The sequence below is a fragment of the Electrophorus electricus genome, chromosome 12, assembly GCF_041902795.1.
Source record: "Electrophorus electricus isolate QZ-2024a chromosome 12, ASM4190279v1, whole genome shotgun sequence".
Lineage (NCBI taxonomy): Eukaryota > Metazoa > Chordata > Actinopteri > Gymnotiformes > Gymnotidae > Electrophorus > Electrophorus electricus.
In genome coordinates this window covers 7,769,734-7,840,265 of record NC_137508.1, presented here as the reverse complement: position 1 = coordinate 7,840,265, position 70,532 = coordinate 7,769,734, and the positions used below count along the sequence as shown (strand labels likewise).

General features: G+C 39.1%; 6 protein-coding genes across 12 annotated transcripts in view; 2 read left to right on the top strand and 4 right to left on the bottom strand.

Moving 5' to 3' along the window:
* The window catches only part of wdfy4 (WDFY family member 4), a 40,737-nt gene extending 24,156 nt beyond the window's left edge, over positions 1–16,581 (top strand). For 5 of the 6 annotated variants that reach the window (XM_027009843.3, XM_035531334.2, XM_035531333.2 and 2 more), the window contains 23 exons: positions 873–950; positions 1,133–1,324; positions 1,463–1,547; positions 1,638–1,807; positions 3,060–3,208; positions 3,577–3,697; positions 3,883–3,968; positions 4,061–4,123; positions 7,620–7,662; positions 7,856–7,975; positions 8,102–8,219; positions 8,401–8,510; positions 9,454–9,607; positions 9,746–9,837; positions 10,831–11,043; positions 11,475–11,607; positions 12,315–12,472; positions 12,593–12,751; positions 12,954–13,133; positions 13,619–13,801; positions 14,250–14,346; positions 15,095–15,215; positions 15,553–16,581. In XM_027009843.3, coding sequence (XP_026865644.2) covers positions 873–950; positions 1,133–1,324; positions 1,463–1,547; positions 1,638–1,807; positions 3,060–3,208; positions 3,577–3,697; positions 3,883–3,968; positions 4,061–4,123; positions 7,620–7,662; positions 7,856–7,975; positions 8,102–8,219; positions 8,401–8,510; positions 9,454–9,607; positions 9,746–9,837; positions 10,831–11,043; positions 11,475–11,607; positions 12,315–12,472; positions 12,593–12,751; positions 12,954–13,133; positions 13,619–13,801; positions 14,250–14,346; positions 15,095–15,215; positions 15,553–15,619 — 2,892 coding nt within the window. In that variant the 3' untranslated portion in view covers positions 15,620–16,581. Of the gene's footprint in view, positions 1–872; positions 951–1,132; positions 1,325–1,462; positions 1,548–1,637; positions 1,808–3,059; positions 3,209–3,576; positions 3,698–3,882; positions 3,969–4,060; positions 4,124–7,619; positions 7,663–7,855; positions 7,976–8,101; positions 8,220–8,400; positions 8,511–9,453; positions 9,608–9,745; positions 9,838–10,830; positions 11,044–11,474; positions 11,608–12,314; positions 12,473–12,592; positions 12,752–12,953; positions 13,134–13,618; positions 13,802–14,249; positions 14,347–15,094; positions 15,216–15,552 lie in introns of those variants that run through there. The other variant, XR_014126370.1, reaches the window with a different exon arrangement.
* lrrc18a (leucine rich repeat containing 18a) lies at positions 4,136–7,593 on the bottom strand. Its single transcript, XM_027009969.3, has 2 exons — positions 6,676–7,593; positions 4,136–5,435 (listed from the first exon to the last, which is right to left on the bottom strand). Exon 2 carries the CDS (start codon positions 5,429–5,431, stop codon positions 4,673–4,675), a length of 759 nt encoding a protein of 252 aa, XP_026865770.1. The 5' UTR covers positions 5,432–5,435; positions 6,676–7,593; the 3' UTR covers positions 4,136–4,672.
* Positions 16,582–18,654: 2,073 nt separating the features above from the next.
* vstm4a (V-set and transmembrane domain containing 4a) lies at positions 18,655–27,519 on the bottom strand. Of its 2 annotated transcripts, XM_027009651.3 has the most exons (8): positions 27,250–27,516; positions 25,740–26,135; positions 22,767–22,820; positions 22,139–22,246; positions 21,858–21,891; positions 21,658–21,776; positions 21,093–21,157; positions 18,655–20,125 (listed from the first exon to the last, which is right to left on the bottom strand). In XM_027009651.3, exons 1-8 carry the CDS (start codon positions 27,299–27,301, stop codon positions 19,973–19,975), a joined length of 981 nt encoding a protein of 326 aa, XP_026865452.3. In that variant the 5' UTR covers positions 27,302–27,516; the 3' UTR covers positions 18,655–19,972. The 2 variants fall into 2 exon arrangements, with proteins under 2 accessions (XP_026865452.3, XP_081580474.1); XM_081724348.1 differs by lacking the exon at positions 21,858–21,891 and having other exon boundaries at positions 21,658–21,801; positions 27,250–27,519.
* Positions 27,520–32,203: 4,684 nt separating this feature from the next.
* On the top strand, positions 32,204–44,893 carry c12h10orf71 (chromosome 12 C10orf71 homolog). Its single transcript, XM_081724930.1, has 2 exons — positions 32,204–32,675; positions 34,501–44,893. The coding sequence occupies exon 2, from the start codon at positions 34,624–34,626 to the stop codon at positions 44,413–44,415; it is 9,792 nt and encodes a 3,263-aa protein (XP_081581056.1). The 5' UTR covers positions 32,204–32,675; positions 34,501–34,623; the 3' UTR covers positions 44,416–44,893.
* Positions 44,894–48,383: 3,490 nt separating this feature from the next.
* On the bottom strand, positions 48,384–53,295 carry drgx (dorsal root ganglia homeobox). The gene is made up of 7 exons (XM_027024130.3): positions 53,122–53,295; positions 52,818–52,937; positions 52,142–52,242; positions 51,764–51,865; positions 50,011–50,180; positions 49,781–49,893; positions 48,384–49,261 (listed from the first exon to the last, which is right to left on the bottom strand). Exons 2-7 carry the CDS (start codon positions 52,873–52,875, stop codon positions 48,936–48,938), a joined length of 870 nt encoding a protein of 289 aa, XP_026879931.1. The 5' UTR covers positions 52,876–52,937; positions 53,122–53,295; the 3' UTR covers positions 48,384–48,935.
* A 1,583-nt stretch (positions 53,296–54,878) lies between these two features.
* ercc6 (excision repair cross-complementation group 6) lies at positions 54,879–70,320 on the bottom strand. Its single transcript, XM_027020195.3, has 20 exons — positions 70,180–70,320; positions 69,204–69,620; positions 68,918–69,038; positions 68,658–68,766; positions 67,016–67,706; positions 65,803–65,934; positions 65,134–65,292; positions 63,993–64,128; positions 63,027–63,197; positions 62,296–62,472; positions 60,258–60,374; positions 60,051–60,146; positions 59,015–59,233; positions 58,093–58,203; positions 57,759–57,878; positions 57,541–57,635; positions 57,225–57,370; positions 56,275–56,983; positions 56,097–56,175; positions 54,879–56,007 (listed from the first exon to the last, which is right to left on the bottom strand). Exons 2-20 carry the CDS (start codon positions 69,608–69,610, stop codon positions 55,570–55,572), a joined length of 4,233 nt encoding a protein of 1,410 aa, XP_026875996.3. The 5' UTR covers positions 69,611–69,620; positions 70,180–70,320; the 3' UTR covers positions 54,879–55,569.
* Positions 70,321–70,532: the final 212 nt, after the last annotated feature.

Sequence of the window (70,532 nt, the reverse complement as noted above, 5' to 3'; positions counted from 1 at the left end):
AGAAATCCTAGTCTGGGTTTGATGAGTGTAACTGAGTCCAAAACTCATCTGGCCCAGGAACCGTTTCCTGATATTCAACCTAGTGCATTCCAGTCAGTCTAGTGCCTTGTCAGTGTTCGGGGAGGGGAGCTTTGTATGTTTTGGGAAATTAGTTTGCTTCACAGTGTTGTCATTAAAATTTGAAAATGCAAGCTGTGCATGCTGAATTCAGTGAGCAGAACTTTTTCGTGAAGATTTTGTGGCTTTTAAAAAGGCAGCATTTAGGTTTTTTTGTTTTTGTTTTTCAGAGTGTGCACATATGGTTATATCTGTAACAGTCACTATTAGAGTTTCGGCTTGAGCTTTGTTATCTTTGTCTAACGGATGAGTCTGCATGGCCCTTGCTGAGCAGAGCAGGGTGTACAAAGCAGTGTCTGACTCTGAGGTGGATTTAATGCGCCTCCTGAGTCAGGCTCTAGGCCTGGCTTCTCTTGTTCCCTGACTAGCTTTAAGAGGATACCACTGTGAAGATTAGCTTAATGACTCTTTAAGTAAATATTAGACTGAGCACATTGGTGGCCCTGCATGCAGGCCCCCTGAAGAGATAATGCCAATCAGGATAATAAATCAGCTGAGCACATGGCCAGCAGCCGCCTTGCACTGTGCTGATATTATACTTTAACTGAATTATTTCAAACTGAGAACTATTGCGTTTGGAGCCTAGGTTATTGTAGGGGTTGGGATCCTCTGGGTTGTTTGCCTGATGAATGCAGTTTATGAAATGCAGTGGTAACTGTATACACACAAAATGGCTACATAGATGTGTAGTTTTTAATGACAGGCTCTAAAGTACCATGATCTCATCATATACTTTTCTACTGTGTTTTTAAAAGACATTTTTTTCAGCTCTGGAAGTTTACAGGAAGAATGGAGAACATATGTCTGAGAGCTTGCTAAAGAATCATCTTCAGGTTTGTCAGGGTTTTTTTGAGATGCAAGTATCATATATAAGTATCTCTGGCAGCTCTGTATGGATCACTTCGTAAAGACATTCCAAATATAATCATAATAGGAGAGAGTGGAATGAGTTAAAAACATTGCCGTGGCACTTCACAGTCTAACTAGGATTCGTTGATTCTGCTGTGGCATGCAGATGCTCCACTATGAGAATGAGTGGATGGCTGCTCAGTGGCTGAGGATTGAGGAAGATCTGCTGCGTGAGAGGGGACTCTTTGGCCCTGGCCCAGGGGTCTTCCTCAACCAGGGCTGGGTGCAGGACGCTGCAGAGGGGCCCAACCGGACACGACCTCGCATTCGCAGGAAAGCACTGCGACGCTCCAAAAAGGTCAGGAGTCACCATACACAGCAACAACTGGTTGGCTGTTACTTGTTTGGTTAGCACTTAATTTTTGCCATATACCATGCAGCCTGTTGTTGCTGTGTGTTATACTCCTTCATGTAGACCCTGGTCTTTCTTTTATAGTTGCCATCCTTGTGTGGACTCTATATGAAAAGCAGTCATGTAGAGGAGATTATAGGGGTGGCAGAACTTGCCAGTGCAGATGCAGGTATCACAGATTTCTAGTTCACTTTTAAGAGTGAAACATACTATGAACTATAAGTCAAAGCTTGTTCTGCGGTGTGTGTATGTGCTTCAGAGATCAGCATCTTGCGTGAGCCAAGCCGGGACACTGAGGCGGCTGGGTCAGATTGCGAGCGGCTGACCTTCTTCCCTGCACTGACCGAGGCGTTGACCCCTGTGGAGGACCTGCCCGAACAGTGTGCAGAGCCTCAGGTCATCCTGCAGCAGCTGGCTCCCAATGAGAAGGTGAGGGTTTTATTCCAACAGACATGGTGCACAGGGGTGAACTCCCTTTTATTTCTCTCTATTTTATGGCTATCCTTTGCATATGTCTGTAAGTATCATTAGGAGAGTAGGAAAAGCATGGTGGTGAGGACTGACAGGACTCTTCAGGGTAAAATGGGTAAAGAGCTCTTGACAGAAGTATTAATAAGCAGAGGTAGGGGGTGATGTCAACTATTGTGGTTTCATTTGAAAGGGGTGAGTCCCGCTGTGCTGTTTGTCAGATGAATAGATCTCTCCATGCTTATTAATCCACAAACACAGTTAACAGAGGCTCCTTATCCAAAGCCACAGTCAGAGAAAAGTTGAACAGTCTTTTCAAACATTTGTGGTGTTTGACCTTAGAAATGTATTTACATAACAACTAAAATGGCCTCAAAGCAAGCTTGCTGAGTCATCTTGACTTTTCAGTATCAAATTTTATGTGCAACACTGATTCCATTTGCAAACACTTTTTGAGACTGACCCACCAGGTGTAACACATATTGAAACAAGGCTTTAATCAATTAGTGTTTTGCTATTGTGTGTGTGTCATTGATTAATTCCAGTAATAAACAGTGGGGGCCTGGTGGGAGGGGTGCTGGCATGGAGAGAAGCCCCTGATTTGATTTGTATTAATTGTGGTGTGGCTGCCAGTGAGGCAGGGCCCCATATGTTCCGGAGACTTGGGTCCCAAGGGCCCCGAGCAGTGGAGCCGGAGCCAGGGCCAGGTGCATGCGCGTGCTGTGAAATGAGGGGAGACAATAAAATTAGTCGCATGTAATCTTGCGGTTTTGTTAGGGTGCTGCCTGCAGGGCTCCAGTCCCTTCCCCAAACCGTCGTGTCATCCTTGCACATGGGCTGGCTGCTTTGTTTCCCCACTGTGTTGTTTGGATAATGAAGTGGTAGCAGTGATCAATCAGGGAGAGGGCTGTGAATATTTGACACTCTTGCCCCAGAGCGAGGGGTTAGAGGCATGTGCTGTAGACTTTCTAGCCATCAGATAAAAAGCTAGCCAAACATAGACACACTGGAAAATCCCTACTGAATTACCTGCAGTTTTTTATAGAAGCCCAGCTAGGCTATAGATGTTCATTTAACACCTGTGATTATGCTGTGTTCGCATTAATTATTTATCCTGTGTACTCACGCCTTGTTCAGATCGATAAAAGTCCTTAAACCATTATAAGCACTTGATATTTCTAATTGAAAGAGAACTGTCTTCCTTCCACCTAAGGTCACAGCCAAGCAGTGTGTGGCTGTAGTCAGTGGCCACATACTGTCAGAGGGAGTGCTGTTGTTTGGAAAGGCACACCTATATGTGTGTGAGGGTTTCACTCTCTCCTCCAGCGGGGATGTGTGCTGTGGGTCATACCACCCCTCCAGGTAAAGTCTCCATCCTGTTCTCTCTCAGCTCTCCTGCTTCTTAACTTTGCTCTCAATGCCACTCTAGGGCTTAGGTTATAGTGAATTTATATCTGCTAGCCTTTTTTATTACCTGTAATAATTAAAATGCATATTAAGAAACTTCATATTAAACATATGGTAGGTTGATTTGCTTCTGTCCTAGACAGATTGCTCTAAAAAATAAAAAGTATATGTTAGGTACCTAGATATTGCTATGTAACTTCCACTGGGAACCCTTTACCTTTGCTGCAGTACTGTATGAATTTAATGGCAGCAGTTGTAGCCTGTGCTGTTTACTCCATGCGTGTGTGTGTGTGTGTGTGTGTGTGTGTGTGTGTGTGTTACAGTGTGAGAGACTCGTTCATCTGTGGCATGCTGAAGAAGGAGCGGAGTGCGATGAGCGTAGGTTGCCGGCGCTGGCCCTACGAGGACATCAAAGAGGCTCGCTTCATGCGCTTCCTTCTCGAGGTAAGACTTACCACTCCAGCACTACATCAGCTTCCATTGTCTTGCACAGCACTTTTGAATTTTAAGTTCTCTGAGCTTCATTGTCATGGGGGCTTACACATGTGTTGCACTCATTGTTTTCATGTGCTGAATAAATAAGTTTAGTTGTGTAGCGTCAGCATTTGTCTGTTTTTTGTTTAATTTAGGAGAATGCCATTGAGATCTTCATGAAGAACGGGGCTTCTGTGTTTTTAGTGTTTGTCGACAAAGATCACAGTGTGGCTTTTAAAAGGTAGAAACCGGGAGTGTGTGTGTGCTGATCGATGGGCACAAAAGGTTAGACAGGGCAAAGACGGATTGATCTCTCTTGTCTTCATTCCCTAGGTTGTGCTCTGTTGTGCCTTCATTAAAGGGAAGAGGGTTGATGGAGGCCATACATAATGTTAGGTAAGTAACCCTGGGGTTTCAGTGGTTTCAGAGCTGCATCCTCTCTCCAGGGCTGTCCTCTCAGAGCCACTGCACACGACAACTAAAGGTAGACTGGAATGGATGACTACAGTCTAAAAGCCTCTGAGAAAGGTTCTCAATATATGTAGATATGTGCCAAAAATAATCTTGATTAGCCAATCCAGTAAGCTAAAGCACCCCAGTACCCCCTGCATTTACGCTTACTTCTTCTATTTCTTACTAATTCTTTCTATTTCTTACTAATGCACCTGCAAGGGAGTGGCAAGCCCTCCTTTGTTCCTTTAAAAACATTTATTTTGACTATTGCTATCAACTGTTATAAAGCAGTCAAATGTACTCCTTTAGTGCAGTGCTATTGCTTGTGGGGTTTTTTTATTAGGGTTTTGCTCAATTTCGGTCCAGAAAAATGCAATAATGAATGTTTAAAGTTACAGCAAAGAATGCTTATCATCTGCATTATTGAAAAGTCCACAAGAATGATATTTCTTGGGCATGCCTCTTCTAACCACCATGAGGTGTGGCAGTTGACTACCACTGCATCTCTTGATTGCTCCGTGCCACTGAGTTTGGTCTGAATAGCCCAAAGAAATTATGCCTCTTGTGTGGTTGATCAGAAAGCCTTTTCTTTTCCAGCCTCTCTCTCGCTTCCTTACATTTTTCCAGACAAACCTTACACAGATCCTCCTCCCTCACCAAGTACAGACACTCAGTGGCTTTCACTTCTTTGGCATCCTCCTGAGAACAGGCCACAGGGTTGCGCTTGGTGTTGAGGTTGGTCAGGTTCTTCAGCACACCTATGAATTCTGGGAGCGTGGTGAGCAGGTTGTCGAACAGGCCTAGCTCTCTCAGGTTGGTCAGAGCGGCCATGGTGGGTGGCAGCGCCGTGAGCCGGTTCATGCCCAGGTTGAGTGTCCGCAGGCTCTTCAGGTTGCCAATGTCAGCAGGGAGCCCGGCTGTTTCCAGTCTGTTGTTGCACAGGTTGAGGTAGCTCAGGGCCTTCAACTGCCCAATGGTCTTGGGCAGCTTCTTGATGTAGTTGCTGTGGAGGTCTAGCCAGTGAACGCTGGTTAGCTGCCCGATGAAGTCTGGGATCTTCCTCAGATAATTGCGGCTCAGGTCCAGCTCCTCTATATTGGTCAGTTGTAAGATGCATTTGGGAAAAGTGTGGAGGCCCATGTTGCTGAGATCCAGCCGCCGCTTTCCATCGGGCGTCACCTTGAAGGCATTCCTGGCCATTTTAAGGGTGATCTTTTTGCCCTTGGTTCCCCTCTTCTTCTCCTTAGCCATAGTGCTGCATGAACATAGATTAATGGGTAAGACTTTTTCACAGCACTATCTGCCTGATTAAGTCTTAACTTCATCTGTGTAATTGTTATCTCAGGATCTAATATCTTTAACTAAACATGCACAACTTAATGATAAAACAATCCAGTTATTTAGATGGGACTGGTTGGTCGGTGTAAAGCCCCAGGCAGTTCAGGGAGGGTGTAGGGTCTTTTGAGGAATGAGCAGGGTGTAGTGTTTACATTCCAGCTCACTCACCCATCTCACCCTAAAGGGATTGCTTAGGATCACACAGTGCTCTAATTGAAGCTAATACCTGATAACACTGAGGACAAGAGCAATGAATGTAAATTTTGAAGAAAAAAATAAACAAATGGCTCTTGCTGGTGAGGGTGGGAGCTGCCTATGTTACAGCTGATTGATCCAGGATAGCTTTCACAGGCTGCGTGACTGTGTGGATGGAGTCAAATCAGTGCTTTGATAAATGACACTCGGGAAAGTGATTTAAAACCCCACACCTCACACCTCCCTATTAAAAAAGAAGAGTGGCTGCATTGTAAGCCCTTCGGGCCCTTTTCGCGACTCATTAATCATATTCAAGTGCATATAAGTACAAGGCTAATATGATTTAGCTTGTTTCCATTAGGCTTTGGTGTGTGAATCCTTTGCATCCAAACATGTACAATTATAGTGGGCTGACCACCGGGATGATTCATCATTATGTGTTATTTTGAAAAGATTTGGGAATTCACCGAAAATGAATATTGGATTTCATTCATATGTATGGAATGTAATAGGGCCTATTACATGTTTTAAAGGAGACTCTGAAACCATCTCCTGAAACAAAGTTAAATATAACACATGAAGATACCATACATTCAATTCTATGTCTCTCTCTCTCTCTCTCTCTCTCTCTCTCTCTCTCTCTCTCTCTCTCTCTCTCTCTCTATATATATATATATATATATATATATATATATATATATATATATATATATATATATATATATATATATATATATATATATATATAAAAACATTTTTTCTTTTATGATGTGATTTATCTCCCTTTTGATATTTTGGTATAAGATAAACAGAAGCATGTTTATTCTAACCAAACATTTCACAGTGATTGCTAAAATATTGCATGCACTCAAATAAATCGATAACTATCCATGTATGTTAAATGCAAGTATTTACCTTTAAATAAAAAGTATTTAATATTCCACTTTTCACACTCTACTTACCAGCTTTATACGGTGTTGGGTGTAAATTTTATTTCACAAGAACTGGTATGGTCCCTGGGGTTAATCCTTGTTTTTACCAGAGTAAGCCAGCTGTTCGTTTCCTTCTTTTGTTCAGACCTGTTCCAAAGCACATATTTCAAAGGAGAAATACTTAGATATGTTAATATCACATGTTCTATACCAGCTTCATGAATCCAGCTAATTAAGTGAGTGGAGAATCTTTAGACAAACTGAAACAGCCTCTTCACTCAAGCATGTCAAAGAGGGCAAAAGAAGCTATGTCCTGTTTAACATTGTTGCTAAGCAACACAGACCTGAGGTGTGGAGTGTTTATTGTCCTTTGACTTGCAGTCCTGTCCCCCAAAACAAGACAAAACAAAACAAAATAATTTGAATTTGGATTTGCATTTGGATTTGTGTCTTGTCAAAATATATTTCAACCCCAACAATGCTTTTACACTATAATTGTCTATCAGTCACAACTGCTTTGGTTCATTTCCTTAGTTATCTACAAGTAATCGAGAATAAATGTTTGTTCTCATAGATTGTGTAGGTTGTTAAAGTATTTTTCTGTAAAAATGCAGCTGACTTTCCAGCTCTTTCCAGCTGACTGTTATGTCCAAAAACCCATAGGTGGCACTATTTGCTGGTTTAGGGCAAAATTCTGACAAATATATGAAAGCTCACCTCTCTCAGAGCATGAACGTGGTTTCCCTAGTCCTCTCTCTCTGTGTGTGTGTTTGTTAATAAGCAGAACCTCCTTTACATAGAACATTAAGTGGTTTGAATTCCATGCTTTGTTGCCATGCAACAGAAGAATTTTAATCCTTCATTAATGAAGAATTATAAATCTTCAATTCAAGAATTATTTTGATTGTTACAAAATACATGAAGTGATATGTTTAATTTTTTTTTAACTGTTCGTTTGTTTTGCTTTTATACAGAAGGACAGTGGCCCCTGACAAAGCAGCTCTTATGAAGTGGCAGGTAATGTATATGAAGTAATTCGGAAACATAGTCTAACCCACTTATCAGACTGATAGCTGTATTGGCATTTGTGAAGTGTAAATCAGCACTATTTCTAGTAATTTCATGGCATTCAATTTATTACATTATTCCATGCCATTATTCTATTTGGTATTGCTGCAGTGTGTTGATTATTCTTTCTTGTTTTTAACAGAAGGGAGAAATTAGTAACTTTGAATACCTCATGCATTTGAACACTCTTGCTGGAAGGACATACAATGATCTGATGCAGTATCCAGTGTTCCCATGGGTCCTTGCTGATTATCAATCAGAGGTTAATTTTTTTTTACTCTGCCTGTCTGTGTGTCTGTTTATATTTTAGAGGGTATCTTGATATCTTTGTCTCAGACCTTATGTTACTGTGCAGTTTATTATTTTTTATTCTCTCCTTGCTTTCTAGACACTGGACTTATCATCCGCTGCTACATTCAGGGACTTGTCGAAACCAATGGGCGCTCAGACACAGAAACGTAGAGAGAAATTCATTGAGCGATACCATGAAGTAGACAGTAATGATGGTGAGACTTAATACATCTGTATCACTGCTTACCAGCTAAGTGTTAAGATGCAAGTATATGAATATGTATATGTATATTATTCAGTTTTATTATTTTATAAGCTGATTCAATTCTAATGAACATCTGTGAAAGAGTTTGCACTTCCTACTCATGCTATATGGGGTGGTTATACCTGTTACAGGTGATTTGTCTGCACAGTGCCATTACTGCACACACTATTCCTCTGCCATTATAGTGGCATCCTATCTAGTGAGGATGGAGCCTTTCTCCCAAACCTTCATTGCTCTGCAGGTGAGACCCTCCTCACAGCATTCATTCATCAGCTTTTATTCACACAAACACTCAGTTAAAGGTCTCATTATTTACTTTGTCCTGTGTCTGACCTTGATAGGTACTTTAAGGGAACTCTAGACATTTTAGTTTCATTCTTAAATGAAGCACAAAATCCACAACATCACTATGGAAACTCTCATGTGACAGAGGTTCTTTTAGAAAATGTAATTTTGCAAATAAGCTTAGTAAATGAAAGGAACACCATTATTTTTGCCTTGTTGGGATTTGCAAGAACTGTTTTGTTTTGCAAAAGTGAATTAAAGGGAAAATTTTAATATGTATGCAAATAAATTCTCTCACATCAGTGGCATGCAAAACCACATTTCGGTCTTTAAAAAATATTTTATTTATAGAGTAAGAATCAATTGATTAAAATAAAATGCCATGCATATTTAATATTCAGTATAACACAATACAAATATTAGGATGATGCTTCACAGTATTTTCCACACATGAGCAGCCTTCTGCTGTACAGTAATATTCATAACAGGATTTAGAGCACTAACTGCATTTGCTATGTACAGTATTTATTACTTTCATTCAATGAGGGTAATCTTTTTACTGCAAATTACATACGTATAGCCAAGATTTCCATAAGGAATTAAACCTAGAAAACACACCTCAGTCAATTCTGATGAATTTGTCATCTTCATGCCTATTCTGTATCTCTCTGGACACCTTGCTTTGAAACAGCTGCCTCGACTAGGCTATAGCAAGTGAACAGCAATACCGTGTTTTCCAGCAGAGAGTTGAGCCTACCTCATATGTTTTGTTATTTTTTCCATGGTGGACTTAAGTGTGGCTCTAATCAATTTGGTCACTTCTGCCCTCGTGGAGCAGGCCGAGTCTTGTCTACAGCAATGCTGTCATTTGTAAGCACTTTTGTTGTGGGAATCTGCAGGGTGGATCATTTGATGTTCCTGAGAGAATGTTCCACAGTCTGCAGAAGGAATGGGAATCAGCCTCTAAAGACAACATGAGCGATGTGAGAGAGCTCATTCCAGAATTCTACTACCTGCCAGACTTCCTCATCAATTCCAACAACTTTGAGTTTGGTGAGAATTTGACCTTAGATGCCTAGTTGAGGGCAGAAAAAAAGATACTAAGCTGTAGTTAATTTCTCTGTGTGACATAGAGAAGTAGAATGCCCTTTAATGTAATTCATGTTTTTTCTACTTTTTTTGTTGTTATAGGCTGCATGCAGGATGGGACATCTTTGGGTGATGTAGTTTTGCCTCCATGGGCCAAAGGAGACCCACAGGAATTCATCCGCATGCACAGAGAGGTCAGAAGCTCCATCTATCAGTCTCAGTCAGTCTCTCTAAGGCCTCTCAGATGCTGTCAGCTGCTTCAGTGCCCCAGTGCCATCTCCCATTCTGTCCTTCCCTCCAAACGAGCCTGTCACCACTCCTATAGCACTCTAACAGAAATAAAGTCACCATTTGGCAGTTGGGTCCTACACAAACACCTTTTGGCATTTGTGCCCTGCTGGATGCATTTGGAAAAAAACAAAAAACATTTGGCAATTGCTTCTGGCGTAACTCTGGTTTGTGCTGTGTCTGAGATAATAGGCACTTGTTGAGTTCATCAAGGAAGCGCCATTACTCTACTTAATGCCATTGTCATTACACGATAACAGGGCCAATTCAGCACAAGCACAATATCTGCACTCTTTCATAACTCCATTATTGCAGCCTGCCGCTTATTGGAATGAATGCTTTCTTTCTCTCTGCGCTATGCCTGCAGGCATATAAGGACCAGGCTTTATCAGTTCCCAATCTACTAAGCAATATTTGTATCGTTTCCAGTTCACACAAAATGAGATATTTTGTCCGCTCATTTTCCTTCATATGCAAATGAACTAAAGACAATATACAGAACTTCCACTACTGAGAGCTGTTGATGTTGGCGTTGGTTGTTACTTTTGCTTGCCCCCCCTGCCACCCATTAAGAATAGTCTTATTTGGACTGCTTTGGACCCCATGCCCATTTCAACAGAGCTTCACCAAGCAAACAAGAAGACAAATAAATATAAACATCACCAAAAGAAGGTCTTTAGCCCTTAATTTTTTCTCTGGTGTTAAAAATGCAATAAAAGTTTAATTCCTTGTCATCCTAGTATTAAAACATCCACTATGGACTTAGAGTTTTGCACACCTTTACCACATTCAAAGTTGTAACTGTAGTTTCTCAAAGGACACACCATTACTCTGACAGAGTTGTCATAGTTTTCCAGACTCCTGGATGTAGTTTGTGACTGTGTGCGGCCTTTCCCCAGGCACTGGAAAGTGATTATGTGAGTGCCAGCCTGCACCTGTGGATCGACCTGATCTTTGGCTACAAACAGCAGGGTCCACCTGCAGCTGAGGCCCTCAACACCTTCCATCCGTACTTCTACCCAGACAAGCATGATGCAGAGAGCATGAAGAACCCACTGAAGAAAAGCACAGTCCTTGGTTACATCAGCAACTTTGGTCAAATCCCCAAGCAGGTGCTTACTACACCAAATACTTCTAGAACAATGGCAAAAGAAACATATATCACACACACACACACACACACACACACACACACACAACCCAGAGTCACACAGTGGCATAATTTTTTAATAGTGACATGTCTTCTCTAATTCATAACCTCTCTAATTCATAATCTAATTCAATTGTATTCCATATCTTAGGTCCAGCTATGAATTTAAATACAGTCAATGATGATTCCTCACAGGACATAAATGTTCTGTGCAATTTTAATAATCATTTTAGTCTGAGATTATGTGTTTGGGAAACAAGGCCTAAGTGTAATATTGTTTGAAAGTGATGCAGTTAAGAGTAATAACCAGTCTGTCAAAGTTTCAAGTGGCTAAGGGCTATTTCTTTTAGATAAGCAGAACAGTCATTAGCATAATAAATGTTTATTTGGCAGCTATTCACAAAGCCTCATCCCAGTCGTGCTTCACACAAGAGCTCTACAGGCAAGGAGACGTCCGGGGCCAATAACGTTACCCCATTCTTTTTCAAGTTGGACAAGCTGAAGCCCTCCGTCCAGCCTGTAAAAGGTACAGAGCAGCTCTCAGAGTAGGCCAAAGCTGCAGGAGGAAGCTATGCATCCCCCTGCTTGAGAAAGACCCTCATTTAATCATTCTTAGCCACCTTATTATTTTATCCCGTCCTCAATTATTTTTTTACAAGATGGGGTTATGTCCCCTGGGAGCAGTCAAAGCTGCAAGGAAGATGCTGGCTAGACTGTTCACAGGCTAATTTTCTCAGGCAGAGGGGCAACAGCTCTTTCTATTTGTTAGGTGTATCATGATGATGCTGCCACTGAGGCTTATTTAATAATCTGAATATCCCAAAAGGGTCTCTTTGGAAAATGAGATGAAAATTTTCTCTCTCTACCTACCCACCCCACAAACAGTCTCTCTCTGTCTGTCTCTCTCTCTCTCTCTCTCTCTCTCTCTCTGTCTCTCTGTCTCTCTCTCTCTGTCTCCCCTTCCTTCCCTTTCACCATACAGTTCACTCTGTCATCAGTTTGATCAAAAGGGAAGAGCAAGTCTATTTCAGGGTGTCATTTTCATTTATAGTATTTGGTCAATTATGTGTTAGATGCATCTTTAAGTATGTAATGTAGCTATTTCCAATTCAATGGAAAGTGAGTAGAGGGCAGATTATAAATGTCAGGAGATGCTTTGATTACATAATCTGCTGTATAGTATTCTGCTGAGCTGGTACGAGAATAATGGTGCCTCTCTGTGGGTTTTGCCAGAGCTGATGCATGGCTCAGTTGGCCACATTGTTTGTGGGGAGAAGGAGGTGCTGGTCGTGGAGAAAAACAAGTTGCTCATGCCTCCTCACTGGAATACATACTTCTGCTGGGGTTATTATGACAACACATGTTCATTTGGGAATTATACAGCAGAGAAGGTGTTTATTTATTCATTCGTTCATTCATTCTTTCTTTATTTATCTATCTATTTCTTTCTTTCTTTCTTTCTTTCTTTCTAATAGTAGTTGGTTTATTGTGACTGATCTTGTATGTATCAGAGCTTTGCAGTGTGGGAAGGTCTGGCGGACTGGGGAGAGGCTGTGTGTGCTTCCTGTCCCAACAGTAATACGGTCATCACAGCTGGGAACAGTACGGTGGTGTGTGTGTGGGATGTGTCCATCACTAAGGACAAGCTCAGGCACATGAAGCTCAAACAGGTCTGGAAAGACATGTTGATCTCAAGGAGTGATCAAAAGCATAGACTATGCTGTATTTTATTTACTCTAGTTAGCAGTGTAGCATAAACTTAAGAATAAAACAATATTCCCTAAGTAATAATTCCAAAAGTTGACGAATGTGATTGGGCTATTTTAGTTTTTGTTTCTAGAATATTTTGTTAACACATGCTGCCCATGTCAGGCTTTATACGGACACACAGACACCGTGACCTGTGTGGTGGCGTCTGAGGCCCACAGTGTGATAATCAGTGGCTCTCAAGACCAGACGTGCATCCTCTGGGACCTAGAGGAGCTCAGCTACATCACCCAGCTTCCTGCTCACTCCTCTGGTGTGTCTGCCCTGGCCATCAATGATCTGACCGTGAGTTGACCACCCCCCCCCCCCCCCCCAGCCAGCTACATTCATGTCTCTGTGTGTTCTGGCCTCCCTCTTCAGGCTGATGGGGCTCAACTCTTCTGCTGCTTCTTCTTTAACTGCTTGCTTCTTGCCCTCTGGGTCAGGCTAAAGGAGGGCATGGTGGGGTGTGTCAGGTAGATCGGGTGCTGTGCGATTGCAATGGTGCCCCTGTGCCCAGTGTACTGCCTCAGCACCTCACATAGGAGGCAGCTGCTGGACCCTCTGTTACAGAACTTTCTAACCTAATGAGGAAGGAGAGGACACAGGCACATCCTTCCCTCCACCCGAGAGCCAAAGCCTCTCCTCTCTGTTCTCTGAGTGAGATGGGGAATTCCTGACATTGGGTTGAAAGTTGATACTTCCTCTCCAGCAGCTATTTGCTTTTTTACATCAGGACTTTCTCTGCTGTGGCACATATTTACATATTTCCTCTACTCTCTCCTTCTCAGGGTGAGATTGTGTCATGCGCAGGCATGCATCTGTACTTGTGGACTATGAAGGGGCAGCTGCTGGCCTCTGTGAGCACCCACTGTGGTGCAGAGGGTAGTGTGCTGTGCTGCTGCTTCACCCAGAAGTATGAGTGGGACCTACGCAATGTCATTGTCACTGGCTGTGCAGACGGCATTGTCAGGGTGAGCACTCTGCAGCTACAACCACACACATCATGCACACACACTTTTCAGCTTTATGCTTTATTAATGCTTAGACTGTATTGTGAGTTTTTAAATGAGAATAGTTCTTAACAAGTAAGCCTTGTATATAGGTAATAAATCTTTCTGCTAGTTTTTTTTTCTTCTGTTTAATAGTCAGGTAATATAGCTGCAAAATATTCAAATCTGATGAGTGTGGTATTGAAAAAGGCCTCCCAGGCTGGGATCTGGACTCCCAAGGAAGCAGTGATAGTAACGTATGCTCACTTTAGATGAGCTAAGAGTGGTTATTAAATCAAAATGGTTTCTAAATTAGGCATCAGATTGGAACACAGACCTGTGCTACATCAATGGCCCGCAGATGTGATTTATGATTATAGCCTCTATTGCATTTGATTTTTTTTCTTCATTATGTGTGGCTCTCTTGCAGATATGGAAGACTGAATATACAAAGGTACAATTACCTGGACATGAGGAGCGTTCAGAGTCTCAGGGGTCTGCTGCATCGCCGTCTACAGGGGACACAGGTAACACTAATACACTTCACCTTAACAGCGGCCCAGAAAAAGAGTCTGCATTTCTTCCAGTCTTTAGTTGCCATTGGCTGTGTTGAATTAGATTGGCTGGTTCTATGACTGTTTCAACCAGGAGCTTTCTTAATGCATCTAATGTGGTCGTCCATGAAAAGAATAGAATAAAAATCCTCTTGTGGCACTGGGAAGAAGAAAAAAAAAACAAAACACTGCAATGTGATACATTTAAAAAAAAAATTTTAATATCCAAGTAATCTATGAAATGAAATAGTAGAAACAAAACACAAGGAATCTTTTGCAGATGTTGTTTTGTAAATCTGGTTATACTGGATCTACTCTTAAGTGTCATGGTTGGAACACATGGCCAGAAGTTTGACTGGGGGTGGGTATGTGAAGAAAAGTTCATAATTGTGCACTGTGCATGCAAGGCATTAGGGCTAGCTACAAGGAATTATAGGGCAAAGTTATTAAACATACAGCCGGTAAACACTGATGAGCAATTTCGCTGATGTAGGCATGCAATTTAGAAAGCAATAATACCCAAATCCAATTTGGTGCACATTGGTTACAGCACAGCGTCAGAGCATATAAGTATCACAACGCACAAATTAAATTGGGGGAACTCTTTGTAACAGTGAAGGCTTTATATTAGATGTATTTTTCTCAATTTAACAACATGCTGACCATTAATAAAAGCAGCAGCTCATTCCTCACTCTTCTACTTGTTGTGTACTTCTCTCAGAATGTGCCAGCACACAGTGGGAGAGGCACCTGGTCCTATGTCAGGAGCTGAACCGGAGTCAAGCCATCTCCCGGCAACGCTATAAGAAAAATCCTGCCATCACTGCACTGTCCATATCCCGGTATGGCTGCACGTCCAGCCTCTCACACAGACTAGAGACTGGATTAGAGGCTGGCCACCAAGATTTCTGTGAAGCTGGTTTAATGGGGAATAAAGCTATATCTAGGTGTTTAATCATCAAGTGGAACTTTAGTCTTTTCTGTGGCATCAGGGAGAAATGCTAATGCTAATCATTTGTATTGTAAAAACTTACAGTGACAAAGCATCTTGTATGAGTTTCTACTATTGATTGACTGTGTTTGTGTAATGAAATCCCTTACACACTTTCTCTCTCCCCTGTGTGTGTGTGTCTGTGTGTCTGTGTGTGCGTGCGTGCGTGCGTGTGTGTGTGATGGCAGAACTCATGGCACCCTGCTGGTAGGTGATGCCTGGGGCAGGGTGTTCAGATGGACCTGCGAGGTATGACCATGACACTCAACCTTGGCCTGGAGCCTTTGCTGTTATCACCCCACCCAGCTGTGGTCCCACGGCAGCGGCAGTGTGCCCCAGAAAGCTGCCCCATCATGTCCTCATCTCCAGCTCTCTGCACCACTGCTGACTCCACAAACCCCCACAGAGTCCACTGGGCTCCTGCTATGACGCATACTTTCTTGGACTCAGTGAGGCCTTTTGGCCTGAGCCAAAAACAGAGCACTGCTTTTTTCTTTTTTCAACCTGCACCCTGCTGCAGATGAGTTTTATCGTAGAGTAGGTCTCCCCCTCCATTTTCCAGAAAGAGGAGCCAACTCATGTTTATCTTAGAAACATTGCTGGGATTTCAGTGCTGTCTGGGATCAATGCATTATCTTATTACTTTACTTTAGGTTGTATTTTTCTTTCATTCTTCTTTTGCTGTGATATTTTGTGAGCTCATATCTTCATGCTGTTTGGAGGTATGCCCTTCAGTGGGCAGCAGGTTTCTGTTCACAGTTCTGCACTAGGGCCTTTTCAAAGAAATCATTCATTTGTAAGGAATCATAGCAGTTTGTTGTTTAGAGTCTGCTGCCTTGATTTGCATATTGTGTTTCATGAAGTCCGCATTTAGTGTTCAACTTTTTCAGCGCTGCCTTGAAAATGCACTCACTGATTTTTGTATGGGCATTCTTTTAATCTGTAGCTGACATTGAGGGAAATGGATTACTGTTTCTTTGGTCTTGGTGCCCCTGCTGCTGAATCAACCTTCTCCATATCTTCGTACAGCCACCTGAAAAGACTTTGGCCTTTTGGATTTTGTTGTACAAGTATGTAAGTCCTTTGCTACCCATATACATAAAATCGTTGACCCACTCATCTGATTTTTCACCAACACAGGAATTTGTCATTCATTTGCAGAGAAATGCCCCTTATTTCATATCTAAATAAACATTCAAACCCTTGGATTCACATTAGACAGTTGTTAATTTGCATTTTACTTTTTAGTAACAATCCAGAAATGCTTAATTTTTTTTTTTTTTTTCTTTTTTTTACCAGAAACACATATATGTAGATGGTGAAAATTTTATTCTGTTAATTTTGGGCTACCAAAAGAGTGATACTCAGTTGTGCAGTGTTGTGCTCATCACCTTGAAGCAGATCCTATCAAATATTTTTAAACATGCTGTCACAGGACTCAACAAACATATCATCTTAGAGTCATGAAATGCCATCTTCATAAGTATGGCATTTCCATCTGCACCAAATTCAAAACCCCAGAAGCATTCATTCTACAGTGAGCTGATCCAAAATGACATTTTCTCTCCCATGTGAAGCATGCACACTGTAATTGTAGAGGCATTTTTAAGAGAGTAGTATGTTTTCTGTAAATGTCAAACCAGTGCTATTTTGTGCCAGTGTGGCACTAAGCTTCAGCCAAAATACTGTTGTCTGGGATTTAATCGCTTCTCTCAGACAACCTGTCTGTGTTGGGCGAGCCCAAACAGAGCTGGTCTTTACAACCACAGCCACAGGCATGGAGCAACACCATAGTCAACCTCAGCCCCATCATTAACTCACCACATCATGCTGGGTTAGTTACATTTTTAAACATCCCATATCCACATCTTGTAAAATCATCAAAATAATTTCTATTGATTACTGAAATTTCAAAGCATCTAAAAATATCCATTGACTGTAATGGCTTACTAAGACATGAAGTACTTCATGCACACATTTGTGTTTGTAGTTGAACAAACCTATGATAAAAATCTTATTTTACATGAACCTGTCAGCAGTTCCCATCATATTGGTCCTTGAGTTGCTATTGTGCTGTCTAGGCAACATCCATAATGTCAACAGAACAGAAAAAACTTCAATTTTCCATTCCATTTAACTTTAACTGAATGAATCTAATATGTAAGTGTGAAGTACCAACATCTTATTTGATGACTTCATAAAACTGATAAACCAAACAAATTAAGAGATAATCAGAACACCCCAAACTAATATGTTAATCATTTTAGTTATCAGATTTTCAAGGTAAAAGCTAACCAGTCCATCTAATGTTATTATGCTTGATCTGTCTCTTTGAGAATGACTCCACATTACCCCTCCACACCTTTCTTTCTGCTGTGTTATTTTGATGTGAGCTCTGAGATCAGAGCTTGTCATGCATTGCTTTGGGTTTCCCCTGCTTGGCTCTCCAGACATGCTCTGCTCTTTTGGCTGGCCCCAAGAGAGGGCAGAGAGCAGCCGTGGTTCTGGGGAGCGGAGGAGCTCCCAGTAGACCATGCTCCATGTGCCTCCCTTAGAGATGGGGTTAATTGTTGCGTTACTCCCAGCCTTTCAAGATTGCATTCTCTTAATGGCTGTCATTAAGTATTCTGTGCCATTCAGGGGACGTGGGGGGCAGGGTGCTGATCCACTGTGTGGAACAGGGTTGGGAACATAACATCACCCATTCAGGCAAGTTGTATCTCTGCACTGCTCCACTGTGTGTTCATTGGTATTGTAAATTTGGCATGCAAAGCTGTGTTAAACACATGTTTTCATAGCAGCAGTCTCAAGCTGGTGTATCAGATAATGACATCCAATTCATATTAGAAATCACCTACGGAAAATTGGTCCCATCACAAGAGTTCTCTAGTTAAAGAAAGAAAGAAAGAAAGAAAGAAAGAAAGAAAGAAAGAAAGAAAGACTATTTAGTTGGCAGCTGATTTGAACTGGGAAGAGAATTCTATTCAAAACACAAAACACTGAGTGCAGATGAAAGCAGTTATATGTATTTCCTGGCTCATATCCAGTTTGTGGTCTGCTGTGTTGTGGATCCCTGTGTGTGAGGCTTAGCTCCACTTTGTTATGCTGCTTGCACTTGTAACATCTGCACACGGAGAAACTAAAAGAACATGTAGGCCCAGTCACAAAGCAAGAAGTCAGGAGGAGCCTGGGTAGAAAAGATACTGCTGTAGTCTGGATGGTCCTGTAGAGGGAAAAATAACCCAGGACAGCACAAGGTCATCATTGTTTTAAAGAAAGGAGAGTCAGAGTCAATGGACTGTGTGTTTATTTTGTGGCTTATGCTAATCCTCAGAACGCTCTCTCTCTCTCTCTCTCTCTCTCTCTCGCTCTCTCTCTCTCTGTCTCTCTCGCTCTCTCTCTCTCACACTCACTCTCTCTGTCTCTAATAAGACTATACTACCCTTCCTTCCACTGCAGCTGCTTATTAATATGCACTGTGACCACAGTGAAGAGGGGGGCTGCTCTCTTTAACCTTTGTGTGAGTGGCTAATTGTGCTAAGTAGAGGCGCTTAATAGACTGGAAAATAATCATCATATATCTCATGGAGAGAGGCAAATGACCTTCTCAAAAGACAATGGCTATCTCAGTTTTAATACGTCAGTGATTTTATGATATTAAATGTCAAACCATTTGGGCTCTTCTGAATAATTAAATCAAATAAATTATAGCACCTAGGCAGAACCATCTTGTAGCCTAACCCAATTATAATGCACTGTAAAGCTAATTATTAAGCATGATTACAATTAGTATAATTTTAATAAATGTAACCATTAGAGGGTTCATTGCAGTCACTGACTCTGAGGCATGTGGGGGAGATTGAGAGAGACACACTTCTCAGCTCAGAGAAGATTATGGCAGACCTGAGAATAAACTAAGACATACACGGGGATCTGTTGTTCATGCTATCTAACAGTGGCAATGCACATAGCCAGAGAAGCTTTACTTTTGACCTTCCCCTGCCATACCACTGCTGCACTATATATGGAATTTATACAGTCAAAATCTAAGTAGTGGCAGAAGTTCTCCAGGAGTAGCTCTGAGATTCCAAAAGAGCATGGCTAATGGGCACATTACATTTTTATTTTTGATTATTTGTGGTTTCAGTACTAAAAACCAGCCTGCAATTGCAGTAGTCATGTTTTGGGTCTCTAAGAGATGTTTTGGTCATTCTTGTGAAATTGAATAGCTATGGGAATATCAATAAAAGACTTAGTGAATGATTATTGTAGCTCATTCTGCTACGTTCATAAGAGTAAGAGGATTGGGTGTCTGTATTATAAAAACACCACTGACAGAAAATACATTACATATTAAAAACTTTTGTAATTGAAATTAAATACATGTATTGGATTAAATCCAACAGTAATGCAAAAAATAATTCTCTTTAAAATATACAACCTATGTACCTCAGGCACAATGTTGAATATGCTGGAGAGAAAAAGAATCAGAAAACCCAAATGCCAGATACTGAACAATACCTCTATACTGGAAATAATGCAACATGAGTTAAACATATACACAATATCAAAAAAGGTGTCATAAATAATTAGAATTCAAAACTGGGCTCAGACTTGCTTTTCCACAAAGAGAATCTGGGCGTATACAGTTCCTGAGCTGGGTTCCAGTTGTGCAGTCCCTGAGTTGCTGCTTTTAGCTTCAGGCACTGGTTTGACCAGCTCCAGCTCAGCATATGTCAGGCTGTCATCTGCCACCCTTGGCTTCAAGGCAGGAGGGGTAGAGAAGAGAGAAGGGCATTTCAGACTCCTAAAGACTGTAAGTGGTCAGAATCTGGGAATGTATGGCTGAATGAACAGAAAATTATATATCCAATTTTAGGATTGGTTTCATTGAAAATATTTTTCTTCTGTCTCTGAATATGTTTAGAGATTTTATCTCAAATTCCTTGTGATACAGTTTGAATAAAATGGCATAGTTTGCTATTTTCTGTAAATGGTTTTCTTAGAAGTAAACCTAAATGGTCAGTTTACTGTAATTATCTGGCTGGTGTGTGGTAATGTCCTCAAAAAAAGTCACATGCAATGATTGAATAGCTTTCATATATTAATATAAGCATTCAAATATTAATATCAGCATCATGTGAATCAAATGCATGTATAGACTGGTCAAGCAGATTATTATCCCATTTCACAAAAGAGCCATTGCAGAAGATGGAGTTGAGTATCACATAATATATAAAATGTTTTTAATTTCAATATAAGGTAATGCAATGAGAATCAAGATCATTGAATAAATACTTATGCTTCAAAAAGCAATAAAAGCAAATATAATTAGAAGTCTCATAAATGGCAAATGATACAGCAATATATTCAGCAAAGATGGCCGTATCAAAATAAATTGTGTATATATATATATATATATATATATATATATATATATATATATATATATATATATATATATATATATATATATATATATAATTTCCTCATTGCATATATCTGGCAAATAATAACTAAGTTGACAAAAAGATGAAATAAAGCACAGGAGGCTTTTAGAATACAAACAATATATAATCTGCAAGGTACAAGATTGTATATCAATTGTTAAATCAAGCAACAGCATAGATTGTGTTTGACAGTTCTGAAACTATATTCTAACTGCTTAAATACCTTTATTCTTCTACTAAGAACTTGACTGTTATTAATGAAACTAAATAAATCCTACCATGTGTGTTTTTTTAGGTTGGACTTTTAAAAGTTTGGTCCTGCGTGGCTTATTTGGGACAGGAGCTAAAAAAGAAGAAAGAAAATTCTAAAAACTCAAGACTGCATTATCATGTGAATCATATCATTCTCAGCCACCAAATAAAAACAGAAAGATTAGAATCAATATTGACAAATACAATTAATTCTATGCTAATTCAAGATGTACCACTGAATATTTCAAGATTAGCCCATGGTGTCCAAAGATCCGTCATGAACTGACCTAAGACAGCTTCACCAAACATTTAATATATATAAAATTACATAACTAGCTCTGATAATAAAGTTATCTATTAATTTCATCTACTTATCTACTTATGATTACTTATGATCATGTACTTATGTCTAAAGTTACTGAATTAATACAATCAAAAGTAATATAGTGTTGGAAAGTGGTGCTAAAGAAAGGAGCAGACATAAGGTCATTAAGCCAGAGTTTAATGAGTTAATTAGTCCTATGCCTGAAATTTAGCACCCTTGAATTTGTTCTTATGCTTAGCAGTTAGGGTCATTCTGAAGGCTCTCACCTTTCACTGGGATCTGTGGTGGTTGTGGAGTGATGCATTTGGGTGGGGCTTTATGCCGCTTTTCTTTCCTGTGCATACCAGTGGAGGAACTGGCCACGCTGGTCATTGTCTCCCCTGAACTACATTCATATGTAGGAACAAAATCTAAGAACAAGAAATCATTGTTTTGCTGGCAGCAATACACAGTGCATAGAGCTTACCTGCTATCAGGGAACTTCACCAAATAGTAGTTGGCTGGAATGATATAAAAAATATATATATATAGAATGTGATTTAATGTTAAATAAGATATTTGTGTAATGATAAATTGATGCAGAAAGCCAACAAAGAAAATGTATGCTACTAAATAAGATATAACACAAATTTACAGCATTTTACTTTAAATTAATTTTTTTTTACTTTCAGTTTAATTAACAGAAATGTGAACCAGAGAAAGTGAGAACATGTGACTGCTTAGGTCATGGAGCAGTAAGCTCATCACCTTTTAGCTTCTGTTTGTGTTGTATATACTGGCATGTAATTGTTACAGTGAAGAGAAGCATACACAGAAGACCAGCTGAGCAGATTAGCACTGCACACAGATAAAGATCTGAAAGCAAAATTAAGAAAAGAGGTGTCAGTGTGGGGCTATGGTATTAGTGGGGGTCAACAGCATGACAAAGATATATAAAAACTAACATTTTCTTCACATCACACATTTTCTGCAGCATTAATTTATTCTAACAATATTTTTTGTACTATGTGGTCAGATGTATCTGATATATTCTTGGGGTGCACATTATTTCCTATTTCTTAGCTAAAATCAACTCTAAGATTTGTAACTGCATCACTGTGTTGTTGTTGGATAGGAGCGGAACTCTGTGTTTTACTGCTGTTAAACAAATGCTTTTATGTAAGGGTGGAGGACGCTCTCAAGGGAAAAAGTTGGCCAAATGAATGGACCAGAGAAGAGATGCTTTTGGAGAATGTTAAATCTGAACCTTGCTTTTCCAGACAAAGCGTGTAGCTCTGCAGTACGTTCTGATCCTGGTGACATGGCATAAACGGGTAAGGCATAATCTGTGTGTTTACTGGATCACTGTTAATTTGAATTAAAAAATACACCATACCTTGGAACAAGCGCCATATATTATCAGTGCTCTCAGAGGCTGTAGTGTAGTGCACTGGAATAATAAAGGGAGAAACACGTTAATAAGCACATAGAGAGCTATATCTTACAAACTTTGCAGTGAAAGTGATTTTTACCACCTTTTACAAACTCCTGAAGCTGCCTCCTATGTGCAATAAAAGGAAAAGCTCTCTCACATAGCAGTATTTCTGCTGCGTGTTTTCAATAATCATTTGCAGGGAACATTTCTGAGCTAAGTGTAGCAACAAACATAGTCAAACAGCATATTGTACACAATAAACCAGCAATTCAAGAAGAAACTTAAATTTAGACTGACATTGAAAAATAATTATTTGATATTTCTACATCTTGGAAATATTTACACATTCCTGAATGTTTCAGGAATGTTGCAGAACATTTGTGCATGTGTTTAATTTGTATATGTCCAACAATCTTTTGTTCAGTTTTTTGCTATATAGGTTGATATCCTGCTAAACGTACAGCATTTTCTTTTTATAATCCATCCACAATATTTAAAATACTGTGAGTGGCCATTTATCCTGGTGTGTCAGTATATATGTTTTATGGTTCTGATCAACTATTTATTCATCCAGTTAGCTTTGTATTCCACGCAGGCTTGCTGAGGAACTGTGCTTGATGAGCCTTCAATAAGACCAGTCCAAGGACATTTAGAGAGGCAAACGATGCTGGGTCAGAAGCTTTGCAACACACTTAGCCTTTGGCCCTGAGAATGGGGTGTTCATAAATCTGCATCACTAAAGGAGTAATAAATAGCTATTAACACATTAGAGCAGTATGAGGGGCAGAATTTTATTTCAGTTTTGTATTGTGACTTGGTTTGTTTTTATAATGTTTCTTTCAGCTGTAACATCCTGATAAAAATGAAAGCAGTCATATGGATAGCGATATTTTTGAGGGTTTTTTCACCTTCAAACTGTCCATTTTTCTCTGACCTTAGAGAATAATCTGATTTAAGAAAAGGCTTTTTTTAAATCAGATTATTCTCTAAGGTCAGAGAAAATTGCAAGCAAATGTTCAGTTCACTGCTAAACAGGAGCGCCATCACAGAAGCGCTTCTCCATTTACATCCACTCATTTGTGAAAGCCAAAATCAAAAATAGATTAGAATATGCATTTGGAATATTATAATAAGAATGAGTGTTTAATCAAATAGACTCGATTAGAATGTGCCGAGGCAGTAAAAGAATCTATGGCATAAGAGAGTGAGACTCTTTTCTTTTCCAAAGCCTTTGTGCTCTAGTATAGGTATGTGCATCCCTCTACATAGCACACATGCTCTTCATTAGCACCAGCTCTGGCTCCACAGTGGACCAGACTGCCTATAATAACAGCTCTATTCGACCAGGTATAAGACCTCACATCTGATCTGCATTTGCTGTTCGAAGAGAAACTCTAAAGCTGGACACTGTGCTGAGCTTAAGCTGTTTTTCCGTTAGATCTGCAGAATGGTAATAAGGGTGTGCTCTTTAAAATGGTGGACTCAGATCTAAAGCAGTATCACTGTGGCCTATGGTAACTGGATTACTGAAGTACATTGAATCAGCTGGTGGTAACAGGGTGGTTAGCCTAACTCTGGAGTTAGAGAGTGCCTTAGCTGGTGGATGTTGTTTTTCTGTGTCTGTTGCTATCCTGGGAGAACCATGACTTTCTCTTCCTTCTTTATTACCTCTTTATGTTTACACTCTCATTCAGTTTTCCCTTTGTTTTGACCTCGTGGAGCAGGGTGAAGATCTGGTCATTTAATAATACAAGCAAACCCACATCATTTAACTCATGAGCTTTCTGCTTTTTGCATGCTCCATAGTATGAATGAACAACAAAACTGCACAAATCAATAGGTGCAATATGAGGAAAAATACCATTTCCTTCAATTTGTGTGCAAACAACGTTTCTTACAGGAGGCTTTAAGAAGGATAATTAGTTTTGCTTTTTGGCATATTATGCCATCAACTGGGCATTCGGGTGGTTGGACACTGTAATATTTTTATTCTTGCTCAACTCATGAGCTTTAGTAATTGCCTCTTATCAACTAGAGGATTAATCCATTGCATTGCAAAGCATATGGGTCGTCTCACTCTCTGAACAGTATAGGAAAATTCCTAAAGCAGCCAGAGTAAATGTTTTTTGTTGCACAGTGGCCAATCTTCCCTGCTCTGTCCTCACAGCATGCCCAGGTTCCTCACATTTACAGCCCCATGGTCTGTTTGTGTTGGCACCAAATACATTTCTAGTAGAAATTATATACATGCACAGAGGGTGGGAGCCCAAGACGTATGCGCTTACAGACACTAAAGTGTGAGATAGGAGCTTATGGGGGAATGTATGCTCTTTTTTGTCTTTCTCAGTTTTGCAGTACCAAATGCAATAATGTACTGCAGGCTAGCCCTGGCAATGGTACTGGCATCTCTGAATTCTCAAAGTCATTTGCTTGGTGAACTAAAGCAGATACATGACCATCTGACTTTGTAAATACTTTCTAATCATTTTTGTTACAGGCCTTCTTTAGACTCTAGACAGCAAGGTTGGTGAGCTGGAGGAAACAGCTGCTGTGTGGTTAGCCCTGACTGTGGCAAGCTATCATGTTTTCACCGCTCCAACAGAACCACACTGTGTTCTCTGGAAAGGGTAATGAGGCACTGAACCAAGCTGATGATTTGAAGTGCCTTGGACATTTGAGGTTGCAAAGCCTTCGTGATTACATTTACGGAGATTCCAAAAGAGCATGGCTTTTTATCCTAAATGACTTACAATTCTGAATGAAACCAGCTTAAGCAATTAACAGTTAAGGGCCTTGCTCAGGGACCCAACAGTTGTAACCTGCAGTGGTGGAGCTTGAACTGAATTGGCAACCTTCTGATTACAAATCAAGTACCTTAACTACTGAGCTACCACTACCACATACCATTAAAACAAAAGTAATGGCTGTTGTTACCTCGTAACTCCATGGAGCCTGTGCCATTTGAGGAGGATCTCCACTTGTTCCTATGTCTGCGTATCTCTTGCACTTTACAGGTGTAGTTGCCTCCATCTTCCCTGGACACGTTTAGGATCAGCAGGTGGTATATCTGCCCTTCCACCTCCTCCCAGAGCTGGAATTTCATCTGGGCAAAACTACGACTGTAGTTCCCATAGTACTTAGCTTTCTTGAAGTTCATCTTGACCACTAGGTGCTCTTCATTGGGTGTGGGGAAGTAGAGCCAGCGCAGCACCAGGACACTGCTACTCCTCTTCTTCTGAGACACCAAACAGGACACAGTGATATTCTCTCCTTCCAGACACATACTGACAGGTCCTGGGGTCACCGTCACATTCAGGGCTTCAGTCAGCTCTTATGGACAAAGGGGTGGAGTGAGGAAGGTAGAAACAGAATTTATTTAGATTTAGGTGTACTGTAATGGAAAATAATAGTTTTAAATGCCAAATGCTGTAAATGTAAAAATGTAAAAAGTAAATGTAAATGCAAATGTTCACCATATTATCGAAAAATGTGCAATCGTTTTCTTTTATTAAGAAGTCTTAAATGTTTCCACACATTTTAATGTATGACATCTACTGTGACTGCACCATCCTAGACATTGTACTGTTCAACCTTTGCATGACTCTAAAAAATGTCCCTGAGAACCACAAACAGAAAAAAAATGCACTGTAATACTGAAAATATGTGTGTCTAGATCCAGAGAACACTGTTATGACAACCAAAGAAAAAACTGGAGCATCATCAGTCCATAGCTGCCACAATGTCTGGGTCAGTCCAGGCTCAACATGCAAACTGTAAAAACTACAGGTGGAAAACATTTGTGTGATTTCTTGAACCAGAAATGCAGGCAGGGAATATAACAAGAAGATTGTATCCAGGTGGTGGAAGTCTTTGTTGCAGTTGTGTTTGGTCCCAATTACTGAGTTCCATAATTGGTTAACCATGGCAGTGTTTTCAATACAAAAACCACAACACACAATTTTGTCATAAACAATGTGCTCCATGCTACACATGGTGAAAATATTCTGATTGGATCACCCTGAGGATGTCTGTCATCTAACTTTCTGATACCTTACAAATTATGGAATTCTGTATTATATTATTATGTATGCTCACTGGTATAGAAACATCATCATTTAAAAATATATATATTATTTGATGACACTATTTCTGTTTTATCAAATAGTAAGAAATAGATTGTAGCTGCAGGGTGTCTAAGCAACACCACGAAAAATGTTTTGGTGTAACTAAGCTATTAGAAAGTAACTTTATCCTACTGATGTTATACTTTTATGCATAAGCTTCACAAAGTTAAAACATCAAAGTTTTCCAAACCTTATTAAACATGCTCTTGTTTTGCTCCACCCAGTGTTACCTAGCTACTCACATTCACTCACTAAAAGTTCATTTGCAGCACCTTTCCCTTTGTGCGTCGTAAGGACAAAATGCAAATAGACAAGCTTACCTCCAAAAAAGGCCTTAGTCAGGAGAACTATCACAACAGATGAAAGTTTCATTTTGCAGACCCAATGGCTCCATACACTCAGCTAAACAACCAGAAAGAGAAAGTGTCTGGGATTTTCTCCCTTTTTGCTCGCCCTTTCTCCTTCTCACTGTATGTGTGTGTGTGTGTGTGTGTGTGTGTGTGTGTGTGTGTGTGTGTGTGTGTGTGTGTGTGTGTGTGTGTGTGCGTGCTTGTGTGTGTGTGTGTGTGTGTGTGTGTGTGTGTGTGTGTGAGAGTGTGTTCAGCAGGGAACAGTACATGCTCTGTTCCCACTTAGAAACACCCCTCTCCCTTGCTCAGTTTTTTTTCTGGTTCACTCTTTTTCTCTCTCTCCCTTAATCACTCCCCTCTCCAGGAAAGTGTTTGTAGGAAGTGTCATTTCCTGAAAGGAGTTTTGGAAGTAGCACAAACATGTAGTTGGACCCACAGCACTTGAAAAGCGGGAGCTTAGACAAGGATGGTGGATAGTGGGCTGCCGGCCGTCACACCATGTTTCTTTTGTTTGGGAAACTCCAGGCGTATAAAGATGAGTGTGAGAGACTCAATCTCTTATGTTTGGTCAAGATCGGTAGTGCAGTGAGGGAGAGTAAGTTTTGGCTTATTACTATTTAGACCTTCAGTAGAATATTTGGGAGAGTCTGCATTCTGGAGCAGAAGGAATGTGTTCACTTTTCCTGGCTTTTCTCTCTTCTCCTACACTCAAAGTGCCTGTCCATCCATTTCTGTGGTTAGAAACATAACCGTTTATTGGACAGTGTAATGTGCTGAGCTGGTGGTTTTCATGACTGCGGAGTATTGCCAAGGGGAGTGAAATTGCTCAACATGCTTATGTGTAGCAACACAGTAGGAAATCGCAGTTTAACAACTCTCATGTCTGTGCCTGTGCATTTACGTTAGAACTATAAAAAAGCTTTTAGTTTTATTGTTTCTAAGATGAAAAGTAGGATTTAGTGACAATGTATGTAATGTAATTCAAAGTCTGAACTTTATAAAATTAAATTGCATTAATAATTATGTAGTCACTTTTTATATAGCTGGTGTAAAACTGCACAGCATAACTTGAATAAGAAAATACAAGACATTCATACAAGACTTTCATCACATTTGAAAGATTTGTCTTCCATCAGTGTAAATTAGGGAGCAGTGAAAGTTGATCATGACCCAAATGATAAACTATTTTCACCATCAGACAGCCACAATGATAATGCAATATAGTTGCCAATATCAAAATGAAAGGAAATTCCAAATACAATACAAAACATTGGTTTTCAGTGTATTAACCATATTATCTTATATTCATATTCATATTTTCTTTAAACATGGTTATTGTCAGTAAATATGTAAAAACATTTCTTTATAAATGTAATTGTAATTTTGCTTCTTTGTAACTTCGTGTTAAATACATTGTTCAGAATAATCATAAATTATACTACCCACTTTTTGTTTAAGATTTTGTCAAAGATCTGGGTCTACAGTGAGATTTACTTGTGCTCCTCAGTATAGATGTAATTATTTTGGACAGCACTACTGTACAATCGTCTCCGTGCCTACATTTGGACTCCACAGTGACACCATCTGGTGAGCACTTGGAACAAGCACATTTCCTTATAGTTAACTACTAGTGATGGACAGGAGTGTATATAATAAGCATTCATTGATAGAGGAAAATATTATCATTAATTTAAATTTATGATCAAGTCATCACTTGTGAACATAATAAGACAAGCCTATTTATTCTTTTAGTTATTCAATTAAACTCTAAGACATTGCCCACCCGCAGTGTTCTAACTCCTGCAGTGAAATGTAGCATTTCATATGAGCGCAGATTAAAAGAGCTCATGTAGAGAGGCTTTCCGTCAATGAGTAAACAACTCGTTAATGTAATACATGAGTCAGCAGGAGATAGCAGAGCACAATAACAGACAAGCGTTTTATGTAAGATATATCACATATGAACCAGAGACCTGGTGTCCATGCTGACCACCCAGGCAGGGCAAGGTTGTGTTAGTTACTAGGTTTGGCTTCGGTCACACCTCTTTGAGTTTTTATTTGGAGGTTGAGAATCAGGGGAAATCAATGTGAATGCACTTTCATATGTGCAGGAGACTTGTCATCCTGTGGGTGCACTTGGCACTAGTTAAACTCATTTGGGCCACTCATGAGGCAACAAAAACCCTCACCCATTAAATCACTCGCTCAGTTTGGTTGTTTATTGGGTCTGCAATTAGGGCAAATTATTCTCAGTCAATTGGTTTTGTAATTATACTGTTAGATGTGCAAAAGACCAGCGTACCATTACTATGGCAGTATGAAGAGAAAAACATCCTTTGTGAAAATGAAGATGTGTAACAACCCACATTATTTACATGAAACAGCCCACCCCATGACATCCCCCACAAACTCTTACAGTATATACAAGATAGAAATTCTGACTTTTATGCTAGCAGGCCTGAAATTCTTCATACTTCAGAAAATGTAGCCAAATAATGACTTGATCATGCTACTTAAAATTAATGTAGCATGGTAATTGGTAATCGTTCATTATCACTCTACATAAAGGTACCACATCTTCCGAAACACAAGCACAGCACATTTTGTAGGTAAGATAGTGATGTAACAGAGGAGCTACTGACATGTTTGTTTGGTTTTTTTTAAAAAATTGATCGCAGTACTTTAATGAAGGCGAACATAATTTTGTCCTCCCATGGGGAAGTAATTTAGCTCAAGCTTTATTTACGAGAAGGTGGAGTCTGATTAACAAGTCATGGACCAACTGATATCCCTGATGCAATCAATATCTGTTACTCACACTGGCTTGATTTGAAGCACCAGGCATTAACTCATCTCTGTGGCTTTTTGCACATGGGCTCTGTAAGTATATAGCAGATATGTGATGGCTTAAACACTTGTGATGAGCAGTAATAACTATTAGCTTTTCCTAAAGCAAGAGAAGCTGGTCCCAGTCTCTGTATGCTTGGGTGGGATACTTGGATGTGAGAAGAGAAGGGTCTTCTAGTGTGACTACCATCTCTATGACTACAATTCCAAAATAAATCTGCTATAATAGACAAAATGTTGTTCAGAACCTGGTCTCTGTGGAATGATCTGCTGAATTTAGCTGTGACCAAGATATTCAGTAACAACTTTACTGAGCAGGTTCCTTTACTGTTTAGATCATGGGTGTTCAACTAACATCAAAGGCTGCAGCGCTTGGAACATGGCAACATGGAACATGGCATTGTGTGGGGGTAATAACACAAGTAGTATCTTATTTACTACATGTAAATAAAGTACTACATATAGTAGATTAAGCTAAAAGCTCTTGATCTGAAGGCCTGGTCAAGTATTGCATAAGCAGAAAAAGTATAACAAATATAATGTGAACCAGAATTTCTTCCACTTCGCAAAGTAATACAACATCTATGCATGTTACTGCATGTGACTTTTTAAAGACATTAAAATAACTTTGCTCATATTTAAGTGGAATGAGCGCTATGTATATTGTAAATGCTGCAGCAAATCAAAGATAAAAATGCTATCATATAATCTCAGAGCTGTACATCAACAAACTATCAAACCATTTATTAAGATAACTAATAAATGCTATCTAACGAAAGACTGTTTGGGCTGGTTTCCCCAAACCAGATTAGATATAAAAATAATTTTCAATGGTGATTTAGTAGTGCAATTTAATCATAGGCTTAATTCCTATCTGACAAACTAAACCTTTTTACAGATTCTTTCACACTTTGTGCCAGTGAGTGTGTCAAATGTGTACATAGAGAGAGACTGAAAAACCCTCCATATGTGTGTGCTTGGCCTCTTTTTTCATTCTTTATTTTTATTTTCTTTTTAAGTGTTGGAAGTGATTTGAGGTGTGACTAATGCATTTATTGATGTTTTTAGTGTAGTGAAATCTTTGTAAATCTTTATGCTTTATGTTACAAGAGCTAATGGCAAGTTTACTGAAAGAGGTGTGTACTTATAAATAAACTGTACCAAGTTGTATAGTAACTAAAAAAAGCCCTTCTGCAATGGCTTTAAAAAGGAATAAAGGACTGCATATACCTAAACCTACCTCCCACCTCATCCATGTATTCATGTAAAAAATAAATACCTTTCATTCTGACAAGTGGTTAACTCAGTGTAACCTTTCCATTGAGAGTAATGAATGGTGCATTCAGTTTTGGTACAGCTTGCTGTAAGGCCCTGGGGCACCCTGAGTTGGCCGGGGGGTGGGGGGTATCCACTGGGTAGAGACAGTGGGGGTGCAGAGAGCGGTTAAGGGAGGACAGCTACTGTGAGTGATGACCAAGCCTGCTGTTTCCCCTGTCCATCTGTGAGTGTCTATCACTCCCAGTCTGCCAGCATTCGGCAGCAGCAAGGACTCCTGGGAAAATAGTCACTGCACGCATCTCCTATTATAGCAGTGCCTGAGCACAAAGCATGACCAGGGCAAGAACACTCACTGTTAGGGGCCATTTGTAAATGGAATGACTTGGGGGGAGTTGGCTTGAAGAGTCCCCCTTCAACTGCCCAGTGACTCTTTTATTACTCTGAGGTAAATGAACACTGAGAGAGATTAAAGAAGTTCTGTAAAATCCCATTCAATTTATGGACTAGACAGACACAAAGCAGAAGAAGACTAATTTACGTTTAATAAAATAATGTTATACTCTTCTAGTCCACAGAGTATTATGTTCAGTAACAGTGTAACACTACACAACTGCACCTCTACAATAACTTTAGCAGTAATGACTGTTTACCTTTTCAGATCTTAAATAACAATATAATTTGTTAACAAATCAGAAGCACTTCTAAGTCCTACCAAAAAAGCGAGTGGCACTTATTAGTGAGGGAACAGGCTATTTTTACTCCTCAGCACATGTGCCCAAGCCCAGATACATGCCAAGCATCACAACAACTCCACAAGAGGATACTTGTTTTTGCTTCAAACATCAGCTCCACTTCAATGGAATTACAGCCTTAAAATATGCTGAAAGGTGAATTTGACTACTAATGTCTGAATTTGAAAATAGTCAAGGAGCAAGTTTGTTTCATTTGCTTTGTTACTTGACACCAAACGGTTATTTCAATACGTGTGGTAGCATAAGTCTTCAGCCTAAGCCATCCGCTCATCCGGCTCACTACATGAAGCCACTGCTATTTCTGCATGGTTCCTGACCACTGTCACCTCTCCAGCAGAGCAGGGGTCTTGGTAGTAATTGCCAGCAATAAGTGTTACTAGAGAGTGAAGCAACAAATATTCACAGAAGGCTTCCTTTCTGCAAATTTGTGGGTGTGCTATGGAATTTTTGGCAACTGTCTTCTGTTTGGGGAGTCAGAAACTACTGAATTGCTAAAAAGATGGAAATCAAGGCCAGCCGGTAAGAACGGTGGTCTTTTTTTTTTGCCTTTTCCCTGATGTTGCTTTTGCTGCTTTCAATGATTATTGTGTATCTGCCCACAAAATAACTTGATCATAAATAAATTAGTCAAAGGTCTTATAAGAAAATCCATACTGAAAAAGAAAGAAAAATGCATAGTGAATGAAAGAAAAAAAGATATAGATTTTCAGATATGTATTTTCCTCTTGTTTCTTCAGTTATTGTTAAGCATAAATGCTATTTATAGACATATGTTATCACATTGTGAAAATTATTACGCATCTTCTATTTTAAGTATGGCTTCAAGATATCAGGTTTTACCAGAGACATGGCATAAATTGTTTGGCTAAAATAAACCTCTCCCCACAAGCAGTATGGATCAATCAGATAATCACACAGTACATTGTAGATACTGAGGAAAGCATACAGTGTGTGAGGAGCTTTTCTTTAGAGATTAATTTTTTGTTTGTTTGTTTGTTTATTTATGTTAGTTTGTGTTATGTTTCTACCAGGAGCAAAATATGAAAAATTAAGTACTGTGTACATACAACAAATGTATCTAACTTTAGACCAAGGAACCAGAACAAAGCAGATTGTTTCATTTATCAGTAAGAGTGCAGAAACACTGATAAGTGCATTCAGCACTCATACTGTACATGGTTTAACTAAGTAAACATTCATACACTTTACGTATGATAAGGTAGTGCTGGCTGGCTGACTGCTAATCTAAAACAGGTGATAAAAGAGGATCTGAGAGTTATTCTGGGCCATGTATGAAGACTGCCTAACAGCCACGAAATGAACAGCAAATAATTATTTCATCTTTTATTGAAGTTTGCAAGGTGTATATAAAGATTACTTAAGCTAATAAATTAAACTGTTTTTGTCAAAATGCTGAACTATTATCAGGCACAGTCTAAGATGTTTATTTATTTAAGGAGATATGCTTTCAAGAATTATGTCAAAAAGCATAATAATATGTTGTTGTTTTTTTAAATGCTACTAACCATAATCTTATTTTTTAAAAACTGGAAACTGTATCAAATACTGTACTATTTAAACATTGTTAGGTATTATGTAACTTATGTTTTCAATACAAATATAGAGGCAGTAAAGGTTTTCTGTAAAGATTTTTCTTTGTACATTAATATGCCCCTGTATTTCTCATTAAATTTTGCCAGATATTACTAATTGTAATAAATTGAGTAAATGGCAAAGCACTTTTGTAAGTCGCTCTGGATAAGTGCGTCTGCTAAATGCCGTAAATGTAAATGTAAAGGTAAATGTAATCGTATATTTACAATAATTTGATGTTATTTGATATTAAAATTCATTTGCATTTTTCTTGTGAATTTCTGTAAAATGTAGTATGAGACAGATGGTTAATCATTTAAACATTTAAATATAATATTGTTAATATGCAATAAAGCATGTTCATATGTGGTTCATAGTTGAAAAAAGGAAACCTTTTCCTACGGTAAAATTAATTCACGTGATGCAAGATTTCTTGTGCATAGCAACAGCATGGCTCAGTTACCGGCATGGTAATGGTCACATGGTCATATTTGAGATATTGTATTTTAAGGGTCCCATTGCAAATGTTTAATTTGCATAAAATCAGTATCCATTATTACTAAATTTAAGCCACCCTAATTATTACATTTGTCAGGAAAAGCATTTTAATTATTATCATTCCGAGATATGCTTGTTAGTATTTCCAAGATAACTTCTGTAACTGTCTCCTGAGAAAGGAAAATATGAGTGTGCCTGTTTTTCACTCCAAGCCTGTATGCACTATTGACACTATTGTCTGCTGTCATTGCAGGAAAGAAGAGCAGCCTGATCACCTTCTGAAAGGTGAACTACTTAAAAGCAAGACACCATAAGTAAGCAGTCTCAAAGACAGATAGGGACAACTGTGGCCTGCTCATGTGAGTGAGCATTTGAAATGAACTCTTTGGAAAAGCACCACACAGGCAGGTGGGGGAGCATGCAGGGCCATCGCAAATACTCCAATGGCTTCAGTGACACGTCGAGTGTGGGCAGCTTCATGGATGAGACAGACAGGGAAGTGAGCAACCTCACCGATCGTGCTTTCAGAAGCCTGTGCATTGGTGAGGAGGCCATCTACAATGACTTGGAAATCTCTTCACCTACTGAACGCCAAAAGGCCTTTGCTGAAGAACCTGAGCAGAAGGAGACTGTAAAGGCCACCTGCCAGGAAACCTTCTCTTATGGTATTCAGTACAGGGAGGCAGAGAGAAAGACTGAAGTTGCTTCAACATTCCAGCAGTCCTGTATGGATGTTTTAAGAGATGAATGCTTGTCTTATATGAGCAATGGCTCTGTGGAGGCTGTGTGGCAACATAGGAGGAGCACATCACGAGTGGCATCCCTCATCAAGGCTTTCAGTTCAGGGGAGGGTTACAATAGCACTGGGGATGCAGATGTTGCACTTTCAAGGCAGAAATCCCAAGACTTTAACAATGAGTCCTGGAACAAATCAGCTCTGATATGCATTGAGAAAAAATTACCAGAATTTTCTTCTGCCTATCACCAGAATTTTAAGACAGGCCCCTTTCAGTCTTACAGAAATCATTCTCATGCATCTGTTACGTCTGTGGTCCAGATGCACACAACACCTTCTCATGCCAAATCCCCTAAAAACAACTTCAAGGCACTGAGCTCCACTAATTTTTTCTTTCACAGTGAATTCAGTCCTTTCCAGTTGTGGAAGGATTATAATAGGTTTCCCTTTAAAAGGGAGGAAGCTTCAGGGTTTGTGTCACCCAGTGAGTTTCCCAGGTGGTATGATACTCCTCTCTACAAAGAACTGACAGCTACACACAGGATGTCAAGCTCTCCATCTGAAGGCAGGTGGTTTAACAGAAGAAAAATTGAGGACATTGCTGGAACTCAGCGCTCCAGGTCCACTGTAATTCAAAAGGCCTCAGCTGTAGAGAAAAGATGCGAGTCTGAGATAACCTCCAACTGTCCCCCATGGAGAAAGAATAATAATTTTATGAGAAACAAGCTGCCAAGTAACCGGCCCTCCACTGTCTCACCAACCAATGAGAAATTAAACAGGACAGATTCTAGTTTGTTCTACCCTAGCAGGTATGCATATGGCATTCTGCACAAAGTGGAAAATGTGGGAGATAATGAGATGTCCAGCAATATGATACCGTTCAGTATCACTCAGCTTCTGACACCTGTCATTCATGGAAGACAAGAAACTGAAACATCTGAAATTCTGCAATTTGCACATACACCCTCTGTTCCAGATTGTCTAGCTCAGGGTGGCACTGATATGAAATCATTGCCTGATGTCAAACAGCTATGTGGTGGCTACAAAGCCAAAGCATCAAGCCTATTATTCAACATCAAGGACAACAGAAAAAGAGTCAAAAGTACATATAGTCCTCCTAAATGTAAAGGTTCTGAGATAATGGACTGGAATAAGCAGCCTTCAAAGCTAGACAATATCGATTCCAAACTTTCAGATACTGCAGTATCTCAAATGACATCTCAGCAATATTCAGCAGCACCTGACACTTGGGAACTTTGTAAACTAGTCCAGGAAACTTGTGATGTCTCCCAAACTGTGGAGCACAAAGAGTATGTTGATGGATCACACTGTAATATGGCATTACAATCCTCCCCATCTCAGTATGGATTTGCTAATTGCAAGATTCCTCATGAGGATTCAAAGGGTAACTCTCTTCATCCAAATAAGCTTTCTAACAGAGAGAGTGGGGAGTATGGCTTCTTACCACATGTGTTTTCAACACAGAATAAAACAACAAAGCATTCAGACGGTCACATTTATGACCCTAGTAGAACACTTAGCCCTACAAGGCCAGAAATTGATACCAACCTTTCCAAAGCACATCCACCAGCACACGCAGCACACATGTCAGAAAAACAGATGTTAAATAGGAAAGAAGATATTGTTCGTTATGACCACAAAGAGAAAAATAATTTTGTGTCTGCTGAAGAAACAATTTTCTGGGAAAAGCCAGAACCTACAAATATCACAAGCAAGAAAACTATTGATAACAATGACATAAACGTTACACTGCAATTTAAAGGTGAGATAGCTGCACTGATCGAAATGGACAAACAGAGAAAAGCCAATGCTAAGCAATACTTACCTTTAGCTAGTGACAGCTACACCATGGGAAAGGAAATGTACATAAACAAAGTGAATGAGAACATTAAACAAGGACGGCTTGCAAAAGAGGAAGAGATGCAAGCTACAGAGGTCTCTTCACAAAAATATCCATTCACAGGGTTCCAAAAGAATTCTACAGAAGACCATCCTACAAATAGACTTGCAGCATCCCAAAATTTGTACGAATTTCAAAACCCTTTGAACAAAATGACATTGTCTTCCACCAAAGAAACAAATCTTAATAAAAGCTCAGAAATTCAAAGTGCACTTAAAGCTGAGGTCTGCTTTCATAGCGACATGAATTATCCTAGAAGTGATATAACTTCTGAAAAGGATTTTTTACTAGAGACTAAACAAAATAATGAAGGATCTGTTACATATCAGCCATATAAATATGAACCAAACAAACAGTGGTATATTGCAACAAGTGAAAACAAACAAACTAAGGATGAAGAGTGTGCAACAAGACAACTGCAACAAACAGAAAAGAAATCAGATCTACCAGGTGAAACCAATTACTCACACTCCATATCAGAGACATTTTATATTCAACAACAGAGTGCAAACCCAAGAGCAACCCAAATAAATTTAATTACAGAAGATTCATCCAGGACTGGGGAACTCAAGCCAAACGACTCTATTAGCCCCAAGCATGCTTATGCAACAAAGCTTGGCGATATGAACTCAGACATTAACAAACAGAACATTCAAAGTACAGAACCAAATAATAAAAGTTCACAAACAAGAGAAGAGAGATTTAACATTAATGACATTCTCTCAATCAGAGACAACAAGCAAGCAAAGAGAGTTAAAGAAAATAAACATAGTCTCAGTGCTAGTGAAGCAACTCATTTAGAAAATCAACCTTCTACATTTACATCTTACATAGCTGAGGACAAAGAAGCTAAAATGGAAGCATCTAAAATGCAAGAACAAACACTACTGGGTCAAAACCCCTGCTACAAACTGAAAAAAACAAATATATCATCTGCCTACATTAGAAAGGATTCACATAACCCCAATGAAGGACCAGTACATATTGGCACAGGCCTGAAAGGCAAATCAGGGAAAGACACATTTATGAATAAAGAGAATGATAGGATCACATCAAAAGGACTTTCATACAAAGAAAGAGGCCAAACAAAACAGGAGATACTCACCTCAAAATTGAAAGCACACGCTCAAAAAGAGATTTCAGCAATTAAAGAAAAGGGTCTTGCTAAACAAGGTATTCCATCTAGAAATCCAATAGCACAAAGCACAGCTGTAAACTATGAAAAGGGGCAGTTGAACCAGGGTGTCCTGTCTCTAAAGAAAGAAATTACTGCAGAAAAACTAGACCATCTTTTCCAAGACATCACATATTCGAGTATAACTTTATACAAAGAACAAAGAAACCAAGATGATGGCCCAAAATATGAATCTTTGGAACAAGACATGAAATTGATTAAAGGAACGACTGTCTCTCAGGCAGAAGATGCAGACTCACACAAAAATAATGAAGCAGCAAAAGATGATAAACTTATTACTAATCAGAAAGAAAATGGACGGGTACAACTTCAAGATAAAAGGCCCACAGTGATAAAAACTGGTGAATTCCAGGATATTCATCACCAGCCACTCATGCAACCTGCTGAGACTCACTTTAATAAAAGTGGCTCGGGTAATCAGGAAGAACAATGTACAAATGCCAGTTCTGTTGAGGATATAGCAGTACTCAACAAAGGTCTATCAAGATCTCCAGCTCTCATTTCTCTCAGTAAGGAGGTTTCTGTAGTCAAGACAGAAGATCAGGCAGCTTTGCACCAGCATTTGCTGAATAGTAAAAATCACACAGAGTATCTAACATTTGCTCCAATGGGAAATGACATAAAATTTTTAAGATATGATCTCTTGGGAAAAACAGCAACTTGTAAACTTACTCCATACAACAATTCAGAGCATATTAACCCCCTTGATTATTCTATTAACAAAACAGATGAACTGCTCTCTAATGTTGAGGTGGATAAACATATTGTCAGTAGTAATAAAGCTGACAAGAAGTGCACCAACTTGCAGGTAGTGGTGGAAGAAACAACCAGAGAGGAAAGGAAAGTCACAGAGAAGAATCTTCATTGTGAAAGTAAAAACAACACTGGAAAAGGAAACCTTACAAAGGAACCAAGTGAAAAGATTCCAAAAATGAGTGCTGGGCAAATGAAATCTCCACGGGACTGGACAAAATTGAAGAATGAAAATCTTCCTGTAGACCCAACAGTGGAATCTACAAATACTGAAGCTGGTATTTTTCAACACAAGACAAGTACTAACAAATATGAGGAAAAGCTTAAAAGTGAAGCTGATTGTGTCAGTACTAATGAAGCAAATTCTGCAGAGATAAATTCACCAAAGATCATTAATCTGGTATATGGTGAGCACATTCCAGAACCCAAAGAAAAGAAAGAACAAAAACATCCAGAGCAGTGGGCCAAACATGACATTAAGCTACAACCAGACAGCATAGCTAAACCAAATGTAGATTCTTTAATTCAGCAGCTTCATCACATTGATAATCCTAAAATAAAGGCATGTGAAAATGCACATACAAACAAAGGATCAGAAAATGAAACAATCTCAAATTCATATAAACAGGAAGGTATTAAAACTGTATTTGATGGAGTGAATGGATATTCTTTATTAAAAGAACCTAAAGAAAATGGACATGATGCTTTGCAGCCAGACAAAAATGAAATACAACAGGATGTCTGTCATTTAACGCAGAAAATCAGCGGAGTAAACAACCCAAATAAACCAATGAGAACTGATGCTTTAAGAGAAAGAAACAATCAACAGCTTCTGGAAAACAGATCCATATACAGGGAAAACCAGACACCAAGGGGAAAAGACAACCATCAACAGGAAGCAAATGCACCTAATGAAAAGAATGAAGATGAAAATATTGGGACAAACAGAAGTAACTGCAGTTTAAAACCTACAGAGACTGAAAATGAAGTGTCACAAGAGAAATCCTACACATCAAATGTTAACATAAATAGTAAAGATCAAATGACCCCAGTGAAAAGTGTAGACGTCATAAATCCTGTACCTGACAGACACATTTTTCATATCCCTAGCAAGGAAGATGACGAACTTGTGGATGAGCCTGTAATATATAGTATACATGTGTCAAGCCAATCAGAAATTGTTTCAGAGGATGAACCAATAATCTTTACTATTTGTGTGTCCAGCATATCTGATACCCCTAAGACAGATAATGCTGTAAGTCACAATAGACATAGTTCTGGTCAAGAACATATTTCGGTAGAGGGAGTAGAGAAAGAAAAAATATCTGGCGATATAAATAAGGAAATCAAAAAAGACTTTGAAAGTAAAGCAAGTGAAATCAAGGAGGAAAAGGTATTTTTGAATAGCAAAAAGGATGAAAAAGAAAGTGCAATAAGAAAATACAACTCTCCTGCAGGAAAAGATAAATATGATTGTTACAGATCAAGTGAGGTGGACAATATTAATTCTTCTTATGAGAACATTAATCTCAATTCAGTGCAAAAAGAGCAGGATAAATTGCAAGAAAAAGAAGAGGAAGAACCCACAAATATCCTATTGCAAAAAATACAAAAAAACACAGTAGACAATGTTGACTGCATCAAAAGGAATTGTCAAGAATCAATAAAAAAGGCTCCAGAACTACTTCCTGAATTTTTAAAAGCAAGTGAGGAAACCATTGAGCAACAAGTTACTCACATCACAGAAGAGCAGAAAATAACAGCTAGTAAAGGAACCTCACAAAGATTGTCTGGTATCATGTCAACTTCTGAGAAAAATGTAAAAGATAAAAATGAACTAATTTCTGAAAATAGCAGACTACTAAATAAACAGGGTATTTCAGTAAAACAAAAGGCACCAATATCAAATGTTGTACCAGTTAGTGAATACAGTCAGGACACTAAGTCTACTATTACCCAAAAGACAAACCTAATAAATGATTATGATGATGGTGATCAACTGGAAAAAAATAAGCAAGTAAAACAGAACGTACAAATAATAGATTGTGCAAGAGACACAGTGAAAGAGAATGAAAATGACTTTGGAGTAAACACTGACATGATAATAATGAAAAATGTGAATGATAATCAAAAAATCACAAATACTGCTGATGGAATTAGCTCAACAAATAACTCAACCAGTAACAGCACACTAGTAATGGATGGACTCTCATATGAAGATTTATGTAAACACACACCAGATGCAGCTTCAGTTCAAAACAGTCAGAAGGCAATTTATGAAGCAGTTAAGAAAAAATACAGTGCACAGGAAGAATGTGAAGGAGAATCAAAGATACAAAACAAAGATACAGCTCTGACCAAAGACAACAAGTCTTCACAGAATGATAGAAAAGACATTGTTGGGAAAAATTATCTCTCTGAACAGGAGGAAACCAGATTCAAGGCATGCGATGAAACAAAAGGCAAAAGGGAGATTATTTTACAGAATGAAATTCCCACGTTCGCTAATAACCAGATGGTAAAAGAAAGTCAAAGTGTTAGTGAGCATCTAATAAAAAATTCATCTACTGCCATGAAGACAGACCAGAATCTTTTAAAAGTTTCTAATATATCCTTGGAAGAGAAAAACATGCCTAAAATGGGGGTTGAATTAAATAAAGCCATTGCGAAAGTCCAAGAAAAGCACCTTGCTCAAGATGAACAAATAAAGGCAGACAGCATAAGTGCCAGATGTGTTGTGTTGCCCAAGAATACAAATGAAAATGTCCAATGTATCTTAGCAAAAGTCACTGGACAAAAATCACTATCTAGAGTGGACACTGCAGAAGATGACACAAAAAGACCAGAACCAGAATCCACACCAGGAACAAATGTGAACATTTATGTAACACCAGTGAATAATAAGGATAATACAGAGAAAGCATTATCTCTGGTAAAAGTTGGAAATGACACTGTATGTGAATCAAACAAAAGTGATAATAAACTAAAGGAAAGAACAGCTCAGCCATGCTACAAAAAAGAGGATAACTGTGAGAAAGGTTCAACTGGGAAAGTTAGAAGAGAGAGTGGGCAAATAAAAAGTAAGCCTGATGCTGTGGTGGTTATGGATAGAAACGGCAGCATCAGAGGAAAAATAGAAAGCAGTGAAGAGATTTCACAAGTTAAACATGACGATCGCATTAATGTATATCAATATTATCCAGGAAAGGGATTTCTTCCAGAAATGAAAGGAAATACATATAATGAACCGAGCTCTATTGCATCTCACCACCATGACACAGTGCATAAAAAGAAAGATGGCACCATCACTAAGCCAGATATTACACAGAAGGAGAGGAAAACAACTAGACCTGAGATATCAGCTTTAGCGGATTATGCTAGGCTAAGAGTTATCTCTGCTGAAGATGACAGCACAAGTGAAAAGGACTTACTTAAAAAAATGGATCCCCATCACAAGTACAATATGTTGGATGTGGAACCAAAGAAAGGTTTACAAGGAAATTTACCAATGCCTCTGGGAAGTTCAGAGCTCACTACGAAAAAGAGGTCTGACAATCAAAGTCAGATGACAAAGCCTTTACAAATTCAGGAAAGAGATAACTCTTTCTTTCAAAGAAGCAGAATTACAGAGAAAATGCTTGAGGGACACAATCAGCACACAGCCAGGGGTGAAATCAGTCCTCATCCAAAACTCTCTTCAATGACAAGAAGCTCAGATGGTAGATTATTTGCTGTTAAGGAAACAAACAGCACCAGAGGGAAGACACTGACAAATCAGATGCAACCAAATAAATCTTTGAATGAACAAATTTCTGAATACCCAAGAAATGATGGAATTCATCAGACCCAGAATCCTCAAGTCACACATACACTACTATCACAAAATGAGGGCAAGTATGATGCACTGTCCAGATTGAGACAACCTTTTAATGCTAAACTACAGGATAAGGCTCTTTATCCTCATGTAAAAAGTCCAGAATCCTTACCACAAACTTCAGTGGGTAGTCAACACAATAAAGACAATCAACAAACAGAGAATCAAATAAATGTCATGCCACTAAAAATAAATGATGAAGAAAAAATTGAGGAGCTGCAATACTACACCGTCAATGCCATAGAAAGTGAACCAAAACCAAAAGATCTGCATGAAACTTTTCTAATAAGCCACAAAACAACTCCAAAGAAAGAGGTAGCTGAAAATCTTACAACAAAGACAAGATCAAACTCCTCTTCTCCAGCCATGGCAAAACCCATCATGTTTAGAGTGAAAGATAATACTATCAGGACTACCTCTGTTACTAAAACTGTGAAACCACATTTTCTCAGATCATTCTCTGAAGAATTCAGGACTGGCTCACCAAGGGAAATGTGGAAGTGTTCAGAGAAGGATGACCTTGAAGACAATCACAAGTCTGTTTCAAAAGAGTCTGATTACCATCCAGTCCTGCATGAGCCAGCAGTGGCTTCACATCGACCCCCTAAACTGAGAGAAACCCGATGCCAAAGCAGTTTGTCTTCAGCAGATGTCACAGCAGTAACAGAACCAAGGGGCTACCTCAGAAGGAGTCAGTTGGTTGAAGATGATGACAATCGATCAGTCTTCAGCACACTGTCAGAAGATGTGGACAGTTTGGCAGCTAGCACAATAATTACAACAGATATTATAGCGTCACACACTTTTAATAATGAACATAACAGATATACCAATGCAAGGCCAGCATCAGCTTGCTATGAAAGGCCAGAATCCGTCTGCTATGAAAGGCCAGAATCATCCTGTAGTGATGTGAGAACACTGGGAAAACCACCTACTGTTCCTCCTAAAACAGAGAAGGCCCTTCGGCGTGCTAAGAAACTTACTACTAGGAGGATCAAAAAGACAGAGGCTAAGACAGCATCTGATAGCCATGGGGAGGTTGAAACCAAATATATACAAAATACCTGTAGCTTGTCCTCTTCACCTCTGGAGCTAATGTCATCACATCATACAGTACATGCCTCACCTCCCATATCACACTACCTTGTTGAACCAAATTATGCTCCTCCTGCACCAAGTATTGTTGCTCACCCTTTTCCACTGACCCAGAGAAAGCTCTTACAAGATCCAAAGTCAGGACAATACTTCATGGTGGACATGCCAGTGCAGATCAAGACAAAGATGTTTTTTGATCCTACAACAGGCAAATATGTCCATCTTAATGTGCATCAGGAACCCCAGAATACTGTATCCCAGCCACCATCTGTGGAGGTGTTGAATCAGCCATACATTGTATATCCTGGCTTCCTGCCCCTGCCTGTCTCATCCTTACCTTCATTGAGGTCATCATCACAAATGTCAGCACCAGCTACTCTTATGGAACAGAACATGGTGGAAGCAAGCAGTGGAGTACAGAAACAGACGAATTACCACAAAAACGCCCAAGTGTACAATGAGCCTGTGTATAGAACAAATGAACAAACTAGCACTGAATCTGTGTGTACTGAAAATAATGTCGACGTCACACAAAGAAAGACAGATATCATAACAATGAGTGAATTGGAGGACTTTGTTATGGAGAGCACATGACTGATGCTGCCTGGGTAATCTTTTCTAAAGTAAATACTTTGTATGTACACAAAAGTAAAAAAAATAAAATAGATAGATAGATAGATAGATAGATAGATAGATAGATAGATAGATAGATAGATAGATAGATAGATAGATAGATAGATAGATAGATAGATAGATAGATAGATGAATGTATATCTGACATGTTTTATGAAGAACTTATTTAAGGGGTTGTATTAAATACATTATGCTGTTTCAGAATTCATTTTAAGGCTTGCAGTTAAATTTAATTTTTTTTTTTTTTTTTTTTTTGCAGTTTTGTTCTGTAGCTATAATGAAAGCAGAGCTATTTATTTTATGACAAAGAGATAATTGATAAGCATTCCATTTTTAATTGTGTTTGAAAAAGATTAATCAGTATACATGTATAATCTCAAAGTGCCCGAAGTCTTAAATGAATAAAGTTCACCCAAAGAGGAAATTTGTCATATCACAATGGAATTTTGATGTCATATTCTTAACAACTAGCTTCTACAATAATGCAAAGATTCACTGTAGCACCAAACAAGGATAAGAATTAATTGTATTTAATAGGTGTCTATGAAGATTATTCATAGTCAGCCTTTATGCATTATAAATAAATCATATGTGTTATAGCTGTAACAGATTCTTGGACAGATTTTACTGAATCTTGGAATAATCTTGCTTCCAGTTGTAGAACATGGGACTGAATTCACTGGAATTGGATTTGAGTCTACTTAACATCTGGATGATCTGATATATTTATTGACCTTTGGTAAATGATCGTGCATTAATTGTATACAAACTAAGATTTGTTGATATCATTGTTATGGTAAGAGCAAGATCTTTACTCCCTGGTTTTATACACAATATTTGCCCACATTATGCATGATTTGTCATATAATTTATCAAATGCATTTTAGGTAGAACTAAATTATTTTTCTTGTGGTTTAGCAGAGAATTCCGTTTAGTAGAGAATTCAGTAAAAATCATAAGATGTTTTTTTTTATCTTATTATGATCTGTTGCTGCATAACCATGACAATACCTCTTAACCAACTAATATTTGTAATTTACATAATTGATAGATTTCTTTTCAAAGGTTTTTCAGAAGCTACTCATAGCAGCAGTTTAATAAATACAGATTTGAATGAAAAGTGTTTGTAGAGTACTTTTTTAGACATAGCATTCATTTCATAACAAACACTGCAGGTAGCTGATATTCATTATACAAATATAAAGGAAAATTGCTTTATGGCTGTTGAAACTTTTTGCCTGTGTTAAACACAGACTGTCTATACGAACATAAACTTGCATGTACAGTTTTTGTTCTAAAAACTTTCAGTGAGGAGCGATTTGTTGTATCTGCACAACAGGCCACTCTAGTGGTCTCAAATAGTACTGTAACCTGTTATGTTATTCCAGATGATAGAATGGGTGCTTAACCGTGCAAGGTGATTTTACAAATTAACGCTGTAAAATTCTTGAATTAAATAAAATTTGGGCAAAACATTTAAAGGACATTTAAAAGCGTTCTCTATATTTATGTCTCAGAATGTGATGCACCCTACACTGTATTAGCTTGTGTATATGTATATAACAATAATAAATCTGGTCCCTTTCTCTATATATGCAATTGTCTAGCATACATCTCACTGAAACACAGAATTACCTGTACTGAAATAATAATAATAATAATAATAATAATAATAATAATAATAATAATAATAATAATTGTTATTCCTGGAAGGACATTAGAAAAGATTAGAAGATTAATGGCATTAACAGCATATTACTGTTTTATTGTTACTATAGATGAACCAAACTGATTGAGCTATTGGTCTTTTAATGCAGGTATGAGCAGTGGTGATACATACATACTATCCTTATCACAGCCTGTGCAGTAGGCCAATATCTCAAAATAGACAGAGTTCGAGTGTTTGGATATGGCTTCACTGACAATGTATCATTAATGGAACAAAAGAACCCATTAACATCACTGAAAAAGATTTTGAAACAAATGATTTGGGTTATCATTTGTTCTAGGTTTGCTTGGCTAGTTGCCAGCTAATTTGATGTAACAATGTTTCTCATAATAGAATGAATTACTGCTGGCATGTATATAATAGCACAGAATAATCAATAATCCACATGGACATTTGAGTGTAAAACCTCTCATCAAATAAAGCTTACTATACAACTTTTAATTGTTTAAACCATAATAACCCATTTGTCTTGACACAAAAATAAATCATTTAAAAATATATTAACAGATTATCAACTGATTATTTTTCTCTAAAATTGTTCCTTTCTCAAAGACTTAAAGGAGTTACTTAAAGAAAAAATGTAATCAGTTGATGCAAAGTTAAAATGCCTATTCTTCCCGAAGAGTGCTTTACTATACTAATATGTGCTCCAGTGCAAAGTTTAACTCTGTCAGTAGACAGCCTACTAATATTCTGAAGTTTAAAAAAGAGGACTGACCTGCAAATTTTGCTGAACCTTTAACCACCATGCCAATCCATAAACTAATTTACAAACGTAGAACTTTAACCTCTTTTAAAAATCAATGAACCTATTCCCCATCAATATTTGATTTTTTATCCTGCTCACAAAGTGCACCAGAAATTGCCTAAATAATGACTTTTTCCCATCCTTTCCATTCCGTGTGGATTGGCAATGCCATCAATAAAGGTGAGATTTTTCATATAAATGCCAGGAAAAGAAAGAGTAATGTTCATCTTCTACAAGAATATCTGATTTCTAAACATACTGTATACAGGGTATAGGCCAAATAATTGGCATTTCTCAACCATGCAGTGCTTGTTCATATTTACACTCTGCTTTAATTTGTTATCTGTTTGGCTAGGTGGAATGGTCTAAATCCTAATCTAAATCCGATCTTCAATATTTATATGTTGAACACATTCTCACACTTACTCACTCACTTGGATAAAGCAATGATAATGATATACAATGATATAGTGCTAAAAAGCCTAACTTAGAGTATGTTCTGCCAACAGCCAGCATTTCTGACATTATCTGCCATGTCAGTAGGGTGTTGCATCATGAATTATTAAAACAGTACTTTGTGATGATACATAATTCCATATCAATTATTCATGCTAATGTGTGTGTAGTTTACTTAATTGTGTTATTGACTATCAAAAGTAATTTCCTGAAAATCCTCAAGGACATGAATTTAATCAGTCTAAGTATTTTTCATATGCAGTCCTATTAAGTGTTCTACTTTCACGTGCCTAAAACTTAATTTATGTACTTACCTATGAAATTTAGTGAAGAAAATTATGATGATCAACATGTCTGTTCAGGACTTACTCTATAAAGGAAACTGGATGAAATTTTATACAAACAACATTCTCATTTTTCTTTTGTTGATAATGCACAAATCTTGACATTTCAGAGGTCTAACAGTGATCTGCATTAAGGCTAATATATTTTCCCATATTACTATTTCTAGGATGTTTAGGGAAAACCTCCAGTTGAACTTAACTGTTGGTATATCCATATTATAGCATACTGTTTCAAAAATATGTTTAAATGATCTATATTATATATCTGAAAACCTGTAGCATCAACCAAGAACATGATGGACTCATTGCCTTACAAGCACCTCAGGAGCAGTACAGTATATGCAATCCACTTCCCTAATTATCTTATTCTCAGCTCTAGCTTTGGCTTCACTGTAAAGTGGCTGTGCATCAAATGAGAAAGCGTCAGTGATGTAGCTTATACTAAATAAATAATAAGACCAACCATTGCTTCCGCTTTTCAGCTCTACCTTTTGTATACATAATTAATCTCAGCCAGATGGCATGAGCAATAGGCAAAGGAGATGTACATGAATGCCTACATGTTTAATTGTTTTAAAGAGTAATCAAAACACGACCTGACGGAGAACATTCACAGCTCATCATTCCTTTGCAAGAGTGATGACACGTAATGTCACATAGTGTATTATTAGGCTAAATTGCTTTTCCAGATCATATGCTGAGATAAGTCAAGACAACACAATGGCAATACATATAATTGCATATAATTTCACATTAGGTCATTTATATTAGTGCAGGGTATATTTTTACATTAAGAAATTGTTTTTGACACAATGCAATTTCTAACATCACCTGATCTTACAGTATACAAGGCAGTATAAGCCCTACATCAAAGTGGTTTAGAAACGATAAGAATTCACATTGGCAGCCAGGGTAATGTCTTCACCCATACAGTGCATTCAAAGTCTGACAACCATCAAAACCAATTATAGTGCCAAAACGAAATGGGCAACTTATTGGTCATAATAATGAGCAAAATGTAACCATGATAAATTACAATTGAATAAATAGTTTAATGCAAACACACTCAAATTATACAATAATAAAATACAGTGAACACCTTGCCCTCTGTTGTACATCAGTGCATGTGAGGAACTGGGCAGCAGGCATTCATTATTAGATTGTAAATCCAGACAAAATGTGCTTTCTGGACAAATATATTCCCTTATTTCTTATCCGGGCACTCCTTTGGGCAATGCACTTGCTTGTCAGGGGTAGTCCCCTGGGTTGGGAGCTTTGAGGAGCCAGAGCTAGGACTGGAGTCTCCACTTCCAATTGCGTTGGTACTCTGACCCAGGCCGACTGCAGATCCGGCCCCTGCTCCTGGTCCTGCTCCAAGCAGGTTGGCAGACTGCAGCAAAGCTTCAGAGTGTTCCCTGGCCTTCATACGCAGAGCCGCCACACTGGCAGTCCGGTTACTCTGGCACCCATAGGGGGGCAGGAAGGACAGGCCCATAGGGTCTGGCACACAGCAAGAACAGAGAGGGCTTCCTGTTTAGGGGACATACCAACAAAATACATGTGTAAGAGGAGAGAACCTCAAAGTTAAAAATCTCTTAGTGATGTAATCCATGGTACACCTAACATTAATAGCACTATATCTGATAATTTTCCATTTTCAATTTCAAAGGAAAAAATCAACCACTATCAATAGCCATTTAAAAATAAAAACTATGTTCATAAGAAAGAAATGACATACACTATACATCAAAGGTTTCAAATTAGGAATTTCTCATTACAGTTTTGATTAAACCAAGTGATGAACCAACCAAACACCTTGATGAGCCAACCAAACTAATTCAGGATAACTTAATACCTAACCAATTATTTCATTACCAAGTCTATTTGAGTTTGTAAAAATGTACAGTGAATATAAAATGTTAATTAAACTGTACTGAGAGAAGCATACAAAATACATTGCACTGCATTTTATTATTAATGCTACATAAAAATTGTTATATAATACCAAATGTTTCCATGACACACATCTAACTCTCTGAAAGACCTTACCTTTTAAAGTTGCCACTTGTGACAAGGCTTGGGCATATGTTGCAGTGTTCAGAAGGGTCCCAGGCAAACAGGACGGGAAAAGAGGCCCTCCAGGACCGATTGTTCGGTGAATACTGCACAAGACAGACAGCAGAAGCTTATGAATCTCTTGTGAATTCAGGCACATCATGCAGTATATAGTATATAAGCGCAGCATACATCATGAACACTGAAGCAGATCCTCTACGTACGTCTGCTGGGTTTCCACGGGTTCTTTTTTGTTTCTGTTTTGGTCCACGGGGGACTGGTTAAGGTTTCTTGCAGGAGGACTCCCATCACTCATCTGCTCCTTACTGCCCTCCTGATCGGAACTGCTTCGCTCCGTTTTTCTCCACTTTGCTCTACGGTTCTGAAACCACACCTGGACCAAAGGTGTGGAATTTATTATATTTTATGCCAACAAACAAATCAAGGTGGACTCGTTTTTTTTTTCTGGAATTCTTTGTCACTCAATTTCTCTCAAATTGTTTGTCTTTCCAGTGTCTGGATAGTCTAAAAATGGCATTAGTTAATTCATACAAGATATTTATTATTGTGTTTACATTTACAGACTCTCCTAATGTATTGCTGTATTAGCCCTTACATGTCAACCAGCTGCACCTCACACAGGCAGACTTATTTCAAACTTCATGAGCACAATTGCTGAGCATATGCACCGAAGTTCTTGTATCTTAATTGAATGAAGGTCATTGCCTATAACAACATTTAATTGAGCAATTTTTCATTATCATTTTTTAATGACTTCCTACTGACAGTCTCCCAGCTTCTGAGAGAGAACCATGATGAAGTCGTTTATTTCCCTATTTAGTGATTGTTTGACAACATCAGATTCGATTAAGCCTGTGCTCTCTAACGCATTAATCATATTTGAATAGGAAGGGGGCATAATGGAGTCATATCTCCACTGCCTAAGCCAGCATTGTGCAAAGGTACAATGATGTCAACAGACAAACAATAAGCCCTACACATATAGTGTTCACTCAGCATAATAGGAGACAACTGTTTACTGGCAGGACAACAATATTCACAATGTAATTGTGGCAACATTATCTCACCCTTGCACCTTCCAGCTAGAAGTCATGATCCCCTAGCACTGAATGGTCCATAATTGCACCATTAATCTCAATTTGCAGTTTGTTCTTAATGCAACGAAAGCCAATTGACACTTTCAGAACGGGGGTGCACACAACACTACAACAAAAAGAAAATTTATTTCGTAATAATAATGTAAGTTTAATATCCCTGCATGCTGAAACTGATTCATGTTCAGATTTAATAATACGAATCTCGTAATCCGATTAGGACGAAATAATTTGTTTACAATCCCTAATTTACAGCAGCGAATTCCATTATCGCTTTGCAGTCATTGGGTTTAAGCGATAGTAAGATGACCCTGGGGAACAAAAGGCAAACTATTATATTTCTTACAATTAGATCTGCGCTCTCAAGGAAGCCCAAAAGCAAATATGGAATGCAGGAAATAACATACAGGTCATATTGGATTTAATTACACTTGGACAAATTTATAATATCAGGAGTGTTTGCAAGGCTCCGAAACACAATATTGGAAGGCGCTAGCGTTTGTGAAAGCAGCTTGTGCTTTTAGTTGGGACATTTATAGGCCCTTTCCCTAGTGCTTGAAAGCATTGCATCCTCGATTTTGTGAAGCACATAAATGGAAAAAGCATTTAAGTAATTTTTATACCTTAGAGACGCGGACAAATTAGTGTAGAACATTATCACTAGTTAATTATGAATGACCGATTAATCAAGCTAATCTAATATTCCACATTATGTTGATGTTATTAAAGTGCACCACGGAAATGACAGAGTGGCTTAATTTACTGTCTGTGGCCAAACGTGCTTAGAACACATTATGGATTGCTATTCGTTATCTTTAGTTCGGGACAGTGGGAGGGAACTTTGGTGTACGGTTTGGCCTACCTGAACGCGGGCCTCTGTTAGGTTGATTTTCATAGCTAGTTCTTCTCTTGTAAACACATCTGGATAGTGGGTTTGTGCAAAAACTGCTTCCAATGCTTCTAACTGCAAAATACAAACGCTAAGGTTATTAAGGCTTTGGATTGTGTACAAGCGTCACCTTCCACATGCACGTCCAACCACATCCAAAATCTGCTTAAATAAACGTTTATTTTCTCCTCGTCATATATGACAGTCCTCGTTCGACAAGAAGCGAGCCTAGTCACATATTTTTTTAAAGTTTACTTAAGCCTCAGAACATATTTAGTAGGTAAATAAATCCAGCTCCATCAGCACCGAATATCATACGTGCGGTTAGGCCGGTAAGCAGACTTATCTTACCTGTTGTAAAGTGAATGTTGTTCTGTTTCTGCGCTGTTTCCTCCTAAGAAAACCATCATCAAACTCTCCAGAGGCATGATTGCCGAAGCCGTTTGTGTTCACTGAAATTATAATTGAGATTTCATTTAAAATTGCAATATATGAACAGCAAGTGTTTTAATGCTTGTTTCTGCTTGTTGTTAACAGCTGTTATTTAGCCCTTGTTCAAAGTTTATAGTAATTCTTTCAACAGCATTTACCTGCTAGATTGACCAAACGGTTTTTAGGGGGCATCTTTGGAGCTTTGTAATTGGGTAAAGAATTCAACTGTACGACTGACACTTTGTATAATGAGGAAATGTAGCATCCCTAAAACGCCGGTTGAAAGGCGTGACATGTGACATCTGTGCCCATCTAGACGGTAACAAAAAAGTCTTGGCTCGAGGGCAGTATTAAAAATGTTATATAAAAATCTGATGCTGACACTTTTTCTCGTTTAAATGAAAAAGTAAAACAAATACGGTTTAGATTTGTAGGAGGGCTATATTTAGGAATCGTAACAAATAAATTGTTCTGTACAAGACAACTTAATCGTTCCAAAGATATTTAGGCAAATAGTTAAAATTAACAAAATAGTTTTGTTTACTTTAAGATAATTTACTGGAGGCAACATCTGAAACGCAGGTAAAGTACTCACATGTGTTGGTTCTACAGCATTCCCCTTCCAGTTGTGGAGGACAATGAAAATAAAACATGCTGGTGTCGTAGAGAATATTCAGACCCGGTGTATCCGAAGATCTTCGTGCTGAGAAATATACTACGAGAATAAAAAGTCGGGTTTAACATTTTACGATCATTCTGTAATTTGTAACTTACCGGATATGTGACCTTGAAAACTTTGGATAAAATCTATCAGCGCAAAACTTATAGCCACAACAAGCCTTTCTGCACAGCCAGCGGTATATTAACATAGTATATTAAAAAAAGACGACTATTCGTACCTGAGCGGTTAAGTGACTACGTCGAACCAGTGAAGAAGAGTTTGCGATAGATTAGGAGTTCCTCTTGTTTAGCCTTAGATTTCTAACAGTTACAATGCCTGCATCAATCTCTCTGAACGTTCTGTATTCACCTCCTCGCTCCCCTTTTGCACGCTAGGAGGGAGTGTCCAGATGTCTTTAGAGCTGCCCACAGAATGTTTAAGATTTCAGCACTTGCCTTTATAATCTTGCGCGTAACTGGTCTTAATCTGATTATTTCCTGTGTTGACTTCTCCAAGTCATTTGGATAGGTCCGCCTGGCTCACCGAATGACACACGTGGTGTTAAACGTCAAATTCTCAACGGCATCTCTGATATGCAATATGTGCCTTTACTTCGGCAATTGCTCAGTGTTACGTATTGTTATTCCCAAATCATAAGCACGCGCGTTTGGTGCATTTTTTTTTACACAGTCGCTTTTTATATTAAAAATCCAGATGACTGTTTTTGGATTTTAAATTGGCTGTCAGACCAATAATTGCTCGTTATATGGGTTAAGGGTCCACTTTACGCGGGGATCCACTTGCTGAGCGCTCGTACGTCCAAATTTTGATTTTGTTCACAGCACGGGGTCCAAGGATTTATTTTCCTTTCTTGCGTAAATGATATGCAGTGGGACCCTTTCAATTACTTTTAAAACGCACCTGGGACGCCTAGCACAGACACGGTCGCTCTTCGGCTCTGGAAATGAGGCTCCAAGTACCAGCTGAAATTTTGAAGTCAAAGGCGGGATTGGATGAAATCACATAAACGGCAAAAAAGGAAGTATAATGGCGCATAATTGGTTCTCTAATAGCATTACACAAGGATAATAGCCTGTTACGGCGCCCTGCACTATTAAGCGCTTCCCTGGCGTAAAACGTTTACGATATTAAGGGGGGAATATAATGATATTTTGGTTATTAAATGCATGTAATTAATTTATGCACCGCTGAAAATAAAGTTGGTATTATGACCTCGGCAAAAAGCATTGAAAAACTGAAATCAAATAACTTTAGAACTTTAGGATGATATTTTACCTATGTATTTTGCAGTTAATCGTTTTCAAATAACATTTTCTACCATGCCCAAACAGCCAAAATTTCGATGTCGGCAATATGTATATTACTAGCATATAATAATAGTAAAAAATAAATAAATAAATAATAATAAAAAATAATAATAATATAAAAGACCTATACAATTGTGGCCGCACATTAAGTCTATTTATTTGGCAGTATTAAAAGTTAAACCCTTTTATCAATATTCAGCCCCAAACTTTATTATTGTCTAACAAAGTATATTTCGGGAGACCAGTTAGAACTTTTTTTTCACTTAGATCTAATAAAATGGTAAAATAAGGTATTGCCGTAATATATGAACCCGTAAGGCCAGTCCTCGAATACGTCAGGTAGGTAAACGGGTGCTGCGAATGTTCAGCACCACGGTCTGCGGCTTAAGATCTATGAACTATTTAATTACTGGTTCCTGACCAGTTATGTAGCCTTAAACGGCTACAGTTAAACTCAAATATTGCATGTTAAATCATCATTAATTAGTGTTTTCATAATAGCATGACCAAGTCAAGACAGACTCATCTCACATAGAATATTGTTCCCTAGCCAGTGAAATATATTGTCAGGATGCAATCAGTATCTCCTTATCCTCTATTATCTTAATAAGAATGTAATCTTATATAAGAGCCTTATAGCACATAACTAGGCAAAACATGGAAGTCATGTAAAAAAAATTTATTTTGAGGATCATGGCTAACCTTTAACAGTTCTACAATAAAAAGGACAACAAACAAAACATAACTTGACATTCAGTAACATTTGTCTTGCATGTGTATGACATTACATTTTTTTCTGGCTTGCAGATCATACAAGCACTAAGTTTTCTTTCTAAACAGATTGTAGATTTCAGGTAGATATATTTACACCCTTGGAATGTTGAAACCAATAAGTGAATAAACATTTATGAGGACATTATTTGTACACATGAGTACAAAACAAACCCAAAGAGGCAATACAAATTTGAATGACTCATTCAAAGCTATGAGTTTAAGAAAATGAACTGCAAGTTAGATTAAATCACAGTTGTATCTTATTATTCTCTCCCTGAATGATGTTTTCCTTTTACAGAAATACAGCACAAGTGATCAAGTAAATCCCAGGTATAACACAAAAATAAGTTAAGAAAGTATAGAAGCAAATCTATAACTTGCCAAGTACATAATCAGCAAGAAAGTTCAAATCTTGTAATAGGTGAATTCCAAAGTAAATACACATTTTATCTTTACAAATATAATACATTAAACCAATACAAGCAAAATGTAACCATTTCATGAAAAATAACTACCACAGATGCCAAGCATTAATTTCAGACATTAATAAATCCTCACACTATAGCACATATATCTTACTTCTTTCATCTGTACTCATCTTTGAGCTTCCACATGCCCTCTTGCCCTGGCAGCCTGTGGAAGTCACAAATGTTCCTGAGCAGCTGCCTGAACACAGGCGTCTGTGTGGAGGACAGTCTAGGGGTGAAGTACTCCAGGATCTCCTTAGTGCTGGCCTGGCCATCCACTTGGGCCTGGAAGGCCACAAAGTTCCACACATCCACTAGCAGCTCATCATGTTCAGTAGTATGAGCACCCAAAGTAGGCTGACGTGATGGCTCAGCCTCTGCTTCTTCTTCATCATGTCCCTGTGGTAAGCTAAGATGGTTCCTGATCCTCATTTTGGCAAGAAGTGAAGATGAGGAGAGGGAGGAAGAAACTGACTCTTCCTCCACTCCCTCTCCACTGAAGTGGGCAGCAGGTCCAGATTTCTTGATGCCTGATGTCTTTATAATTTCTGCATCCTAAATAAATGCATAATAGATTAGATTAAAAAAAATCAATACTTAACACTTTTATTTAGGATACAGAGAATCCTTTACTCTATTTTTACCTTGCACTTCTCTGTGGTTTGTTGTGTTGTGCCAAATGACTGGGTGAAAAGAGGGTTTTTCTTCTGTCCAAATCGTTTTCTAAAACAGAGGCACAATTCAATTATTGTACTTTTTCTCCCTGCACTCAATCTAGAGAAAGACAGGTCTGTGATTCTATGGGGCCTCTAGCTTTCTTACCTGGCAGCTGCTGGCATTGCTGGTGTGGCTCTTCTGGAGAAGGACACCCTGCAGTGCTGCCTGGAGACTCTCAGAGCTCTCAGAGCATCTTTAGCGACACGATTGGCCTCAGCCTCCACAAGGACATAGTCGGGGTTCGATGCCTCCATGATAGTGTCATGTTTTATGATGCTGTGGACCCCTGACTTCTTGAAGAGCTTGGCTAGAACATAGTCATCATTCTCTTGCTCATCTTTTTTCTCCTCCTGTGCATCACTCTCCTCTCGCTTGTATCTTCTCTTCTTCACCAGGTGAGAGATGCGATGGCCCTCAAAGTGGGCGTCCTCGCGATGCTTGCGTCTTCTGTGTCTGTGCTTATGTCCATTTGAGGCAGTGCTCCCTGCAGATGTTAGGACACAGTGCTTTTTCTTCTCTCTGTGTTTCTGAGGAGTGTTGGCACCATACTGCTCATGTCCTGGACTGACAGTTAATGAGCCCTCTGCAGAGTCCACTGTGGATTTTGCACTTACAGAGTCATTTTCCTTTCTAGAATTATTGCTAGAGTGAATACTGACAATTGGAGTGTTTGTATTTGATGGCTCAGAGAAAGCTTTTAGATCTTCTGTATGCACTGCAAAAGACTTGGCCTTCTCTGACTTCATCTGCACCTGTCTCTGAGGAGGATTAGGTTTCTTGTGTCTGTTTGGGATTGGTACATCTGAACCAGTACCTAAGCACAATGGTTGCATAACAAAATGATCAGTTTCTGCATACAGCAAGGTAAGATTGTTAATTCCATATTTGATTTCATTAACTTATGGTTATACTTTGTAGAGCTTCACTTTTAGCACATGATGAATGATGAGTGACCAGCACACTATGAAGTGGTAAAATTATTTGCCAACCTTGAAACTGATCATATTTCTCAGATGGGCATTTAATTCAGCAATAGCACTGTTGAACATGATTACCTGCAAATATTGCACTGGTCTCAGTTCCCTGGGAGCCATCTGGATTGCTAAGTGTGAAAAGCTCATAAATGTCATTGGACTTGAAAAACCGGCGCTGTTTAGGATCTTTGAGAACTCGATTGGTGAGGAACTGTTTGAAGATTTGTCTATGAAAACAGATAAGAAAATGCCACATTAGTTTTAAGTAATCTCTCTTACAATATCCACACTAGTCCCACATTTCTGAATCCTAAGCCCAGCAGAACATTTCACCAATGTGAGAGGATGACATGCTACAGGGATATCTACTCTTATACCTGCATCACAGATAGCTAACCTGTGGTAAATCTTCTCTTCAATTGTCCCTGCGGTCAGCAGTCTGTAAACAGTCACGTGCTGCTTCTGTCCTATCCTCCAGGCACGCTCACGAGCCTAAAGGCAGGATATATGTGCACTGTAATCAGTCCTCCCACTGAAAGCATCCAGTCATCAGCTGGATCAAACAGAAGAGTTTAATGGGCTAAAAATGCCAAGTTGGTGATGTTTTTGGCAAACCTGGGTGTCTGTACTGGGGTTCCAGTCTGGGTCGTAGATGATAACTCGGTTTGCACCTGTCAGGTTGACACCTAATCCACCCACTCGGGTTGTCAGAAGAAAAATGAATATATCCTTGTTCTGCAAAAAATATGAGAGCAAACCATAGTGGCTTTTCCTGAGGACACACCAGAGTAAATATTTCTTAATTATAAACAATTAAGGTATTAAAAAATATGATGGTCAACTAAATCATAATCCACATTATCACACTTTAGATCCTTATCTCAGAGCAAGAAAGATAGCCATTAAAAGTGCAGCACAACAGGCACGAGTGATCGATAATCTCCTTCACCTCATTGTACTGAGCTATGAGAGGCTGTCTGGACGCAATGGTAGTGGTGCCGTCCATTTTGAGGTAGGAGTATCCGTTTTCCCTCACAAACAGCTCCAGGATCTCTAGCATCTGTGTGTGTGGGAGAAATGGTTTCAGACAGAGCACCGAGAACAGGATTAGTGCTAATAGGATTAAGGGAGATTAATATTACATGTACAGAAGTACCAACTGTGTGGGTTTTAGGTTCTCTCTGAAGCCAAATCTCATTTCTATTGAACAAAGACAGCTGGGTCCTGACAGACACCCTACAATGCAATAAGGGCTCATAATGAATTCTATTAGAGGGAAAAATGACATAATAACTTTATTGGTGCTTTAGTGGCTTCTTCTGGAGATACGGCAAGAGCATCTTATCCATCAATACACAGTGTGCATTCACATTTCTTTACTTAAAACATGCCCACTGAGGCAAAGGATAAATGGCTGATCTTATAGGAAGTTGAATGAGAAAAAGGCTAAATGAATCCTTTCAATTTTGTAATCTTTTTAATTTGCTACCTTAATACATCTACAGTTTCATCAGGGGAAGGTGGCTATTTCAAGGCTTAATACAATGGTGCTAGATTGTGGAAAACCTCATCATGCTAGAAACTGAGCTGAATCATTTCAGTCCTTAAAATGCTTTCACAGTTGTCTGCCAGATTCCCTCTCTCCTGTATTGATAGAATCATCCTATGGCTCAGGTTTTCAATTTTTTGTTCTGAAGCCATTCATAATACACAGTGCAAATCATGATTTAAGTAATGGAAAATATTGACTTCCTGAAGAACAGTCGTGGACGTTCACCAAAGCTCCCACCAAAATTTAGCCTTGTACATCTGAATCTCTCGACTGTTTTCTCATTTGGTGTGTACCGTTCTGCCCTACATGGAATACTGACCTGTCTGGACTGAGTGAAGAGCAAGACTTTGTGTCCTTGTTTGAACCAGATCCTGAGAAGAGACTCCACCACTATTAGCTTGCCCGAGCGCTTCCAGTACCCGAAGTGCTCCTCTTCAGTCAGGTCCTCTTCAGGTATGCCCCTGAGCAAACGCGGCCCACCAGAGAACAGGTCCGGATGGTTACAGATTTTCCTCAGGGCTATCAGACCTGAGAAAACCTGGGCAAAGAGGGGGCATTCCATAGCTTAACATTTAGGAAGACTAAAAAAATGAAAAACAGATTTGCTCAAGCAAAGGAACCCCTTCAATAAAGCAGTAATCATGGAGGCTGTAATGAATTCAATTGATTTAATAATAAGGGTCATTGAGCAGGTTAAAGTAAAAAGAAGTCTCTTACTTCAGAGAATTCAATGGTCCTTGCATTATATATGTGGGTTAATGGACTACTGTGACCACAAAAGGGGTTTGTAAACTACGCTAAAGTCATATAGCTTTTGCTTCCGCACACATTTAGAGATCTGTGATGAATAGCTTAAGTGTGAAAAACTCATGACACTGCACACGTTAAGCTAAAATTCATAGATTTATAGTCTACTGGCACTACGTGATAAACATTAGATTCCTTTGCAGAATTCACAATCCCATAATTCTCAACACATTTGAAAGGCACTCTGCACTGGTGCATGTACACCATGAACACAGCAAAGAGACAGCATTGCTGGAGAGAAAGCTGAATAATGAATAAGACTTTCTCATTCCAGGACAACAATGAAGCAAATAAACCCAGGATCTCCATGTGGTAACATTTTATTTGGGAAGTTCATCTGTAGGTGACCTACAATATTTTGAGTTCTCAGGAATTCATCAGCTATTTGCTCACTCAACATAGAACATTTGGCATTTTGTAAGTAACTAAATGTTACCTCTAGCTTCTGCTGTTCAGGTTACTCACAAAGGTATATCCTATAATCACTATACCTCACTGCCTACTACAAATATGGATTCCACAGGAGGAGAATACCACCTGAGAATTACCTGCATGTCTCCATTCAGAATCTGATAGACTTCCTTGGAATCCAGAAAGTTCTGATAAACTTGCCGCTGTTCTTCAGTTAATCTGCAAAACAGCACCTGAAAAAGAGCGTGTACACACACACACAAGCTATTATATTTACTAAGTCAAATTTATTTATGCAAAACATTTTGATACCGACTGCTGTCATATGCAAGTTAAGGGCCAACCTGCTCATTTTTGTCTGGTAATGAGAGATTGGTCTTCACGTCTGCCTTCATTCTTCTCAGCAGGTATGGGTTGATGCTGTCACGTAGGACACATGCACACTTGTAGGCCGTCTGCACCTGAATACACAGAAAGAACAACTTCCAGAACAATCAAAACCAAGTAAGCATGGTGAAACCTTGATATACCTCACAGCACATGTGACAGGAGTTCAACTACATCAAGAACTACATCTAGAAGTCAATGTTGATTCCTTCGCTGCATCTTGGAGAGAGTCTGGTAAATATTGGCTGATAAATAATGGTGAGCATGTGCATACTGTGAAGAGTGAGTGGAACACTGTGTCCTGAGGCACGTGAACAGCAGTCCTCCTCTTCCCTTCAGCAGATTGACACATTAAAGATTCATAAGAGTGCTGCTGGACTCCAGAGGGGGCCCACACGCTTTTATCAATAATGTTCTCCTGATCCAGTGTTAGGCCAAATGCCATTTAGCAGTAATTTAAAGGGATCCACAGATCAAAAGAAAAGCCAACAGTGGAGCCACACACACTGCAGGGCACACAATAAGCCTGGATTAGAGCCCACTCAAGAAAACAAAAGAGCAGCACAGAGGGGAGAAGAAAGAGAGGGAGGGCAGGACACTGGGTCCAGCCCAGTGAGAGCACATTGAGGCTGTAACATATGCTGCAGTAATGGAAAAGGCTTGTGGAAAAGGCTCCAGGCATCGAGTACATCTCTCATTGCTGATTAACTCGAGAGGAATATCAGGCCTGGCACCAGGGGTCATTTCCTCTCCACACAAAACTAAACATCATAAAATGTTCAGTGAGAACTTACTATTGTGTACTTTGATTTATATTGATACTTTACCTATGAAAGCCTCTTTCAATAAAATATTTAAATGCAGTAAGACATTTGTATCCATTTGTATGTTTACACAGAAATGCAAATATACAAATGCATACAAGTTTCTCACTATTTAATTTTTTTTTACAGCCTCTACATTCAGTATTGAAGAGGATCCCAGCTACTCCATGGATTTATGTACAGATACGAGAGCCCATCAGCTTTTTTAAGGCGATACCACTTTATCAGAAACACCTTGCTGGTGTACAGGTAAAGTCTGTAGCTCAACTGTTGCCATGTATGATTTGTGTCAGTCATCCTCCAACCAATCAGTGGGCTGCTGCTGACCGTAGTCCATGCAGTGGGCAGGACGTGTTTCGGGAGCAGACAGCTGTAGTATCAGGAAAGGCCTGAACATCTAAATTGACATGGAAATGTTATACACTGATGGGCCTGAGAAACCTGAACTAGCTCAACACCCACAACTATGGGCCCATCTATCCTTTTATTACAACAGGCCCTTATACTCACAAACAGTCTTTATATTTTCAAAGAAAGGTTTAGGCGCTTTCAAAGAAGATATAAAAAAAATACAACATTTATGCTGTAATTGCTTGGCTGCTAAAATGTAACATTTTATTTAATTAAATGTAAAAATGTAATTTCATTATTTAATTACATGGCAGAGTTTATAAGATGTTGTGGAGAAGAGTAATGAAAAATGTATTCAGCAGAAGTACTTGTCACAACGAAGAGAAATTACCTGAAATTTTATCATTTTTAACTAAAAGTGCTCCAGGTTACATAACTGGTGGTGACCAGAAAATGCTTTATTCAACTTGTTCATAAGAAAAAAAAGTTAAAAACACAATAAATCAATAAATCACAAATTATCACCACAAAACACTACTGGTACACTGTACCAAGTGCAGCAAAAGTCCAGCTGATGTATGCTCTAAAACTGTATGTCTCTGTTCAGTTCATATTTAGGACATATATACATGTACATTCTATGAAATGCACACTAATTATTTATTAGAATACTTTTTTAAAATGTATAAAATGTATACACATTTGTGTTAACATAAGATCATGATTGGGCTTTTTATCTTATGAGTAAACGAGTGTTTTAATGCATGCACCAGTAAGTGACATGTGGTAGACATATATGGGATTTTTAGTATGGTGTCACCTGCACTGGGGAGGCATTGGAATATCCTCCCATGGTAATAGGCACAGAGAACTGCTCCATGAAGACAGGGAGAGTGCCCAGTTTCCCTGGGAACACAAAGTCGAAGAGGGACCACAGCTCCTTCAGGTTGTTCTGCATGGGGGACCCGGAGAGGATGAAACGGTGAGGGGTCCGGAACTAGGGGCAAAGGACAATGGCAACAACACAGCTTAGACAACCTGAAGATGGAACACTTCACACTCCAACTCAAAAGAAATTGCTGACAAAACCGTTGGGTACATTGCAAATAAAGTGGTTACAACATATTTGTACCTCACTGGGTTAAGCAACTATAGGAAGAGTATGCAGGTAACAATAATCAGGAATCATATTAGAATCAAAACTCTTTACAATACATTAGGCCTAAAAGCACCATTAGCTTTGGTTTATTCAATACTAAATCGAAGTGATGTGGAATTTCCAATGGATTTTTTAATATAGTAATCCATAATGCTATAGCACACATAAATTAATTAGGTGAAGAGAAGTAAAGGGGTTCAGCAGGCTAAGCCACAGGCTAGAGCTGGGACTTGCATTATCAGTGAGTGTTGAGAATTTCTGTAAAAGCAATGGGCAGATTGCTTTACAGCTCCATCAGCTAATTAGAACACCAAGGAAGCTGCTCTGCTGTCTTCAGTTGTTCTGAGCCCCTGGTGGTAACACAGAGTCTGGGGAGTAAAGCCCATGATCACCTGTTTGCATGCCACAGTGATGGCAGCATTAGGGTTCCTGATCTTGTGCCCCTCGTCCAAGATGATGTAATGCCAGTCATATTTCTGAATGTAGTCCTGCATGATGCGGACATACGAGTATGACGTGATCAGGACGCCATGACCCGTGGCTATCTCCGGAATGAGCTTCTCCTGAAAAAAACGCAACGACAAGACAGTCCTGACCAGCACTCTGCTCACACAAGGGTTTATGGTGGCTGTCACGGTAGAGACGCTCCGACAGTGACTGGCAGTAGGCCTCTGTCATCATTCAAACCACTAGGCTACATGTCTACCTCCATGATTCATAGGAAAAACCTCGAGTGAATTCCAATTAAAAGCAAACCAGCCATGTAACCCCTTGTTTTTTCCCTCTGTTACTTTGTAGCCAATTAATAAGGTGCATCTGTTCGGGGCCAGTGTTAGTGTGAGCGTGAAAACTCTGTCATTAGGCACAAATGCAGCACAAACGCATCTCTAACCCCCCCTACTCCCAGCCCCAAGCTCCTGAGACCAATCCTCCTCCTAGAGGGCAAAGCATGGACTGCCAGACAACAGCCCCCATTAATCACTGTGTCAGGGAGTAGGGGGGTGCAGAGAGGAGCACTCAGAGTAAACACTTCACAGAAGCCCTACAGCACCTCCAGATATCATAGCTTTAATTAATTTAACATTTCCTTGGAGCAAAATCTAGTCCACATTCAGATATCTGCTTACAGGAGGGAAAAATATGACGCTGGCAGAAATGCTGTAGACGGCACCTAGAGCGCTCCATCTCAGTCTTGTTGTCATGTTAAATCTCAGTGTGGGAAACTTTAGCTCGCTGTTCTCTGTCTACAAACATACTGTCATAACTACACTGTCCAGGACAGAGCAAATTGCCTTGCATTAGGTGTGGCATGGACTTGACATGGACATTTCAGGGACACAAGTTCATTTTCAACAAACCTTCTTATTGCTAAAGGAGCCTGTTTCGTGCAGAACGGCCACCCGAAACGGAGGCCACCAGGTATGGAACTCCTTTACCCACTGATGCATGACTGTGGCTGGGCACACAATGATCGTGGGCCCTAAGCCAGCGTACCTGCACAGAAAATAATGTGGTTAGCTTCACATTTATTTTCAAAAACATTCAACTAGAAATCCAAATGAGATTGAGATTCAACAGGTTCTTTTAAAACCGGCAAGCCTTAGGTTCCCAACATAGCACAAGAAAAGTGTGTTAAACATGCCATATTTTTGAACGAAGAAGTTCTTACTCATTTTGAACCCAAAGCCATTGAGTGGAGCAACTCTACAGGGGAGAGTGAATGTGGAGGTCATGAACCCTGAGTTGAGGCTAGGCCGATGGAGCGCTCCCCACACGTGTCTTCCAATGGAGATGAATCGACAAAATGCACTAAATGGCTCTAGGAGCATTACAGAACAATATGATATTCCGGACCATGGCAGCCATTGATATTGAGCCATAATTGAGTTTGCAAACAATCAATTTGTGGATGGGCGACGCCAGACATAGTATTATTGAGCAGCCAGGAAGCTCCCACCCTGAGTGAACACGGCTCTAAAAAAACAAAAAGGCACTACCTTAAACGTATTTAATTATGTGTTTCATGTTTAATTTCCCTCTCTCCCCCTCCCCTATAGTTGCTCTCATTTCATGTCCTTGTTCTTCCTTTGATGTCGCCACTAAGAGAATTAGAGGGATATCATAATTGAAACGTCTTTAATAATTCATGGCAAACCTCTCTCCACCAGAAATCCAGCTGCTGAAATATTCATTACAATCAAGACTTTCAGTCTGAGAGGGTGGGGTGGGAGTAACATCATCCACTAAGTGTGACTGTATGTTTGATTTCTTTAAAAACAATATATGTGAGAAAACATGGAATTAGAGGGTTAAATTATGTGATTTGATTACTGCATGCTTCTGAGAGAAAAATAAAGAATGTAGAAAAAAATAAGAGATAATATGAGGATGCACACAAGATTCCTGTGTTGTAGTAGTGTGCCGCACAGACCATCCAGAAGAGTACATGTATATGAGAGCAAAGGCAGTTAAAGTGCTGGGCAATGCAGGGTCTCTTGCCTGTAATTGGAGCCACGTGTCCTCAGCTTGCTGTAGCTCAGGCCTGCCAGGAAGGCAATTACCTGGATGGTCTTGCCAAGGCCCATCTCATCTCCCAGAATGCCTCCTGCCTGCTGGCAGTGCAGCTCCCACATCCACCTGACACCTGTCTGCTGATACCTGGATGACAAAAGCAGGCATGTAGGACAAAATGCCAGCCCAGCACAACACAAACACCACACCTGATCAATTAATCATAGGGCCATTAGCTCTATTGATTCTAAATAAATGGCCTGTAAGTGTTGCCCGACTGATGTGTTGTAAAACTAGCCATAGCACAATAGCTGTGGCTTCCTGTTGTAAGCCTAGAGCTCTAAACATGTGCAATAGTAAATCCATTGGTCAGACAGAGACAGCACTGTCGTTAGACTGCTTTATGTGTTTTGCACATTATAATAAATGTGCAAAATAAATAATCAAATAAAACAACAAATAAATTATTTGTAATCATTTGTATCAAAGGGAAAAATATCCATCCCATTTATCAATCAATATCTTACAGTGTGATGAGCAACTTTGGGGAATAAAACCTCCTGCCCTTTAAATAAATGAAATGTACTACACTTCTTTGTAAGTCAATTTCTCAAGCAAACACATTTGTCATTTTCAGTGTAAATCCCATTTCCTCACTTGAAGAGTTTCTTCCAGAGAAAGCCTGGCATCTTAAAGCCTTCGTCAAACTCAGCATCACTCTCCTCAGACTCATCCTCTCCTGTTTGTCTTGTCTGCTCCTTCTCCTGGAGTCTCCGCTTCTTCCACTTCCTGCAGGAAGACACTCACTACTTTACTGAAAAGGGCCCCTGTGCTGATTTGACATAATGCTCGATCTAGGTTTTAGCTAGCCAAATGGACCCTGAAACAACTGAAACTTATTCCACTACTGACATTCTTAATTTGACTCAGCAAGCATTGTTTAAAAAGGACCACCTCAGGGAAGATTTGCTTCAGTGTGTGAGCTACTGTATGGGCAGGTAGCCCTAGTCCCAGGCCCCTTGGTTTAATTTCCTAGTCTGTCTGAGGAAAAAAAAAGAGAGAGAAACAGACAGAGAGACAGAGAGAGAGCGAGAGAGAGAAACAGAGAGAGAGCTATCGAGAGAAAGAGGCCACAGCTCTACCTTAGTTAGCTCCCTCGCCATCATTCTTACAGGGCAGTTTTAATTGAACCACTTCTGGCTGCAGGGATACAGCAGTTAGTGGCAGTGTCATCACGGAAGCAAATTAAGATTGATACAGACAATTAGGAGTTTGAGATCCCCAAGAAAGGTGTGGAAAGAGGAGTGTAGAGGAAAAAAATCCATCTTCATTTGGGCCTGGTCCTGTCACTCCACAATGAAACTGTTCCCTTTATCTGGGGCTTCCGAGACTACACTTGTAATTAAGTCAAGACTAAGCATTGGTTCAGTTAATTACGGTTTTGTTTTGTTTTTTTACTCCCCTCCCCCATGCACTCCATTCCACACTGTAGTGCCAACAGCATCCAGAAATGTGTGGCTGCATTCCATCCAAATCACAGTGCAGAAAGTATGGAGAAAGAGACCGTGCCAACTCAATTTCCTTGCTATAAATAAAAATTCTCAATCTTGTTAGTTTTGGTACCATCCATTTTCACATTAGCATTGTGGAATAAATACATCCATGTTATAATGAGAAAAATATGAATAGATTCTGAATTTGCTTAGTCAAGGAACAGCTGCCAATCTCTTCAATGGATTATCTATTCCAACACACACAATAGGCAAAAAATGGTTAATCATTAACAAAAGATTTGACTGTTCGACAGTTAACCAAGAAATTTCTAATGTGTTAACATAAATTTTGACCAAGCCAGTCCTGTTAATCTTACCTAATCCTTTGCCTATAGTATTCAACATTGCCATCATCCTTGTACTTCTTCACTTTGCCTTTCCTCCCAGAGTCCTCATCGTCTGAGCTGCTTGGGAAGTATTCGTCACTCTCATCCTCTTTTCTTGGCTTCCTGGTTTTGGCCTCTCCTTTTTTCATATAGGGCTTAAGCTCATACTCCTCATTTTCATCAATCCAGAGCTCATCATCTCGGTCTGGTTCCTCTGGGTCCATAAATTCATCACTAGGGACATACTCAGAGCCGTCGCTGTCCGACTCCCCTTCTCTACTCCCCTTCTTCCTGGTCTGTGGAAACACTTGTTCCACCTTAGGCCTAGCTTTGGGGTGAGCCTTTAGAGCTGTCCTCTGAAGCTTCCGCATACATTTCTGCAGTTTCTTATCTTTTGTAGAGAGGGTGCCATTCTTCGGAGGTTCAGTTAAGGGAGTCCTGGTGGCTGCCTTCTTCTTCTTCAGAAGTGGTTTCTTCCTTTTCTCTGCCATCATGGCCTGGTCAGCAAGGTACCTGTCGAAGCCCGAGTTCTCGCTGAGCATCACTCGGCGTGGCTTTTTCTTCTCTTGCTTCTGAGGGATCCTTGTGCCAAATGGCGTCATGTGACCCGTGCGGATGAGTTCTTCCCACTCTGACTCCTGAGCTGGCATGAGCATGCTGCCCAGAGTGGATGGGCCTGCCTCTGATACACACAGACAGAAAGACACACACACTTTAGTTACTGAGAATCACACCATGGTGGCATTACATCCCCTGTCACACTTAATTTCTTCTGTCAGTGGTCTTACCAGTTCCTGACCTAAGGAAAGTCAGGAATGCAGTCTCAGTCTCCACAAGTATTAAAGTTTCTAAGAGACACTTTAGCATGGCAAACGTATGGCAAAAAGCATTACTAATGAAGAAATTTTATAGACCACATAAATGTGAAATGTCACAATTTTGTTAGATTAGATAGGGGTGACCTATAAATAAATGCTTCTGTTATTGCAATAAATGATGTCATGATATTCTTTTCTGAGCAGATAGTGAGTATGGTCAATACTTCTTGAACTAAGATGTAAAAACAATCAAACATATTTAGACCAATTACAAAGAGCCTGTAAATAACAGTACTGTCATGCTGTCAAATTAAAACTGCATGACTGGACAACTTATTTTTCTTCTAATCACTAAATGAAAGAATCAGGACACTTATTGTAATAGGCTTTTTAAAATGTGGTAATAACGGTTTTCTGATGCACTGTCCAAACTTGTGAGCAAATCTAAGAAACACAAATATGTAATGACACATGACACCTATTTGTGTAGTTAAAATGTCAAGTATCGTTATTTATCACATATTTGCTATTTTACCAAAGTTAGACAGTTAGACTGACTGCGTCTGATTACTTCTTGTACATATCAGTACACAATCCATGAAACAGGACACCAGCTTAAATGATTTAGTCTATTATGAGGTAATAGAAAATTGATCCTCAGACAAAAGAAAGAAATGCTGTATACAGACCAGTGTAGCCGACTTCATGCTAAAAATCACTGCTAACGATTCTTTCTGCCTTATCATCTTCCCCAGAAGACCTGCAAGTGCTGACCTGTGGCCAGCACACTGTATAAGACTATATTTCAATCTTACCTTCATCATCCTCAGTCAATAACTCTGCCTCAAGCTTCTGGATGTCCTCTCCACCAAGCACGGCCTGTAACCGCCTCTGCTTGGCTCTGATCTTTTTTAACTGCTTCTCCTGTAAAAAAGATTTGTAAACTTAGCCTCACACTGATACAGCAGAAGCTTCCAAACATCTTACATTGTGTTATTATAGAACCTATAATGTCTAAGTGTAATAGAGGAGACACGGTCATATCACTTGGACAAAGTGCCATAAGCTTAATTACCTTGTTCTCCTTTTGCCTTTTGACAGACTCTATTTTCCGGCTGATGTCCTTGCTGGTGGTAGCATAAGGAGCAAGCTGTTCTAATATTTTGTTAATGTGTTTTAGAGCAATTGTGCATGACCTAAAAAGATGCAATATAAGACACAAATATTCAGGATGTAACAGCCTCATGACATGAACTTTGATTAATGTTTAAGCACTCAAAACCAAAGTGAAAATACTCTCTTATTCTCAGATATTAAAGGGCAGAGATAGTTGAGTCAGAGGCAGTTCTTCACCTCCATACCTAACATCATCCAATACAGACTCATATTCTTTCTCCGCCTCAGCCTTGGCTGCAGCCCGGTTGGCCTCCTGGATGGCCCTGTCCACCTGCTGCAGGACCCCCTGCTCCAGAACATCCTGATCATAGACGGCCACTCCCAAGCACTGCAGTTCGGCTGCCTGAGCGCTCTGATCAATTGCTTGGATCTCCTGACGGTTGATCTGGAGTAAGTGCTGGGATCTCTTGGAGTTCTCTGCCCCAATTTTCACAGGACAGTCTGCTGCTAGCTCTTCATGGCTACTCGCTGGGATGGAGAGGCCAGGGGTCCCAATGTTAACAACATTATCATCTTTGCCTCCTGGTGTCAGAGCACTGACTGGATTGGATAGTGCTGGACGTTCTTGCTCTTCATTACTGTCTACTGGCATTTTAATATAGCTGCAAACAGGGATTTTAACATCAGAATGTAGAATGATTTGATTCTACTGTCGACTAATTGCAATCGACAGTAGAACGTGATGTCATTGTCAGGACATAATGTCTCACACTGGACACAAACAGCTGCCACGCTTTCCTCTGTGTCTATCTAATGACTCGTGTGTGTGTATAAGTTCACTATACATAATACATATCCAAATGCTAGTTATCTAGCTTGTTAACCTATCTAGGTTAGCTAGCGATACCCAATTAGCAAAAGTGACGGTGTCAATATACAAAAATGTCTAAGAGTCTAAACTCAAAACTGGGAGTAGTAAGCTAGCTGGTAAACTACAATCAAGTAAGTTAATTTGACTCCTTCTGTATTCGCAGCTGACCTAAGGTAAAAACGTGCTAGTAGCTTGTTATTGTTAGTAAGCTAAGATAGCTAATTTGCTAGCTTGCTAACCCACTATGCTAGCTAGTAAAAAGTCAGAACTTTTTGTTTCAAAAATCCTAGACGCTTTTTATATGCCATTATTTAGTAGGTGAACAAAAATATTTTCAGATAAGAACAAACCTTTCAAACGACCCCACTCTGTTTAAAACATTTATTCTTATACAACGACGTCCATTTACAGCCTATTCCTGAGTGTACTACTCTAACAAAGCACAAACGCTAGCTAGCTGGTTACACAATCAGCTAACAACGAAAAGCAGTGTGAAGTGAGAAACCGCTGCGTATTATTATTATTATTATTATAATACCAGAAAATATTCAAAATAAAAGTTGTAGCTCGCTTTATAGTAAATTAAATGGTAGTATAGTATATTAAATGGTTGTAAAGCACAAAACATAAAAAATTACGATGCAATTTATTACACTTTTCTCTTCGCTCCTTTTCTCTTTCATAGCATGTCTCTTATCTTAAA

Excerpts from the sequence above, each read along its gene's own strand:
- lrrc18a (XM_027009969.3), bottom strand. The coding sequence starts at position 5,431 with ATGGCTAAGGAGAAGAAGAGGGGAACCAAGGGCAAAAAGATCACCCTT.
- vstm4a (XM_027009651.3), bottom strand. The coding sequence starts at position 27,301 with ATGAAACTTTCATCTGTTGTGATAGTTCTCCTGACTAAGGCCTTTTTT. Across the intron at positions 22,821-25,739 it reads AGGCTCCATGGAGTTACGAG|TGCACTACACTACAGCCTCT; the intron begins GTAACAACAGCC and ends TTATTATTCCAG. Across the intron at positions 21,158-21,657 it reads ACCACAGATCCCAGTGAAAG|CTCCTGTCCCAAATAAGCCA; the intron begins GTGAGAGCCTTC and ends CTTCTTTTTTAG.
- c12h10orf71 (XM_081724930.1), top strand. The coding sequence starts at position 34,624 with ATGAACTCTTTGGAAAAGCACCACACAGGCAGGTGGGGGAGCATGCAG.
- drgx (XM_027024130.3), bottom strand. The coding sequence starts at position 52,875 with ATGTTTTATTTTCATTGTCCTCCACAACTGGAAGGGGAATGCTGTAGA. Across the intron at positions 49,894-50,010 it reads CCCGTGGAAACCCAGCAGAC|TATTCACCGAACAATCGGTC; the intron begins GTACGTAGAGGA and ends TGTCTTGTGCAG. Across the intron at positions 49,262-49,780 it reads ACAAGTGGCAACTTTAAAAG|GAAGCCCTCTCTGTTCTTGC; the intron begins GTAAGGTCTTTC and ends TCCCCTAAACAG.
- ercc6 (XM_027020195.3), bottom strand. The coding sequence starts at position 69,610 with ATGCCAGTAGACAGTAATGAAGAGCAAGAACGTCCAGCACTATCCAAT. Across the intron at positions 65,293-65,802 it reads CTCTGGAAGAAACTCTTCAA|GTATCAGCAGACAGGTGTCA; the intron begins GTGAGGAAATGG and ends TTTGTCATCCAG. Across the intron at positions 57,371-57,540 it reads GAAGAGAAGATTTACCACAG|ACAAATCTTCAAACAGTTCC; the intron begins GTTAGCTATCTG and ends CTGTTTTCATAG.